A 72,089-nucleotide genomic window follows, 5' to 3' on the forward strand; every position below is an offset into this window, starting at 1 on the left:
GGGTGAGGTTATCGTGTGTGATTTGATCGTGGGTGAGTTTATCGTTGGTGAGGTTATCGTGGGTGAGGTTTTCGTGGGTGAGGTTATCGTGGGTGAGGTTATCGTAGGTGAGGTTATCGTGGGTTAGGTTATCCTGGGTAATTTTATCGTGGGTGATTTTATCGTGGGTGACTTCATCGTGGGTGAGGTTATGGTTGGTGAGGTTATCGTGGGTGAGGTTATCGTGGGTGAGCTAATCGTGGGTGAGGTTATCGTGGGTGAAATTAAAGTGGGTGATTTTATCGTGGGTGAGGTAATTGTGGGTGAGGTTATCATGGGTGATTTTATCGTGGGTGAGGTTATCGTGGGTGAGGTTATCGTGGGTGACTTTATCGTTGGTGAGGTTATCGTGGGTGAGGTTATCGTGGGTGAGGTTATCGTGGGTGAGGTAGTCGTGGGTGAGGTTATCGTGGGTGAGGTTATCATGGGTGATTTTATCAAGGGTGAGGTTATCGTGGGTGAGGTTATCGTGGGTGAGTTTATAGTGGGTGAGGTTATCGTGGGTGAGATTATAGTGGGTGATTTTATCGTGGGTGAGGTAATCGTGGGTGAGGTTATCGTGGGTAAGGTTATCGTGGGTGATTTTATCTCGTGGGTGATTTTATCTTGGGTGAGTTTATCGTGGGTGAGTTTATCGTTGGTGAGGTTATCGTGGGTGATTTTATCGTGGGTGAGGTTATCGTGGGTTATTTTATCGTGGGTGAGTTTATCGTGGGTGAGGTTATCGTGGGTGAGGTTATCGTGGGTGATTTTATCTCGTGGGTGATTTTATCTTGGGTGAGTTTATCGTGGGTGAGTTTATCGTTGGTGAGGTTATCGTGGGTGATTTTATCGTGGGTGAGGTTATCGTGGGTGATTTTATCGTGGGTGAGTTTATCGTGGGTGAGGTTATCCTGGGTGATTTTATCAAGGGTGAGGTTATCGTGGGTGAGGTAATCGTGGGTGAGATTATAGTGGGTGAGGTTATCGTGGGTGACTTTATTGTGGGTGAGGTTATCGTGGTTGAGGTTATCGTGGTTGAGGTTATCGTGGGTGATTTTATCGTGGGTGAGGTTATCGTGTGTGATTTGATCGTGGGTGAGTTTATCGTTGGTGAGGTTATCGTGGGTGAGGTTTTCGTGGGTGAGGTTATCGTGGGTGAGGTTATCGTAGGTGAGGTTATCGTGGGTTAGGTTATCCTGGGTAATTTTATCGTGGGTGATTTTATCGTGGGTGAATTCATCGTGGGTGAGGTTATGGTTGGTGAGGTTATCGTGGGTGAGGTTATCGTGGGTGAGCTAATCGTGGGTGAGGTTATCGTGGGTGAAATTAAAGTGGGTGATTTTATCGTGGGTGAGGTAATTGTGGGTGAGGTTATCATGGGTGATTTTATCGTGGGTGAGGTTATCGTGGGTGAGGTTATCGTGGGTGACTTTATCGTTGGTGAGGTTATCGTGGGTGAGGTTATCGTGGGTGAGGTTATCGTGGGTGAGGTAGTCGTGGGTGAGGTTATCGTGGGTGAGGTTATCATGGGTGATTTTATCAAGGGTGAGGTTATCGTGGGTGAGGTTATCGTGGGTGAGTTTATAGTGGGTGATGTTATCGTGGGTGAGATTATAGTGGGTGATTTTATCGTGGGTGAGGTAATCGTGGGTGAGGTTATCGTGGGTAAGGTTATCGTGGGTGATTTTATCTCGTGGGTGATTTTATCTTGGGTGAGTTTATCGTGGGTGAGTTTATCGTTGGTGAGGTTATCGTGGGTGATTTTATCGTGGGTGAGGTTATCGTGGGTTATTTTATCGTGGGTGAGTTTATCGTGGGTGAGGTTATCGTGGGTGAGGTTATCGTGGGTGATTTTATCTCGTGGGTGATTTTATCTTGGGTGAGTTTATCGTGGGTGAGTTTATCGTTGGTGAGGTTATCGTGGGTGATTTTATCGTGGGTGAGGTTATCGTGGGTGATTTTATCGTGGGTGAGTTTATCGTGGGTGAGGTTATCCTGGGTGATTTTATCAAGGGTGAGGTTATCGTGGGTGAGGTAATCGTGGGTGAGATTATAGTGGGTGAGGTTATCGTGGGTGAGATTATCGTGGGTGATTTTATCGTGGGTGAGGTAATCGTGGGTGAGGTTATCGTGGGTGAGGTTATCGTGGGTGATTTTATCTCGTGGGTGATTTTATCTTGGGTGAGTTTATCGTGGGTGAGTTTATCGTTGGTGAGGTTATCGTGGGTGATTTTATCTTGGGTGAGGTTATCGTGGGTGATTTTATCGTGGGTGAGTTTATCGTGGGTGAGGTTATCCTGGGTGATTTTATCGTGGGTGATTTTATCGTGGGTGAGGTAATCGTGGGTGAGGTTATCGTGGGTGAGGTTATCGTGGGTGATTTTATCTCGTGGGTGATTTTATCTTGGGTGAGTTTATCGTGGGTGAGTTTATCGTTGGTGAGGTTATCGTGGGTGATTTTATCGTGGGTGAGGTTATCGTGGGTGATTTTACCGCGGGTGAGGTTATCGTGGGTGAGGTTATCGTGGGTGAGGTTATCCTGGGTGATTTTATCGTGGGTGATTTTATCAAGGGTGAGGTTATCGTGGGTAACTTTATCGTGGGTGAGGTTATCGTGGGTGAGGTTAGCGTGGGTGAGATTATCGTGGGTGAGGTTATCGTGGGTGAGGTAGTCGTGGGTGAAGTTATCGTGGGTGAGGTTATCATGGGTGTTTTTATCAAGGGTGAGGTTATCGTGGGTGAGGTTATCGTGGGTGAGATTATCGTGGGTGAGGTTATCGTGGGTGAGGTTATCGTGGGTGAGGTTATCGTGGGTGAGGTTATCGTGGGTGATTTTATCATGGGTGATTTTATCATGGGTGAGGTTATCGTGGGTGACTTTATCGTGGGTGAGGTTTTCGTGGGTGAGATTATCGTGGGTGAGGTTATCGTGGGTGAGGTTATCGTGGGTGAGGTTATCGTTGGTGAGGTTATCGTGGGTGAGTTTATCGTGGGTGAGGTTATCGTGGGTGAAGTTACCGTGGGTGATTTTATCGTGGGTGAGGTAATTGTGGGTGAGGTTATCATGGGTGATTTTATCGTGGGTGACTTTATCGTGGGTGAGGTTATCGTGGGTGATTTTATCGTGGGTGATTTTGTCAAGGATGAGGTTATCGTGGGTGACTTTATCATGGGTGAGGTTATCGTGGGTGATATTATCGTGGGTGAGGTTATCGTGGGTGAGGTTATCGTGGGTGATGTATTCGTGAGTGAGGTTATCGTGGGTGATTTTATTATGGGTGAGTTTATCGTGGGTGAGTTTATCGTTGGTGAGGTTATCGTTGGTGATTTTATCGTGGGTGAGGTAATCGTGGGTGACTTTATCGTGGGTGAGGTTATCGTGGGTGAGGTTATCGTGGGTGATTTTATCGTGTGTGATGTATTCGTGGGTGAGGTTATCGTGGGTGATTTTATCTTGGGTGAGTTTATCGTGGGTGAGTTTATCGTTGGTGAGGTTATCGTGTGTGATTTTATCGTGGTTGAGGTAATCATGGGTGACTTTATCGTGGGTGAGGTTATCGTGGGTGAGGTTATCGTGGGTGAGGTTATCCTGGGTGATTTTATCGTGGGTGATTGTATCAAGGGTGAGGTTATCGTGGGTGACTTTATCGTGGGTGAGGTTATTGTGGGTGAGGTTATAGTGGGTGAGGTTATCGTGGGTGAGGTAGTCGTGGGTGAGTTTATCGTGGGTGAGGTTATCATGGGTGATTTTATCCAGGGTGAGGTTATCGTGGGTGAGGTTATCGTGGGTGAGATTATCGTGGGTGAGGTTATCGTGGGTGAGGTTATCGTGGGTGAGGTTATCGTGGGTGAGGTTATCGTGGGTGAGGTTATCCTGGGTGATTTTATCGTGGGTGATTTTATCATGGGTGAGGTTATCGTGGGTGACTTTATCGTGGGTGAGGTTTTCATGGGTGAGATTATCGTGGGTGAGGTTATCGTGGGTGAGGTTATCGTGGGTGAGTTTATCGTGGGTGAGGTTATCGTAGGTGAAGTTACCGTGGGTGATTTTATCTTGGGTGAGGTAATTGTGGGTGAGGTTATCATGGGTGATTTTATCGTGGGTGACTTTATCGTGGGTGAGGTTATCGTGGCTGAGGTTATCGTGGGTGATTTTATCGTGGGTGAGTTTATAGTGGGTGAGGTTATCGTGGGTGAGATTATCGTGGGTGATTTTATCGTGGGTGAGGTAATCGTGGGTGAGGTTATCGTGGGTGAGGTCATCGTGGGTGAGGTTATCGTGGGTGAGGTTATCGTGGGTTAGGTTATCCTGGGTGATTTTATCGTGGGTGATTTTATCAAGGTTGAGGTTATCGTGGGTGACTTTATCGTGGGTGAGGTTATCGTGGTTGAGGTTATCGTGGGTGAGGTTATCGTGGGTGATTTTATCGTGGGTGAGGTTATCGAGGGTGATTTTATCGTGGGTGAGTTTATCGTTGGTGAGGTTATCGTGGGTGAGGTTATCGTGGGTGAGGTTATCGTGGGTGAGGTTATCGTGGGTTAGGTTATCCTGGTTGATTTTATCGTGGGTGTTTTTATCAAGGGTGAGGTTATCGTGGGTGAGGTTATCGTGGGTGATTTTATCGTGGGTGAGGTAATCAAGGGTGAGGTTATCGTGGGTGATTTTATCGTGGGTGAGGTTATCGTGGGTGAGGTTATGGTGGGTGAGGTTATCGTGGGTGAGGTTATCGTGGGTTAGGTTATCCTAGGTGATTTTATCGTGGGTGATTTTATCAAGGGTGAGGTTATCGTGGGTGAGGTTATCGTGGGTGATTTAATCGTGGGTGACTTTATCGTGGTTGACTTTATCGTGGGTGAGGTAATCGTGGGTGACTTTACCGCGGGTGAGGTTATCGTGGGTGAGGTTATCGTGCGTGAGGTTATCCTGGGTGATTTTATCGTTGGTGATTTTATCAAGGGTGAGGTTATCGTGGGTGACTTTATCGTGGGTGAGGTTATCGTGGGTGAGGTTAGCGTGGGTGAGATTATCGTGGTTGAGGTTATCGTGGGTGAGGTAGTCGTGGGTGAAGTTATCGTGGGTGAGGTTATCGTGGGTGAGGTTATCGTGGGTGATTTTATCGTGGGTGAGTTTATCGTGGGTGAGGTTATCGTGGGTGAGGTTATCGTGGGTGATTTTATCTCGTGGGTGATTTTATCTTGGGTGAGTTTATCGTGGGTGAGTTTATCGTTGGTGAGGTTATCGTGGGTGATTTTATCGTGGGTGAGGTTATCGTGGGTGATTTTATCGTGGGTGAGTTTATCGTGGGTGAGGTTATCCTGGGTGATTTTATCAAGGGTGAGGTTATCGTGGGTGAGGTAATCGTGGGTGAGATTATAGTGGGTGAGGTTATCGTGGGTGAGATTATCGTGGGTGATTTTATCGTGGGTGAGGTAATCGTGCGTGAGGTTATCATGGGTGAGGTTATCGTGGGTGATTTTATCTCGTGGGTGATTTTATCTTGGGTGAGTTTATCGTGGGTGAGTTTATCGTTGGTGAGGTTATCGTGGGTGATTTTATCGTGGGTGAGGTTATCGTGGGTGATTTTATCGTGGGTGAGTTTATCGTGGGTGAGGTTATCCTGGGTGACTTTATCGTGGGTGATTTTATCGTGGGTGAGGTAATCGTGGGTGAGGTTATCGTGGGTGAGGTTATCGTGGGTGATTTTATCTCGTGGGTGATTTTATCTTGGGTGAGTTTATCGTGGGTGAGTTTATCGTTGGTGAGGTTATCGTGGGTGATTTTATCGTTGGTGAGGTTATCGTGGGTGATTTTACCGCGGGTGAGGTTATCGTGGGTGAGGTTATCGTGGGTGAGGTTATCCTGGGTGATTTTATCGTGGGTGATTTTATCAAGGGTGAGGTTATCGTGGGTAACTTTATCGTGGGTGAGGTTATCGTGGGTGAGGTTAGCGTGGGTGAGATTATCGTGGGTGAGATTATCATGGGTGTTTTTATCAAGGGTGAGGTTATCGTGGGTGAGGTTATCGTGGGTGAGATTATCGTGGGTGAGGTTATCGTGGGTGAGGTTATCGTGGGTGAGGTTATCGTGGGTGAGGTTATCGTGGGTGAGGTTATCGTGGGTGATTTTATCATGGGTGATTTTATCATGGGTGAGGTTATCGTGGGTGACTTTATCGTGGGTGAGGTTTTCGTGGGTGAGATTATCGTGGGTGAGGTTATCGTGGGTGAGGTTATCGTGGGTGAGGTTATCGTTGGTGAGGTTATCGTGGGTGAGTTTATCGTGGGTGAGGTTATCGTGGGTGAAGTTACCGTGGGTGATTTTATCGTGGGTGAGGTAATTGTGAGTGAGGTTATCATGGGTGATTTTATCGTGGGTGACTTTATCGTGGGTGAGGTTATCGTGGGTGAGGTTATCGTGGGTGATTTTATCGTGGGTGATTTTGTCAAGGATGAGGTTATCGTGGGTGACTTTATCATGGGTGAGGTTATCGTGGGTGATATTATCGTGGGTGAGGTTATCGTGGGTGAGGTTATCGTGGGTGATTTTATCGTGGGTGATGTAATCGTGAGTGAGGTTATCGTGGGTGATTTTATTTTGGGTGAGTTTATCGTGGGTGAGTTTATCGTTGGTGAGGTTATCGTTGGTGATTTTATCGTGGGTGAGGTAATCGTGGGTGACTTTATCGTGCGTGAGGTTATCGTGGGTGAGGTTATCGTGGGTGATTTTATCGTGTGTGAGGTAATCGTGGGTGAGGTTATCGTGGGTGATTTTATCTTGGGTGAGTTTATCGTGGGTGAGTTTATCGTTGGTGAGGTTATCGTGTGTGATTTTATCGTGGTTGAGGTAATCATGGGTGACTTTATCGTGGGTGAGGTTATCGTGGGTGAGGTTATCGTGGGTGAGGTTATCCTGGGTGATTTTATCGTGGGTGATTGTATCAAGGGTGAGGTTATCGTGGGTGACTTTATCGTGGGTGAGGTTATTGTGGGTGAGGTTATAGTGGGTGAGGTTATCGTGGGTGAGGTAGTCGTGGGTGAGGTTATCGTGGGTGAGGTTATCATGGGTGATTTTATCAAGGGTGAGGTTATCGTGGGTGAGGTTATCGTGGGTGAGATTATCGTGGGTGAGGTTATCGTGGGTGAGGTTATCGTGGGTGAGGTTATCGTGGGTGAGGTTATCCTGGGTGATTTTATCGTGGGTGATTTTATCATGGGTGAGGTTATCGTGGGTGACTTTATCGTGGGTGAGGTTTTCATGGGTGAGATTATCGTGAGTGAGGTTATCGTGGGTGAGGTTATCGTGGGTGAGTTTATCGTGGGTGAGGTTATCGTAGGTGAAGTTACCGTGGGTGATTTTATCTTGGGTGAGGTAATTGTGGGTGAGGTTATCATGGGTGATTTTATCGTGGGTGACTTTATCGTGGGTGAGGTTATCGTGGCTGAGGTTATCGTGGGTGATTTTATCGTGGGTGAGTTTATAGTGGGTGAGGTTATCGTGGGTGAGATTATCGTGGGTGATTTTATCGTGGGTGAGGTAATCGTGGGTGAGGTTATCGTGGGTGAGGTCATCGTGGGTGAGGTTATCGTGGGTGAGGTTATCGTGGGTTAGGTTATCCTGGGTGATTTTATCGTGGGTGATTTTATCAAGGTTGAGGTTATCGTGGGTGACTTTATCGTGGGTGAGGTTATCGTGGTTGAGGTTATCGTGGGTGAGGTTATCGTGGGTGATTTTATCGTGGGTGAGGTTATCGAGGGTGATTTTATCGTGGGTGAGTTTATCGTTGGTGAGGTTATCGTGGGTGAGGTTATCGTGGGTGAGGTTATCGTGGGTGAGGTTATCGTGGGTTAGGTTATCCTGCTTGATTTTATCGTGGGTGTTTTTATCAAGGGTGAGGTTATCGTGGGTGATTTTATCGTGGGTGAGGTAATCAAGGGTGAGGTTATCGTGGGTGATTTTATCGTGGGTGAGGTTATCGTGGGTGAGGTTATGGTGGGTGAGGTTATCGTGGGTGAGGTTATCGTGGGTTAGGTTATCCTAGGTGATTTTATCGTGGGTGATTTTATCAAGGGTGAGGTTATCGTGGGTGAGGTTATCGTCGGTGATTTAATCGTGGGTGACTTTATCGTGGTTGACTTTATCGTGGGTGAGGTAATCGTGGGTGACTTTACCGCGGGTGAGGTTATCGTGGGTGAGGTTATCGTGCGTGAGGTTATCCTGGGTGATTTTATCGTTGGTGATTTTATCAACGGTGAGGTTATCGTGCGTGACTTTATCGTGGGTGAGGTTATCGTGGGTGAGGTTAGCGTGGGTGAGATTATCGTGGGTGAGGTTATCGTGGGTGAGGTAGTCGTGGGTGAAGTTATCGTGGGTGAGGTTATCATGGGTGATTTTATCAAGGGTCAGGTTATCGTGGGTGAGGTTATCGTAGGTGAGATTATCGTGGGTGAGGTTATCGTGGGTGAGGTTATCGTGGGTGACTTTATCGCGGGTGAGGTTATCGTGGGTGAGGTTATCGTGGGTGAGGTTATCGTGGGTGATTTTATCGTGTGTGAGGTAATCGTGGGTGAGGTTATCGTGGGTGATTTTATCGTGGGTGAGTTTATCGTGGGTGAGTTTATCGTTGGTGAGGTTATCGTGTGTGATTTTATCGTGGTTGAGGTACTCATGGGTGACTTTATCGTGGGTGAGGTTATCGTGGGTGAGGTTATCCTGGGTGATTTTATCGTGGGTGATTGTATCAATGGTGAGGTTATCGTGGGTGAGGTTATCGTGGGTGAGATTATCGTGGGTGAGGTTATCGTGGGTGAGGTTATCATGGGTGATTTTATCAAGGGTGAGGTTATCGTGGGTGAGGTTATCGTGGGTGAGATTATCGTGGGTGAGGTTATCGTGGGTGAGGTTATCGTGGGTGAGGTTATCGTGGGTGAGGTTATCGTGGGTGAGGTTATCCTGGGTGATTTTATCGTGGGTGATTTTATCATGGGTGAGGTTATCGTGGGTGACTTTATCGTGGGTGAGGTTTTCGTGGGTGAGATTATCGTGGGTGAGGTTATCGTGGGTAAGGTTATCGTGGGTGAGGTTATCGTGGGTGAGGTTATCGTGGGTGATTTTATCGTGGGTGAGGTAATCGTGGGTGAGGTTATCGTGGGTGATTTTATCATGGGTGAGTTTATCGTGGGTGAGGTTATCGTGGGTGATTTTATCTCGTGGGTGATTTTATCTTGGGTGAGTTTATCGTGGGTGAGTTTATCGTTGGTGAGGTTATCGTGGGTGATTTTATTGTGGGTGAGGTTATTGTGGGTGATTTTATCGTGGGTGAGTTTATCGTGCGTGAGGTTATCGTGGGTGACTTTATCGTGGGTGAGGTAATCGTGGGTGAGGTTATCGTGGGTGAGGTAATCGTGGGTGAGGTTATCGTGGGTGAGGTTATCATGGGTGAGGTTATCGTGGGTGATTTTATCGTGGGTGAGGTAATCGTGGGTGAGGTTATCGTGGGTGATTTTATCATGGGTGAGTTTATCGTGGGTGAGTTTATCGTTGGTGAGGTTATCGTTGGTGATTTTATCGTGGGTGAGGTAATCGTGGGTGACTTTATCGTGGGTGAGGTTATCGTGGGTGAGGTTATCGTGGGTGAGGTTATCGTGGGTGAGGTTATCGTGGGTGAGGTTATCGTGGGTGATTTTATCGTGGGTGAGTTTATCGTGGGTGAGGTTATCGTGGGTGAGGTTATCGTGGGTGATTTTATCTCGTGGGTGATTTTATCTTGGGTGAGTTTATCGTGGGTGAGTTTATCGTTGGTGAGGTTATCGTGGGTGATTTTATTGTGGGTGAGGTTATTGTGGGTGATTTTATCGTGGGTGAGTTTATCGTGGGTGAGGTTATCCTGGGTGATTTTATCAAGGGTGAGGTTATCGTGGGTGAGGTAATCGTGGGTGAGATTATAGTGGGTGAGGTTATCGTGGGTGAGATTATCGTGGGTGATTTTATCGTGGGTGAGGTAATCGTGGGTGAGGTTATCATGGGTGAGGTTATCGTGGGTGATTTTATCTCGTGGGTGATTTTATCTTGGGTGAGTTTATCGTGGGTGAGTTTATCGTTGGTGAGGTTATCGTGGGTGATTTTATCGTGGGTGAGGTTATCGTGGGTGATTTTATCGTGGGTGAGTTTATCGTGGGTGAGGTTATCGTGGGTGATTTTATCGTGGGTGATTTTATCGTGGGTGAGGTTATCGTGGGTGAGGTTATCGTGGGTAATTTTATCGTGGGTGAGGTAATCGTGGGTTAGGTTATCGTGGGTGATTTTATCTTGGGTGAGTTTATCGTTGGTGAGGTTATTGTGGGTGATTTTATCGTGGGTGAGATTATCGTGAGTGAGTTTATCGTGGGTGAGTTTATCGTTGGTGAGGTTATCGTGGGTGATTTTATTGTGGGTGAGGAAATCGTGGGTGATTTCATCGTGGGTGATTTTATCAAGGGTGAGGTTATCGTGGGTGACTTTATCGTGGGTGAGGTTATCGTGGGTGATATTATCGTGGGTGAGGTTATCGTGGGTGATTTTATCGTGGGTGAGGTTATCGTGGGTGAGGTTATCGTGGGTGAGGTTATCGTGGGTGATTTTATCGTGGGTGAGGTAATCAAGGGTGAGGTTATCGTGGGTGATTTTATCGTGGGTGAGGTTATCATGGGTGAGGTTATCGTGGGTTAGGTTATCCTAGGTGATTTTATCGTGGGTGATTTTATCAAGGGTGAGGTTATCGTGGGTGAGGTTATCGTGGGTGATTTAATCGTGGGTGACTTTATCGTGGGTGACTTTATCGTGGGTGAGGTTATCGTGGGTGAGATTATCGTGGGTGAGGTTATCGTGGGTGATTTTATCTTGGGTGAGTTTATCGTGGGTGAGTTTATCGTTGGTGAGGTTATCGTGGGTGAGGTTATCGTGGGTGAGGTTATCGTGGGTTAGGTTATCGTGGGTGATTTTATCGTGGGTGAGGTTATCATGGGTGAGGTTATCGTGGGTTAGGTTATCCTAGGTGATTTTATCGTGGGTGATTTTATCAAGGGTGAGGTTATCGTGGGTGAGGTTATCGTGGGTGATTTAATCGTGGGTGACTTTATCGTGGGTGACTTTATCGTGGGTGAGGTTATCGTGGGTGAGATTATCGTGTGTGAGGTAATCGTGGGTGAGGTTATCGTGGGTGATTTTATCTTGGGTGAGTTTATCGTGGATGAGTTTATCGTTGGTGAGGTTATCGTGGGTGAGGTTATCGTGGGTGAGGTTATCGTGGGTGAGGTTATCGTGGGTGAGATTATCGTGGGTGAGGTTATCGTGGGTGAGGTTATCGTGGGTGAGGTTATCCTGGTGACTTTATCGTGGGTGAGGTTTTCGTGGGTGAGATTATCGTGGGTGACGTTATCGTGGGTGAGGTTATCGTGGGTGAGATTATCGTGGGTGAGGTTATCGTGGGTGAGGTTATCGTGGGTGAGGTTATCGTGGGTGAGGTTATCGTGGGTGAGGTTATCCTGGTGACTTTATCGTGGGTGAGGTTTTCGTGGGTGAGATTATCGTGGGTGAGGTTATCGTGGGTGAGTTTATCGTGGGTGAGGTTATCGTGGGTGAAGTTACCGTGGGTGATTTTATCGTGGGTGAGGTAATTGTGGGTGAGGTTATCATGGGTGATTTTATCGTAGGTGACTTTATCGTGGGTGAGGTTATCGTGGGTGATTTTATCTCGTGGGTGATTTTATCTTGGGTGAGTTTATCGTGGGTGAGTTTATCGTTGGTGAGGTTATCGTGGGTGATTTTATTGTGGGTGAGGTTATTGTGGGTGAGGTTATCGTGGGTGAGATTATCGTGGGTGAGGTTATCGTGGGTGAGGTTATCGTGGGTGAGGTTATCCTGGTGACTTTATCGTGGGTGAGGTTTTCGTGGGTGAGATTATCGTGGGTGACGTTATCGTGGGTGAGGTTATCGTGGGTGAGATTATCGTGGGTGAGGTTATCGTGGGTGAGGTTATCGTGGGTGAGGTTATCGTGGGTGAGGTTATCGTGGGTGAGGTTATCCTGGTGACTTTATCGTGGGTGAGGTTTTCGTGGGTGAGATTATCGTGGGTGAGGTTATCGTGGGTGAGTTTATCGTGGGTGAGGTTATCGTGGGTGAAGTTACCGTGGGTGATTTTATCGTGGGTGAGGTAATTGTGGGTGAGGTTATCATGGGTGATTTTATCGTAGGTGACTTTATCGTGGGTGAGGTTATCGTGGGTGATTTTATCTCGTGGGTGATTTTATCTTGGGTGAGTTTATCGTGGGTGAGTTTATCGTTGGTGAGGTTATCGTGGGTGAGGTTATCGTGGGTGAGGTTATCGTGGGTGAGGTTATCGTGGGTGAGATTATCGTGGGTGAGGTTATCGTGGGTGAGGTTATCGTGGGTGAGGTTATCCTGGTGACTTTATCGTGGGTGAGGTTTTCGTGGGTGAGATTATCGTGGGTGACGTTATCGTGGGTGAGGTTATCGTGGGTGAGATTATCGTGGGTGAGGTTATCGTGGGTGAGGTTATCGTGGGTGAGGTTATCGTGGGTGAGGTTATCGTGGGTGAGGTTATCCTGGTGACTTTATCGTGGGTGAGGTTTTCGTGGGTGAGATTATCGTGGGTGAGGTTATCGTGGGTGAGTTTATCGTGGGTGAGGTTATCGTGGGTGAAGTTACCGTGGGTGATTTTATCGTGGGTGAGGTAATTGTGGGTGAGGTTATCATGGGTGATTTTATCGTAGGTGACTTTATCGTGGGTGAGGTTATCGTGGGTGAGGTTATCGTGGGTTATTTTATCGTGGGTGAGTTTATAGTGGGTGAGGTTATCGTGGGTGAGATTATCGTGGGTGATTTTATCGTGGGTGAGGTAATCGTGGGTGAGGTTATCGTGGGTGAGGTCATCGTGGGTGAGGTTATCGTGGGTGAGGTTATCGTGGGTTAGGTTATCCTGGTTGATTCAATCGTGGGTGATTTTATCAAGGGTGAGGTTATCGTGGGTGACTTTATCGTGGGTGATGTTATCGTGGTTGAGGTTATCGTGGGTGAGGTTATCGTGGGTGATTTTATCGTGGGTGAGGTTATCGTGGGTGATTTTATCGTGGGTGAGTTTATCGTTGGTGAGGTTATCGTGGGTGAGGTTATCGTGGGTGAGGTTATCGTGGGTTAGGTTATCCTCGGTGATTTTATTGTGGGTGATTTTGTCATGGGTGAGGTTATCGTGGTTGAGGTTATCGTGGGTGAGATTATCGTGGGTGAGGTTATCGTGGGTGATTTTATCGTGGGTGATTTTATCGTGGGTGAGGTAATCGTGGCTGAGGTTATCGTGGGTGATTTTATCATGGGTGAGTTTATCGTGGGTGAGTTTATCGTTGGTGAGGTTATCGTGGGTGATTTTATCGTGGGTGAGGTAATCCTGGGTGACTTTATCGTGGCTGAGGTTATCGTGGGTGATCTTATCGTGGGTGAGGTAATCGTGGGTGAGGTTATCGTGGGTGAGGTTATCGTGGGTGAGGTTATCGTGGGTGAGGTTATCGTGGGTGAGGTAATCGTGGGTGACTTTATCGTGGGTGAGGTTATCGTGGGTGAGGTTATCATGGGTGATTTTATCGTGGGTGAGGTAATCGTGGGTGAGGTTATCGTGGGTGAGGTTATCGTGGGTGAGATTATCGTGGGTGAGGTTATCGTGGGTGAGGTTATCGTGGGTGATTTTATCGTGGGTGAGGTAATCGTGGCTGAGGTTATCGTGGGTGATTTTATCATGGGTGAGTTTATCGTGGGTGAGTTTATCGTTGGTGAGGTTATCGTGGGTGATTTTATCGTTGGTGAGGTAATCGTGGGTGACTTTATCGTGGCTGAGGTTATCGTGGGTGATTTTATCGTGTGTGATGTAATCGTGGGTGAGGTTATCGTGGGTGATTTTATCCTGGGTGAGTTTATCGTGGGTGAGTTTATCGTTGGTGAGGTTATCGTGGGTGATTTTATCGTGGTTGAGGTAATCATGGGTGACTTTATCGTGGGTGAGGTTATCGTGGGTGAGGTTATCGTGGGTGAGGTTATCGTGGGTGACATTATCTTGGGTGATTTTATCGTGGGTGATTTTATCGTGGGTGAGTTTATCGTGGGTGAGGTTATCGTGGGTGATATTATCGTGGGTGATTTTATCGTGGGTGAGGTTATCGTGGGTGAGGTTATCGTGGGTGATTTTATCGTGGGTGAGGTAATCGTGGGTTAGGTTATCGTGGGTGATTTTATCTTGGGTGAGTATATCGTGGGGGAGTTTATCGTTGGTGAGGTTATCGTGGGTGATTTTATCGTGGGTGAGATTATCGTGGGTGAGTTTATCGTGGGTGAGTTTATCGTTGGTGAGGTTATCGTGGGTGATTTTATTGTGGGTGAGGAAATCGTGGGTGATTTCATCGTGGGTGATTTTATCAAGGGTGAGGTTATCGTGGGTGACTTTATCGTGGGTGAGGTTATCGTGGGTGATATTATCGTGGGTGAGGTTATCGTGGGTGATTTTATCGTAGGTGAGGTTATCGTGGGTGAGGTTATCGTGGGTGAGGTTATCATGGGTGATTTTATCGTGGGTGATTTTATCGTGGGTGAGGATATCGTGGGTGATTTTATCGTGGGTGAGGTTATCATGGGTGAGGTTATCGTGGGTTAGGTTATCCTAGGTGATTTTATCGTGGGTGATTTTATCAAGGGTGAGGTTATCGTGGGTGAGGTTATCGTGGGTGATTTAATCGTGGGTGACTTTATCGTGGGTGAGGTTATCGTGGGTGAGATTATCGTGGGTGAGGTTATCGTGGGTGAGGTTATCGTGGCTGATTTTGTCGTGGGTGAGGTAATCGTGAGTGAGGTTATCGTGGGTGAGGTAGTCGTGGGTGAGGTTATCGTGGGTGAGGTAGTCGTGGGTGAGGTTATCATGGGTGAGGTTATCCTGGGTGATTTTATCAAGGGTGACGTTATCGTGGGTGAGGTTATCGTGGGTGAGGTTATCGTGGGTGAGGTTATCGTGGGTGAGGTTATCGTGGGTGAGGTTATCCTGGTGACTTTATCGTGGGTGAGGTTTTCGTGGGTGAGATTATCGTGGGTGAGGTTATTGTGGGTGAGTTTATCGTGGGTGAGGTTATCGTGGGTGAAGTTACCGTGGGTGATTTTATCGTGGGTGAGGTTATCATTATCGTGGGTGAGGTCATCGTGGGTTAGGTTATCGTGGGTGATTTTATCGTGGTCAGGTAATCGTGGGTGACTTTATCATGGGTGAGTTTATCGTGGGTGAGTTTATCGTTGGTGAGTTTATCGTGGGTGACCTTATCGTGGGTAAGGTTATCGTGGGTGATTTTATCATGGGTGAGGTTATCGTGGGTGAGGTTATCGTGGCTGAGGTTATCGTGGCTGATTTTATCGTGGGTGAGGTTATCGTCGGTGAGGTTATCGTGGGTGATTTTATCGTGGGTGAGGTAATCGTGGGTGATTTTATCGTGGGTCAGTTTATCGTGGGTGAGGTTATCGTGGGTGAGGTTATCGTGGCTGATTTTATCGTGGGTGACTTTATCGTGGGTGACTTTATCGTGGGTGACTTTATCGTGGGTGAGGTTATCGTGGGTGACTTTATCGTGGGTGAGGTAATCGTGGCTGAGGTTATCGTGGGTGATTTTATCATGGGTGAGTTTATCGTGGGTGAGTTTATCGTTGGTGAGGTTATCGTGGGTGATTTTATCGTGGGTGAGGTAATCGTGGGTGACTTTAACGTGGGTGACTTTATCGTGCGTGACTTTATCGTGGCTGAGGTTATCGTGGGTGACTTTATCGTCCGTGAGGTTATCGTGGGTGAGGTTATCGTGGGTGAGGTTATTGTGGGTGAGGTTATCGTGGGTGAGTTTATCGTGGGTGAGGTTATCGTTGGTGATTTTATCCTGGGTGAGGTTATCGTGGGTGAGGTTATCGTGGGTGAGGTTATCGTGGGTGAGGTTATCGTGGGTGAGGTTATCGTGGGTGAGGTTATCCTGGTGACTTTATCGTGGGTGAGGTTTTCGTGGGTGAGATTATCGTGGGTGAGGTTATCGTGGGTGAGTTTATCGTGGGTGAGGTTATCGTGGGTGAAGTTACCGTGGGTGATTTTATCGTGGGTGAGGTAATTGTGGGTGAGGTTATCATTATCGTGGGTGAGGTCATCGTGGGTTAGGTTATCGTGGGTGATTTTATCGTGGTCAGGTAATCGTGGGTGACTTTATCATGGGTGAGTTTATCGTGGGTGAGTTTATCGTTGGTGAGTTTATCGTGGGTGACCTTATCGTGGGTAAGGTTATCGTGGGTGATTTTATCATGGGTGAGGTTATCGTGGGTGAGGTTATCGTGGCTGATTTTATCGTGGGTGAGGTTATCGTCGGTGAGGTTATCGTGGGTGATTTTATCGTGGGTGAGGTAATCGTGGGTGATTTTATCGTGGGTCAGTTTATCGTGGGTGAGGTTATCGTGGGTGAGGTTATCGTGGCTGATTTTATCGTGGGTGACTTTATCGTGGGTGACTTTATCGTGGGTGACTTTATCGTGGGTGAGGTTATCGTGGGTGACTTTATCGTTGGTGACTTTATCGTGCGTGAGGTTATCGTGGGTGAGGTTATCGTGGGTGAGGTTATTGTGGGTGAGGTTATCGTGGGTGAGTTTATCGTGGGTGAGGTAATTGTGGGTGAGGTTATCGTTGGTGATTTTATCGTGGGTGAGTTTATAGTGCGTGAGGTTATCGTGGGTGAGATTATCGTGGGTGATTTTATCGTGGGTGAGGTAATCGTGGGCGAGGTTATCGTGGGTGAGGTTATCGTGGGTGAGGTTATCGTGGGTGAGGTTATCGTGGGTGATTTTATTGTGGGTCATTTTATCGTGGGTAAGGATATCGTGGGTGACTTTATCGTGGATGATTTAACGTGGGTGAGGTTATCGTGGGTGAGGTTATCGTGGGTGATTTTATCATGGGTAAGGTTATCGTGGGTGAGGTTATCGTGGCTGAGGTTATCGTGGCTGATTTTATCGTGGGTGAGGTAATCGTCGGTGAGGTTATCGTGGGTGATTTTATCGTGGGTGAGGTAATCGTGGGTGATTTTATCGTTGGGTGAGTTTATCGTTGGTGAGGTTATCGTGGGTGAGGTTATCGTGGCTGATTTTATCGTGGGTGAGTTTATAGTGCGTGAGGTTATCGTGGGTGAGATTATCGTGGGTGATTTTATCGTGGGTGAGGTAATCGTGGGTGATTTTATCGTTGGGTGAGTTTATCGTTGGTGAGGTTATCGTGGGTGAGGTTATCGTGGCTGATTTTATCGTGGGTGAGTTTATAGTGCGTGAGGTTATCGTGGGTGAGATTATCGTGGGTGATTTTATCGTGGGTGAGGTAATCGTGGGCGAGGTTATCGTGGGTGAGGTTATCGTGGGTGAGGTTATCGTGGGTGATTTTATTGTGGGTCATTTTATCGTGGGTGAGGTTATCGTGGGTGACTTTATCGTGGATGATTTAACTTGGGTGAGGTTATTGTAGGTGACGTTATCGTGGGTGAGGTTATCGTGGGTGTTGTTATCGTGGGTGAGGTTATCGTGGGTGATTTTATCGTGGGTGAGGTAATCGTGGGTGACTTTATCGTGGGTGATTTTATCGTGGGTGACTTTATCGTGGGTGAGGTTATCGTGGGTGACTCTATCGTGGGTGACTTTATCGTGTGTGAGGTTATCGTGGGTGAGGTTATCGTGGGTGAGGTTATCGTGGGTGAGTTTATCGTGGGTGAGGTTTTCGTGGGTGAAGTTACCGTGGTGATTTTCTCGTGGGTGAGGTAATTGTGGGTGAGGTTATCATGGGTGATTTTATCATGGGTAACTTTATCGTGGGTGAGGTTATCGTGGGTGAGGTTATCGTGGGTGATTTTATCGTGGGTGAGTTTATAGTGGGTGAGGTTATCGTGGGTGAGATTATCGTGGGTGATTTTATCGTGGGTGAGGTAATCGTGGGTGAGGTTATCGTGGGTGAGGTTATCGTGGGTGAGGTTATCGTGGGTGAGGTTATCGTGGGTGAGGTTATCGTGGGTGATTTTATTGTGGGTCATTTTATCGTGGGTGAGGTTATCGTGGGTGACTTTATCGTGGGTGATTTAACGTGGGTGAGGTTATTGTAGGTGAGGTTATCGTGGGTGAAGTTATCGTGGGTGATGTTATCGTGGGTGAGGTAATCGTGGGTGAGGTTATCGTGGGTGATTTTATCGTGGGTGAGGTAATCGTGGGTGACTTTATCGTGCGTGACTTTATCGTGGGTGAGGTTATCGTGGGTGAGGTTATCGTGGGTGAATTTATCGTGTGTGAGGTTATCGTGGGTGAGGTTATCGTGGGTGATTTTATCGTGGGTGAGGTTATCGTGGGTGAGGTTATCGTGGGTGATTTTATCGTGGGTGAGGTAATCGTGGGTGAGGTAATCGTGGGTGAGGTTATCGTGGGTGAGGTTATCGTGGGTGAGGTTATCGTGGGTGATTTTATTGTGCGTCATTTTATCGTGGGTGAGGTTATCGTGGGTGACTTTATCGTGGGTGATTTAACGTGGGTGAGGTTATTGTAGTTGAGGTTATCGTGGGTGAGGTTATCGTGGGTGATGTTATCGTGGGTGAGGTAATCGTGGGTGAGGTTATCGTCGGTGATTTTATCGTGGGTGAGGTAATCGTGGGTGACTTTAACGTGGGTGACTTTATCGTGCGTGACTTTATCGTGCGTGACTTTATCGTGCGTGACTTTATCGTGGGTGAGGTAATCGTGGCTGAGGTTATCGTGGGTGATTTTATCATGGGTGAGTTTATCGTGGGTGAGTTTATCGTTGGTGAGGTTATCGTGGGTGATTTTATCGTTGGTGAGGTAATCGTGGGTGACTTTATCGTGGCTGAGGTTATCGTGGGTGACTTTATCGTCCGTGAGGTTATCGTGGGTGAGGTTATCGTGGGTGAGGTTATTGTGGGTGAGGTTATCGTGGGTGAGTTTATCGTGGGTGAGGTTATCGTTGGTGATTTTATCCTGGGTGAGGTTATCGTGGGTGAGGTTATCGTGGGTGAGGTTATCGTGGGTGAGGTTATCGTGGGTGAGGTTATCCTGGTGACTTTATCGTGGGTGAGGTTTTCGTGGGTGAGATTATCGTGGGTGAGGTTATCGTGGGTGAGTTTATCGTGGGTGAGGTTATCGTGGGTGAAGTTACCGTGGGTGATTTTATCGTGGGTGAGGTAATTGTGGGTGAGGTTATCATTATCGTGGGTGAGGTCATCGTGGGTTAGGTTATCGTGGGTGATTTTATCGTGGTCAGGTAATCGTGGGTGACTTTATCATGGGTGAGTTTATCGTGGGTGAGTTTATCGTTGGTGAGTTTATCGTGGGTGACCTTATCGTGGGTAAGGTTATCGTGGGTGATTTTATCATGGGTGAGGTTATCGTGGGTGAGGTTATCGTGGCTGAGGTTATCGTGGCTGATTTTATCGTGGGTGAGGTTATCGTCGGTGAGGTTATCGTGGGTGATTTTATCGTGGGTGAGGTAATCGTGGGTGATTTTATCGTGGGTCAGTTTATCGTGGGTGAGGTTATCGTGGGTGAGGTTATCGTGGCTGATTTTATCGTGGGTGACTTTATCGTGGGTGACTTTATCGTGGGTGACTTTATCGTGGGTGAGGTTATCGTGGGTGACTTTATCGTTGGTGACTTTATCGTGCGTGGGGTTATCGTGGGTGAGGTTATCGTGGGTGAGGTTATTGTGGGTGAGGTTATCGTGGGTGAGTTTATCGTGGGTGAGGTAATTGTGGGTGAGGTTATCGTTGGTGATTTTATCGTGGGTGAGTTTATAGTGCGTGAGGTTATCGTGGGTGAGATTATCGTGGGTGATTTTATCGTGGGTGAGGTAATCGTGGGCGAGGTTATCGTGGGTGAGGTTATCGTGGGTGAGGTTATCGTGGGTGAGGTTATCGTGGGTGATTTTATTGTGGGTCATTTTATCGTGGGTAAGGATATCGTGGGTGACTTTATCGTGGATGATTTAACGTGGGTGAGGTTATCGTGGGTGAGGTTATCGTGGGTGATTTTATCATGGGTAAGGTTATCGTGGGTGAGGTTATCGTGGCTGAGGTTATCGTGGCTGATTTTATCGTGGGTGAGGTAATCGTCGGTGAGGTTATCGTGGGTGATTTTATCGTGGGTGAGGTAATCGTGGGTGATTTTATCGTTGGGTGAGTTTATCGTTGGTGAGGTTATCGTGGGTGAGGTTATCGTGGCTGATTTTATCGTGGGTGAGTTTATAGTGCGTGAGGTTATCGTGGGTGAGATTATCGTGGGTGATTTTATCGTGGGTGAGGTAATCGTGGGTGATTTTATCGTTGGGTGAGTTTATCGTTGGTGAGGTTATCGTGGGTGAGGTTATCGTGGCTGATTTTATCGTGGGTGAGTTTATAGTGCGTGAGGTTATCGTGGGTGAGATTATCGTGGGTGATTTTATCGTGGGTGAGCTAATCGTGGGCGAGGTTATCGTGGGTGAGGTTATCGTGGGTGAGGTTATCGTGGGTGATTTTATTGTGGGTCATTTTATCGTGGGTGAGGTTATCGTGGGTGACTTTATCGTGGATGATTTAACTTGGGTGAGGTTATTGTAGGTGACGTTATCGTGGGTGAGGTTATCGTGGGTGTTGTTATCGTGGGTGAGGTTATCGTGGGTGATTTTATCGTGGGTGAGGTAATCGTGGGTGACTTTATCGTGGGTGATTTTATCGTGGGTGACTTTATCGTGGGTGAGGTTATCGTGGGTGACTCTATCGTGGGTGACTTTATCGTGTGTGAGGTTATCGTGGGTGAGGTTATCGTGGGTGAGGTTATCGTGGGTGAGTTTATCGTGGGTGAGGTTTTCGTGGGTGAAGTTACCGTGGGTGATTTTCTCGTGGGTGAGGTAATTGTGGGTGAGGTTATCATGGGTGATTTTATCATGGGTAACTTTATCGTGGGTGAGGTTATCGTGGGTGAGGTTATCGTGGGTGATTTTATCGTGGGTGAGTTTATAGTGGGTGAGGTTATCGTGGGTGAGATTATCGTGGGTGATTTTATCGTGGGTGAGGTAATCGTGGGTGAGGTTATCGTGGGTGAGGTTATCGTGGGTGAGGTTATCGTGGGTGAGGTTATCGTGGGTGAGGTTATCGTGGGTGATTTTATTGTGGGTCATTTTATCGTGGGTGAGGTTATCGTGGGTGACTTTATCGTCGGTGATTTAACGTGGGTGAGGTTATTGTAGGTGAGGTTATCGTGGGTGAAGTTATCGTGGGTGATGTTATCGTGGGTGAGGTAATCGTGGGTGAGGTTATCGTGGGTGATTTTATCGTGGGTGAGGTAATCGTGGGTGACTTTATCGTGCGTGACTTTATCGTGGGTGAGGTTTACGTGGGTGAGGTTATCGTGGGTGAATTTATCGTGTGTGAGGTTATCGTGGGTGAGGTTATCGTGGGTGATTTTATCGTGGGTGAGGTTATCGTGGGTGAGGTTATCGTGGGTGATTTTATCGTGGGTGAGGTAATCGTGGGTGAGGTAATCGTGGGTGAGGTTATCGTGGGTGAGGTTATCGTGGGTGAGGTTATCGTGGGTGATTTTATTGTGCGTCATTTTATCGTGGGTGAGGTTATCGTGGGTGACTTTATCGTGGGTGATTTAACGTGGGTGAGGTTATTGTAGTTGAGGTTATCGTGGGTGAGGTTATCGTGGGTGATGTTATCGTGGGTGAGGTAATCGTGGGTGAGGTTATCGTCGGTGATTTTATCGTGGGTGAGGTAATCGTGGGTGACTTTAACGTGGGTGACTTTATCGTGCGTGACTTTATCGTGGGTGAGGTTATCGTGGGTGAGGTTATCGTGGGTGAATTTATCGTGTGTGAGGTTATCGTGGGTGAGGTTATCGTGGGTGAGGTTATCGTGGGTGATTTTATCGTGGGTGAGGTTATCGTGGGTGACTTTATCGTGGGTTAGGTTATCGTGGGTGCGATTATCGTTGGTGAGGTCATCGTGGGTGAGGTTATCGTGGGTGATTTTATCGTGGGTGAGGTAATCGTGGGTGAGGTTATCGTGGGTGATTTTATCATGGGTGAGTTTATCGTGGGTGAGTTTATCGTTGGTGAGGTTATCGTGGGTGATTTTATCGTGGGTGAGGTTATCGTGGGTGACTTTATCGTGGCTGAGGTTATCGTGGCTGAGGTTATCGTGGCTAAGGTTATCGTGGGTGAGGTTATCGTGGGTGAGGTTACCGTGGGTGTTTTTATCGTGGGTGAGTTTATCGTTGGTGAGGTTATCGTGGGTGAGGTTATCGTGGGTGAGTTTATCGTGGTTGAGATAATTGTGGGTGAGGTTATCGTTGGTGATTTTATCGTGGGTGACCTTATCGTGGGTAAGGTTATCGTGGGTGAGGTTATCGTGGGTGATTTTATCATGGGTGAGGTTATCGTGGGTGAGGTTATCGTGGCTGATTTTATCGTGGGTGAGGTAATCGTGGGTGAGGTAATCGTGGGTGAGGTTATCGTGGGTGATTTTGTCGTGGGTGAGGTAATCGTGGGTTATTTTATCGTGGGTGAGTTTATCGTTGGTGAGGTTATCGTGGGGGAGGTTATCGTGGGTAGGGTTATCGTGGGTGAGGTTATCGTGGGTGATTTTATCGTGGGTGAGTTTATAGTGCGTGAGGTTATCGTGGGTGAGATTATCGTGGGTGATTTTATCGTGGGTGAGGTAATCGTGGGCGAGGTTATCGTGGGTGAGGTTATCGTGGGTGAGGTTATCGTCGGTGAGGTTATCGTGGGTGATTTTATTGTGGGTCATTTTATCGTGGGTGACTTTATCGTGGGTGATTTAACGTGGGTGAGGTTATTGTAGGTAAGGCTATCGTGGGTGAGGTTATCGTGGGTGATGTTATCGTGGGTGAGGTAATCGTGGGTGAGGTCATCGTGGGTGATTTTATCGTGGGTGAGGTAATCGTGGGTGACTTTATCGTAGGTGACTTTATCGTGGGTGACTTTATCGTGGGTGTGGTTATCGTGGGTGACTTTATCGTGGGTGACTTTATCGTGCGTGAGATTATCGTGGGTGAGGTTATCGTGGGTGAGGTTATCGTGGGTGAGTTTATCGTGGGTGAGGTTATTGTGGGTGAAGTTACCGTGGGTGATTTTATCATGGGTGAGGTATTTGTGGGTGAGGTTATCATGGGTGATTTTATCATGGGTGACTTTATCGTGGGTGAGGTTATCCTGGGTGAGGTTATCGTGGGTGATTTTATCGTGGGTGAGTTTATAGTGGGTGAGGTTATCGTGGGTGAGATTATCGTGGGTGATTTTATCGTGGGTGAGGTAATCGTGGGTGAGGTTATCGTGGGGGAGGTTATCGTGGGTGAGGTTATCGTGGGTGATTTTATTGTGCGTCATTTTATCGTGGGTGAGGTTATCGTGGGTGACTTTATCGTGGGTGATTTAACGTGGGTGAGTTATTGTAGTTGAGGTTATCGTGGGTGAGGTTATCGTGGGTGATGTTATCGTGGGTGAGGTAATCGTGGGTGAGGTTATCGTCGGTGATTTTATCGTGGGTGAGGTAATCGTGGGTGACTTTAACGTGGGTGACTTTATCGTGCGTGACTTTATCGTGGGTGAGGTTATCGTGGGTGAATTTATCGTGTGTGAGGTTATCGTGGGTGAGGTTATCGTGGGTGAGGTTATCGTGGGTGATTTTATCGTGGGTGAGGTTATCGTGGGTGATTTTATAGTGGGTGAGGTAATCTTAGTGAGGTAATCGTGGGTGAGGTTATCGTGGCTGAGGTTATCGTGGGTGATTTTATCGTGGGTGAGGTTATCGTGGGTGAGGTTATCGTGGGTGAGGTTATCGTGGGTGATTTTATCGTGGGTGAGGTTATCGTGGGAGGTAATATTGTGGGTGAGGTAATCGTGGGTGAGGTTATCGTGGGTGAGGTTATCGTGGCTGATTTTATCGTGGGTGAGGTAATCGTGGGTGAGGTAATCGTTCGTGATTTTATCGTGGGTGAGGTAATCGTGGGTGATTTTATCGTGGGGGAGGTTATCGTGGGTGAGGTTATCGTGGGTGATTTTATTGTGGGTGATTTTATCGTGGGTGAGGTTATCGTGGGTGAGGTTATCGTGGGTGATTTTATCGTGGGTGAGGTTATCGTGGGTGAGGTAAACGTGGGTGATTTTATCGTGGGTGAGGTTATCGTGGGTCATTTTATCGTGGGTGAGGTTATCGTGGGTGACTTTATCGTGGGTGAGGTTATCGTAGGTGAGGTTATCGTGGGTGAGGTTACCGTGGGTGAGTTTATCGTGGGTGAGTTTATCGTTAGTGAGGTTATCGTGAGTGAGGTTATCGTGGGTGATTTTATTGTGGGTCATTTTATCGTGGGTGAGGTTATCGTGGGTGACTTTATCGTGGGTGAGGTTATCGTAGGTGAGGTTATCGTGGGTGAGGTTACCGTGGGTGATTTTATCGTGGGTGAGGTAATTGTGGGTGAGATTATCCTGGGTGATTTTATCGTGGGTGAGGTTATCGTGGGTGAGCTTATCGTGGGTGAGGTTATCGTGGGTGATTTTATCGTGGGTGAGGTAATCGTGGGTAAGGTTATCGTGGGTGAGGTTATCATGGGTGCGGTAATCATGGGTGAGGTTATCGTGGTTGAAGTTATCGAGGGTGAGGTGATCGTGGGTGATTTTATCGTGGGTGAGGTTATTGTGGGTCATTTTATTGTGGGTGAGGTTATCGTGGGCGACTTTATCGTTGGTGATTTAACGTGGGTGAGGTTATTGTAGGTGAGGTTATCGTGGGTGAGGTAATCGTGGGTGACTTTATCGTGGGTGACTTTATCGTGGGTGAGGTTATCGTGGGTGAGGTTATCGTGGGTGACTTTATCGTGTGTGAGGTTATCGTGGGTGAGGTTATCGTGGGTGAGGTTATCGTGGGTGAGGTTATCGTGGGTGATTTTATCGTGGGTGAGGTTATCGTGGGTGAGGTAAACGTGGGTGATTTTATCGTGGGTGAGGTTATCGTGGGTGAGGTTATCGTGGGTGACTTTATCGTGTGTGAGGTTATCGTGGGTGAGGTTATCGTGGGTGAGGTTATCGTGGGTGAGGTTATCGTGGGTGAGGTTATCGTGGGTGAGGTTATCGTGGGTGAGTTTATCGTGGGTGAGGTTATCGTGGGTGAGGTTATCGTGGGTGATTTTATCGTGGGTGAGGTTATCGTGGGTGAGGTAAACGTGGGTGATTTTATCGTGGGTGAGGTTATCGTGGGTGAGGTTATCGTGGGTGATTTTGTCGTGGGTGAGTTTATCGTGGGTGAGGTTATCGTGGGTGAGGTTATCGTGGGTGAGGTTATCGTGGGTGAGGTTATCGTGGGTGAGGTTATCGTGGGTGAGGTTATCGTGGGTGATTTTGTCGTGGGTGAGTTTATCGTGGGTGAGGTTATCGTGGGTGAGGTTATCGTGGGTGAGGTTATCATGGGTGAGGTTATCGTGGGTGAGGTTATCGTGGGTGATTTTATCGTGGGTGAGTTTCTAGTACGTGAGGTTATCGTGGGTGAGGTTATCGTGGGTGATTTTGTCGTGGGTGAGTTTATCGTGGGTGAGGTTATCGTGGGTGAGGTTATCGTGGGTGAGGTTATCGTGGGTGATTTTATCGTGGGTGAGTTTCTAGTACGTGAGGTTATCGTGGGTGAGATTATCGTGGGTGATTTTATCGTGGGTGAGGATATCGTGGGTGACTTTATCGTGGGTGATTTAACGTGGGTGAGGTTATGGTAGGTGAGGTTATCGTGGGTGAGGTTATCGTGGGTGATGTTATCGTGGGTGAGGTAATCGTGGGTGAGGTTATCATGGGTGATTTTATCGTGGGTGAGGTAATCGTGCGTAACTTTATCGTGGGTGACTTTTTCGTGGGTGAGGTTATCGTGGGTGAGGTTATCGTGGGTGAGGTTATCGTGGGTGAGGTAATCGTGGGTGACTTTATCGTGGGTGAGGTTATCGTGGGTGGGGTTACCATGGGTGAGGTTATCGTGGGTGAGGTTATCGTGGGTGATTTTATCGTGGGTGAGTTTCTAGTACGTGAGGTTATCGTGGGTGAGATTATCGTGGGTGATTTTATCGTGGGTGAGGTAATCGTGGGTGAGGTTATCGTGGGTGAGGTTATCGTGGGTGAGGTTATCGTGGGTGAGGTTATCGTGGGTGATTTTATTGTGGGTCATTTTATTGTGGGTGAGGTTATCGTGGGCGACTTTATCGTTGGTGATTTAACGTGGGTGAGGTTATTGTAGGTGAGGTTATCGTGGGTGAGGTTATCGTGGGTGATGTTATCGTGGGTGAGGTAATCGTGGGTGAGGTTATCCTGGGTGATATTATCGTGGGTGAGGTAATCGGGGGTGACTTTATCGTGGGTGACTTTATTGTGGGTGACTTTATCGTGGGTGAGGTTATCGTGGGTGAGGTTATCGTGGGTGACTTTATCGTGTGTGAGGTTATCGTGGGTGAGGTTATCGTGGGTGATTTTATCGTGGGTGAGGTAATCGTGGGTGAGGTAATCGTGGGTGAGGTTATCGTGGGTGAGGTTATCGTGGGTGAGGTAATCGTGGGTGACTTTATCCAGGGTGAGGTTATCGTGGGTTATTTTATCAAGGGTGAGGTTATCGTGGGTGACTTTATCGTGGGTGAGGTTATCGTGGGTGAGGTTATCGTGGGTGAGGTTATCGTGGGTCATTTTATCGTGGGTGAGGTTATCGTGGGTGAGGTTATCGTGGGTGACTTTATCGTGGGTGATTTAACGTGGGTGAGGTTATGGTAGGTGAGGTTATCGTGGGTGAGGTTATCGTGGGTGATATTATCGTGGGTGAGGTAATCGTGGGTGAGGTTATCGTGGGTGATTTTATCGTGGGTGAGGTAATCGTGGGTGACTTTATCGTGGGTGAGGTTATCGTGGGTGAGGTTATCGTGGGTGAGGTTATCGTGGGTGAGGTTACCGTAGGTGATTTTATCGTGGGTGACTTTATCGTGGGTTATTTTATCGTGGGTGAGGTTATCGTGGGTGAGGTTATCGTGGGTGAGGTTACCGTGGGTGATTTTATCGTGGGTGAGGTAATCGTGGGTGATTTTATCGTGGGTGAGTTTATCGTTGGTGAGGTTATCGTGGGGGAGGTTATCGTGGGTGAGGTTATCGTTGGTGATTTTATCGTGGGTGAGGTAATCGTGGGTGAGGTTATCGTGGGTGAGGTAATCGTGGGTGATTTTATCGTGGGTGAGGTAATCGTGGGTGAGGTAATCGTTCGTGATTTTATCGTGGGTGAGGTAATCGTGGGTGATTTTATCGTGGGGGAGGTTATCGTGGGTGAGGTTATCGTGGGTGATTTTATTGTGGGTGATTTTATCGTGGGTGAGGTTATCGTGGGTGAGGTTATCGTGGGTGATTTTATCGTGGGTGAGGTTATCGTTGGTGAGGTAAACGCGGGTGATTTTATCGTGGGTGAGGTTATCGTGGGTGAGGTTATCGTGGGTGATTTTATCGTGGGTGATTTTATCAAGGGTGAGGTTATCGTGGGTGACTTTATCGTGGGTTAGGTTATCGTGGGTGAGATTATCGTGGGTGAGGTTATCGTGGGTGATTTTATCGTGGGTGAGTTTATCGTTAGTGAGGTTATCGTGAGTGAGGTTATCGTGGGTGATTTTATTGTGGGTCATTTTATCGTGGGTGAGGTTATCGTGGGTGACTTTATCGTGGGTGAGGTTATCGTAGGTGAGGTTATCGTGGGTGAGGTTACCGTGGGTGAGTTTATTGTTAGTGAGGTTATCGTGGGTGAGGTTATCGTGGGTGATTTTATTGTGGGTCATTTTATCGTGGGTGAGGTTATCGTGGGTGACTTTATCGTGGGTGAGGTTATCGTAGGTGAGGTTATCGTGGGTGAGGTTACCGTGGGTGATTTTATCGTGAGTGAGGTAATTGTGGGTGAGATTATCCTGGGTGATTTTATCGTGGGTGAGGTTATCGTGGGTGAGCTTATCGTGGGTGAGGTTATCGTGGGTGATTTTATCGTGGGTGAGGTAATCGTGGGTAAGGTTATCGTGGGTGAGGTTATCGTGGGTGAGGTAATCATGGGTGAGGTTATCGTGGTTGAATTTATCGAGGGTGAGGTGATCGTGGGTGAGGTTATCGTGGGTGATTTTATCGTGGGTGGCTTTATCGTGGGTGAGGTTATCGTGGGTGGTTTTATCGTGGGTGAGGTTATCGTGGGTGAGGTAATCGTGGGTGACTTTATCGTGGGTGAGGTTATCGTGGGTGAGGTTATTGTGGGACGAATCTGGGGCTCACACATCAGCCAAAACTCAATAGACACAGTGACGATTGTCTAGTAAAAATTTCAGACCAAAATACCCAAGGAGTAAGGCGTAGTAAGTCCCAGACCGAGAGTGAACAAAACCGGTTTTCCGAAAACAAAACGTCCTGGCTTTTCTTCCCCGTATCTTCTTTTTGTGGTTCGTTTATGGACGTTCCTCCTTGCCTGGGTGCAAACAACATACGAAAGTGCTTGTGTGAATTTTTTTCAGCGCAGTACGGACCCAGAATGAAATTGCAGAAATTAGGCCGGAATTTCACAAGTTTCGGTAGAGGATAGCCTTGGTTTTTACAAAATTTCTGAAAAATTCTTCCGGAAAGGTTTTTTGCTGAAAATCAACCCAAGAATCTCCACTGAATTTGGGACAAAACGGGACAAATTTCAGGTCAAACGGATGAGTATTCACCCACGAAAAAAATCAAACAGTTTCACACACATACGAACCTTCCTTTCAGCCCTGGCAGTGACGAACAAAAAATTTATTGCCAATCTTGTGGGACGAATCTGGGCCTCAAACCTCAGCCAAAACTCAACAGACACAGTGACGAGTGTCTGGTAAAAATTTCAGACCAAAATACACAAGGAGTAAGGCGCAGTAAGTCCCAGACCGAGAGTGAACAAAACCGGTTTTTCGAAAACAAAACATCTTGGCTTTTCTTCCCCGTATCTTCTTTTTGTGGTTCGTTTATGGACGTTCCTCCTTGCCTGGGTGCAAACAACATACCAAAGTGCTTGTGTGAATTTTTTTCAGCGCAGTATGGACGCAGAATGAAATTGCAGAAATTAGGCCGGAATTTCACAAGTTTCGGTAGAGGATAGCCTTGGTTTTTACAAAATTTCTGAAAAATTCTTCCGGAATGGTTTTTTCCTGAAATTCCCCCCAAGAATCTCCACTGAATTTGGGACAAATTTCAGGTCAAACGGATGAGTATTCACCCACGAAAAAAATCAAACAGTTTCACACACAGACGAACCTTCCTTTCAGCCCTAGCAGTGACGAATAAAAAATTTATTGTCAATCTTGTGGGACGAATCTGGGGCTCAAACCTCAGCCAAAATTCTATAGACACAGTGACGAGTGTCTGGTAAAAATTTCAGGCCAAAATACCCAAGGAGTAAGGCGTAGTAAGTCCCAGACCGAGAGTGAACAAAACCGGTTTTCCAAAAACAAAACGTCCTGACTTTTCTTCCCCGTATCTTCTTTTTGTGGTTCGTTTATGGACGTTCCTCCTTACCTGGGTGCAAACCACATACGAAAGTGCTTGTGTGAATTTTCTTCAGCGCAGTACGGACCGAGAATGAAATTGCAGAAATTAGGCCGGAATTTCACAAGTTTCGGTAGAGGATGATAGCCTTGGTTTTTACAAAATTTCTGAAAAATTCTTCCGGAATGGTTTTTCCTGAAATTCCGCCCAAGAATCTCCACTGAATTTGGGACAAAGCGGGACAATTTTCAGGTCAAACGGATGAGTATTCACCCACGAAAAAAATCAAAGAGTTTTACACACATACGAACCTTCCTTTCAGCCCTGGCAGTGACGAACAAAAAATTTATTGCAAATCTTGTGGGACGAATCTGGGGCTCAAACCTTAGCCAAAACTCAACAGACACAGTGACGAGTGTCTGGTAAAAATTTCAGACCAAAATACACAAGGAGTAAGGCGCAGTAAGTCCCAGACCGAGAGTGAACAAAACCGGTTTTCTGAAAACAAAACGTCCTGGCTTTTCTTCCCCGTATCTTCTTTTTGTGATTCGTTTATGGACGTAATTCCTTGCCTGGGTGCAAACAACATACGAAAGTGCTTGTGTGAATTTTTTTCAGCGTAGTACGGACCCAGAATGAAATTGCAGAAATTAGGCCGGAATTTCACAAGTTTCGGTAGAGGATGATAGCCTTGGTTTTTACAAAATTTCTGAAAAATTCTTCCGGAATGGTTTTTCCTGAAATTCCGCCCAAGAATCTCCACTGAATTTGGGACAAAGCGGGACAATTTTCAGGTCAAACGGATGAGTACTCACCCACGAAAAAAATCAAACAGTTTCACACACATACGAACCTTCCTTTCAGCCCTGGCAGTGACGAACAAAAAATTTATTGCAAATCTTGTGGGACGAATCTGGGGCTCAAACCTTAGCCAAAACTCAACAGACACAGTGACGAGTGTCTGGTAAAAATTTCAGACCAAAATACACAAGGAGTAAGGCGCAGTAAGTCCCAGACCGAGAGTGAACAAAACCGGTTTTCTGAAAACAAAACGTCCTGGCTTTTCTTCCCCGTATCTTCTTTTTGTGGTTCGTTTATGGACGTTCCTCCTTGCCTGGGTGCAAACAACATACAAAAGTGCTTGTGTGAATTTTTTTCAGCGCAGTACGGACCCAGAATGAAATTGCAGAAATTAGGCCGGAATTTCACAAGTTTCGGTAGAGGATGATAGCCTTGGTTTTTACAAAATTTCTGAAAAATTCTTCCGGAAAGGTTTTTTGCTGAAAATCAACCCAAGAATCTCCACTGAATTTGGGACAAAACGGGACAAATTTCAGGTCAAACGGATGAGTATTCACCCACGAAAAAAATCAAAGAGTTTCACACACAGACGAACCTTCCTTTCAGCCCTGGCAGTGACGAACAAAAAATTTATTGCCAATCTTGTGGGACGAACCTGGGGCTCAAACTTCAGCCAAAACTCAACAGACACAGTGACGAGTGTCTGGTAAAAATTTCAGACCAAAATACCCAAGGAGTAAGGCGCAGTAAGTCCCAGACCGAGAGTGAACAAAACCGGTTTTCCGAAAACAAAACGTCCTGGCTTTTCTTCCCCGTATCTTCTTTTTGTGATTCGTTTATGGACCTTCCTCCTTGCCTGGGTGCAAAAAACATACGAAAGTGCTTGTGTGAATTTTTTTCAGCGTAGTACGGACCCATAATGAAATTGCAGAAATTAGGCCGGAATTTCACAAGTTTCGGTAGAGGATGATAGCCTTGGTTTTTACAAAATTTCTGAAAAATTCTTCTGGAATGGTTTTTTCCTGAAATTCCACCCAAGAATCTCCACTGAATTTGGGACAAAACGGGAAAAATTTCAGGTCAAACGGATGAGTATTCACCCACGAAAAAAATCAAAGAGTTTCACGCACATACGAACCTTCCTTTCAGCCCTGGCAGTGACGAACAAAAAATTTATTGCCAATCTTGTGGGACGAACCTGGGGCTCAAACTTCAGCCAAAACTCAACAGACACAGTGACGAGTGTCTGGTAAAAATTTCAGACCAAAATACCCAAGGAGTAAGGCGCAGTAAGTCCCAGACCGAGAGTGAACAAAACCGGTTTTCCGAAAACAAAACGTCCTGGCTTTTGTTCCCCGTATCTTCTTTTTGTGATTCGTTTATGGACGTAATTCCTTGCCTGGGTGCAAACAACATACGAAAGTGCTTGTGTGAATTTTTTTCAGCGCAGTACGGACCCAGAATGAAATTGCAGAAATTAGGCCGGAATTTCACAAGTTTCGGTAGAGGATGATAGCCTTGGTTTTTACAAAATTTCTGAAAAATTCTTCCGGAATGGTTTTTTCCTGAAATTCCACCCAAGAATCTCCTCTGAATTTGGGACAAAACGGGACAAATTTCAGGTCAAACGGATGAGTATTCACCCACGAAAAAAATCAAACAGTTTCACACACATACGAACCTTCCTTTCAGCCCTGGCAATGACGAACAAAAAATTTATTGCCAATCTTGTGGGACGAATCTGGGCCTCAAACCTCAGCCAAAACTCAACAGACACAGTGACGAGTGTCTGGTAAAAATTTCAGACCAAAATACACAAGGAGTAAGGCGCAGTAAGTCCCAGACCGAGAGTGAACAAAACCGGTTTTCCGAAAACAAAACGTCCTGGCTTTTCTTCCCCGTATCTTCTTTTTGTGGTTCGTTTATGGACGTTCCTCCTTGCCTGGGTGCAAACAACATACGAAAGTGCTTGTGTGAATTTTTTTCAGCGCAGTACGGGCCCATAATGAAATTGCAGATATTACGCTGGAATTTCACAAGTTTCGGTAGAGGATGATAGCCTTGGTTTTTACAAAATTTCTGAAAAATTCTTCCGGAATGGTTTTTTCCTGAAATTCCACCCAAGAATCTCCACTGAATTTGGGACAAAGCGGGACAAATTTCAGGTCAAACGGATGAGTATTCACCCACGAAAAAAATCAAACAGTTTCACACACAGACGAACCTTCCTTTTAGCCCTGGCAGTGACGAACAAAAAATTTATTGCCAATCTTGTGGGACGAGTCTGGGGCTCAAACCTCAGCCAAAACTCAACAGACACATTGACGAGTGTCTGGTAAAAATTTCAGACCAAAATACCCAAGGAGTCAGGCGCAGTAAGTCCCAGACCGAGAGTGAACAAAACCGGTTTTTCGAAAACAAATCGTCCTGGCTTTTCTTCCCCGTATCTTCTTTTTGTGAATCGTTTATGGACGTTCCTCCTTGCCTGGGTGCAAACAACATACGAAAGTGCTTGTGTGAATTTTTTTCAGCGCAGTACGGGCCCATAATGAAATTGCAGAAATTATGCCGGAATTTCACAAGTTTCGGTAAAGGATAGCCTTGCTTCTTACAAAATTTCTGAAAAATTCTTCCGGAATGGTTTTTTCCTGAAATTCCACCCAAGAATCTCCTCTGAATTTGGGACAAAACGGGACAAATTTCAGGTCAAACGGAAGAGTATTCACCCACGAAAAAAATCAAACAGTTTCACACACAAACGAACCTTCCTCTCAGCCCTGGCAGTGACGAACAAAAAATTTATTGCCAATCTTGTGGGACGAACCTGGGGCTCAAACCTCAGCCAAAACTCAACAGACACAGTGACGAGTGTCTGGTAAAAATTTCAGACCAAAATACCCAAGGAGTAAGGCGCAGTATATCCCAGACCGAGAGTGAACAAAACCGGTTTTCCGAAAACAAAACGTCCTGGCTTTTCTTCCCCGTATCTTCTTTTTGTGATTCGTTTATGGACGTTCCTCCTTGCCTGGGTGCAAAAAACATACGAAAGTGCTTGTGTGAATTTTTTTCAGCGCAGTACGGACCCATAATGAAATTGCAGAAATTAGGCCGGAATTTCACAAGTTTCGGTAAAGGATAGCCTTGCTTCTTACAAAATTTCTTAAAAATTCTTCCGGAATGGTTTTTTCCTGAAATTCCACCCAAGAATCTCCACTGAATTTGGGACAAAACGGGACAAATTTCAGGTCAAGCGGATGAGTATTCACCCACGAAAAAAATCAAACAGGTTCACACACAGACGAACCTTCCTTTCAGCGCTGGCAGTGACGAAAAAAAATTTATTGCCAATCTTGTGGGACGAATCTGGGGCTCAAACCTCAGCCAAAACTCAACAGACACAGTGACGAGTGTCTGGTAAAAATTTCAGACCAAAATACCCAAGGAGTCAGGCGCAGTAAGTCCATGACCGAGAGTGAACAAAACCGGTTTTCCGAAAACAAAACTTCCTGGCTTTTCTTCCCCGTATGTTCTTTTTGTGGTTCGTTTATGGACATTCCTCCTTGCCTGGGTGCAAACAACATACGAAAGTGCTTGTGTGAATTTTTTTCAGCGCAGTACGTACCCATAATGAAATTGCAGAAATTAGGCCGGAATTTCACAAGTTTCGGTAGAGGATAGCCTTGGTTTTTACAAAATTTCTGGAAAATTCTTCCGGAATGGTTTTGTCCTGAAATTCCACCCAAGAATCTCCACTGAATTTGAGACGAAACGGGACAAATTTCAGGTCAAACGGATGAGTATTCACACACGAAAAAAATCAAACAGTTTCACACACAGACGAACCTTCCTTTCAGCCCTGGCAGTGACGAACAAAAAATTTATTGCCAATCTTGTGGGACAAATCTGGGGCTCAAACCTCAGCCAAAACTCAAGAGACACAGTGACGAGTGTCTGGTAAATATTTCAGACCAAAATACCCAAGGAGTCAGGCGTAGTAAGTCCCAGACCGAGAGTGAACAAAACCGGTTTTTCGAAAACAAATCGTCCTGGCTTTTCTTCCCCGTATCTTCTTTTTGTGATTCGTTTATGGACGTTCCTCCTTGCCTGGGTGCAAACAACATACGAAAGTGCTTGTGTGAATTTTTTTCAGCGCAGTACGGACCCAGTATGAAATTGCAGATATTAGGCCGGAATTTCACAAGTTTCGGTAGAGGATGATAGCCTTGGTTTTTACAAAATTTCTGAAAAATTCTTCCGGAATGGTTTTTTCCTGAAATTCCACCCAAGAATCTCCATTGAATTTGGGACGAAACGGGACAAATTTCAGGTCAAACGGATGAGTATTCACCCACGAAAAAAATCAAACAGTTTCACACACAGACGAACCTTCCTTTTAGCCCTGGCAGTGACGAACAAAAAATTTATTGCCAATCTTGTGGGACGAGTCTGGGGCTCAAACCTCAGCCAAAACTCAACAGACACATTGACGAGTGTCTGGTAAAAATTTCAGACCAAAATACCCAAGGAGTAAGGCGCAGTGAGTCCCAGACCGAGAGTGAACAAAACCGGTTTTCCGAAAACAAAACGTTCTGGCTTTTCTTCCCCGTATCTTCTATTTGTGATTCGTTTATGGACGTTCCTCCTTGCCTGGGTGCAAACAACATACGAAAGTGCTTGTGTGAATTTTTTTCAGCGCAGTACGGACCCAGAATGAAATTGCAGAAATTTGGCCGGAATTTCACAAGTTTCGGTAGAGGATGATAGCCTTGGTTTTTACAAAATTTCTGAAAAATTCTTCCGGAATGGTTTTTTCCTGAAATTCCACCCAAGAATCTCCACTGAATTTGGGACAAAGCGGGACAAATTTCAGGTCAAACGGATGAGTATTCACCCACGAAAAAAATCAAACAGTTTCACACACAGACGAACCTTCCTTTTAGCCCTGGCAGTGACGAACAAAAAATTTATTGCCAATCTTGTGGGACGAATCTGGGGCTCAAACCTCAGCCAAAACTCAACAGACACAGTGACGAGTGTCTGGTAAAAATTTCAGACCAAAATTCCCAAGGAGTCAGGCGCAGTAAGTCCCAGACCGAGAGTGAACAAAACCGGTTTTTCGAAAACAAATCGTCCTGGCTTTTCTTCCCCGTATCTTCTTTTTGTGGTTCGTTTATGGACGTTCCTCCTTGCCTGGGTGCAAACAACATACGAAAGTGCTTGTGTGAATTTTTTTCAGCGCAGTACGGGCCCATAATGAAATTGCAGATATTACGCTGGAATTTCACAAGTTTCGGTAAAGGATGATAGCCTTGGTTTTTACAAAATTTCTGAAAAATTCTTCCGGAATGGTTTTTTCCTGAAATTCCACCCAAGAATCTCCACTGAATTTGGGACAAAGCGGGACAAATTTCAGGTCAAACGGATGAGTATTCACCCACGAAAAAAATCAAACAGTTTCACACACAGACGAACCTTCCTTTTAGCCCTGGCAGTGACGAACAAAAAATTTATTGCCAATCTTGTGGGACGAATCTAGGGCTCAAACCTCAGCCAAAACTCAACAGACACAGTGACGAGTGTCTGGTAAAAATTTCAGACCAAAATACCCAAGGAGTCAGGCGCAGTAAGTCCATGACCGAGAGTGAACAAAACCGGTTTTCCGAAAACAAAACTTCCTGGCTTTTCTTCACCGTATCTTCTTTTTGTGGTTCGTTTATGGACATTCCAACTTGCCTGGGTGCAAGCAACATACGAAAGTGCTTGTGTGAATTTTTTTCAGCGCAGTACGGACCCAGAATGAAATTGCAGAAATTAGGCTGGAATTTGACAAGTTTCGGTAGAGGATGATAGCCTTGGTTTTTACAAAATTTCTGAAAAATTCTTCCGGAATGGTTTTTTCCTGAAATTCCACCCAAGAATCTCCACTGAATTTGGGACAAAGCGGGACAAATTTCAGGTCAAACGGATGAGTATTCACCCACGAAAAAAATCAAACAGTTTCACACACAGACGAACCTTCCTTTTAGCCCTGGCAGTGACGAACAAAAAATTTATTGCCAATCTTGTGGGACGAATCTGGGCCTCAAACCTCAGCCAAAACTCAACAGACACATTGACGAGTGTCTGGTAAAAATTTCAGACCAAAATAACCAAGGTGTAAGGCGCAGTGAGTTCTAGACCGAGAGTGAACAAAACCGGTTTTCCGAAAACAAAACGTTCTGGCTTTTCTTCCCCGTATCTTCTTTTTGTGATTCGTTTATGGACGTTCCTCCTTGCCTGGGTGCAAACAACATACGAAAGTGCTTGTGTGAATTTTTTTCAGCGCAGTACGGACCCAGAATGAAATTGCAGAAATTAGGCTGGAATTTCACAAGTTTCGGTAGAGGATGATAGCCTTGGTTTTTACAAAATTTCTGAAAAATTCTTCCGGAATGGTTTTTTCCTGAAATTCCACCCAAGAATCTCCACTGAATTTGGGACAAAGCGGGACAAATTTCAGGTCAAACGGTTGAGTATTCACCCACGAAAAAAATCAAACAGTTTCACACACAGACGAACCTTCCTTTTAGCCCTGGCAGTGACGAACAAAAAATTTATTGCCAATCTTGTGGGACGAATCTGGGGCTCAAACCTCAGCCAAAACTCAACAGACACAGTGACGAGTGTCTGATAAAAATTTCAGACCAAAATACCCAAGGAGTCAGGCGCAGTAAGTCCCAGACCGAGAGTGAACAAAACCGGTTTTTCGAAAACAAATCGTCCTGGCTTTTCTTCCCCGTATCTTCTTTTTGTGGTTCGTTTATGGACGTTCCTCCTTGCCTGGGTGCAAACAACATACGAAAGTGCTTGTGTGAATTTTTTTCAGCGCAGTACGGGCCCATAATGAAATTGCAGATATTACGCTGGAATTTCACAAGTTTCGGTAGAGGATGATAGCCTTGGTTTTTACAAAATTTCTGAAAAATTCTTCCGGAATGGTTTTTTCCTGAAATTCCACCCAAGAATCTCCACTGAATTTGGGACAAAGCGGGACAAATTTCAGGTCAAACGGATGAGTATTCACCCACGAAAAAAATCAAACAGTTTCACACACAGACGAACCTTCCTTTTAGCCCTGGCAGTGACGAACAAAAAATTTATTGCCAATCTTGTGGGACGAATCTGGGGCTCAAACCTCAGCCAAAACTCAACAGACACATTGACGAGTGTCTGGTAAAAATTTCAGACCAAAATACCCAAGGAGTCAGGCGCAGTAAGTCCCAGACCGAGAGTGAACAAAACCGGTTTTTCGAAAACAAATCGTCCTGGCTTTTCTTCCCCGTATCTTCTTTTTGTGCATCGTTTATGGACGTTCCTCCTTGCCTGGGTGCAAACAACATACGAAAGTGCTTGTGTGAATTTTTTTCAGCGCAGTACGGACCCAGAATGAAATTGCAGAAATTAGGCTGGAATTTGACAAGTTTCGGTAGAGGATGATAGCCTTGGTTTTTACAAAATTTCTGAAAAATTCTTCCGGAATGGTTTTTTCCTGAAATTCCACCCAAGAATCTCCACTGAATTTGGGACAAAGCGGGACAAATTTCAGGTCAAACGGATGAGTATTCACCCACGAAAAAAATCAAACAGTTTCACACACAGACAAACCTTCCTTTTAGCCCTGGCAGTGACGAACAAAAAATTTATTGCCAATCTTGTGGGACGAATCTGGGGCTCAAACCTCAGCCAAAACTCAACAGACACAGTGACGAGTGTCTGGTAAAAATTTCAGACCAAAATACCCAAGGAGTCAGGCGCAGTAAGTCCATGACCGAGAGTGAACAAAACCGGTTTTCCGAAAACAAAACTTCCTGGCTTTTCTTCACCGTATCTTCTTTTTGTGGTTCGTTTATGGACATTCCAACTTGCCTGGGTGCAAACAACATACGAAAGTGCTTGTGTGAATTTTTTTCAGCGCAGTACGGACCCAGAATGAAATTGCAGAAATTAGGCTGGAATTTGACAAGTTTCGGTAGAGGATGATAGCCTTGGTTTTTACAAAATTTCTGAAAAATTCTTCCGGAATGGTTTTTTCCTGAAATTCCACCCAAGAATCTCCACTGAATTTGGGACAAAGCGGGACAAATTTCAGGTCAAACGGATGAGTATTCACCCACGAAAAAAATCAAACAGTTTCACACACAGACGAACCTTCCTTTTAGCCCTGGCAGTGACGAACAAAAAATTTATTGCCAATCTTGTGGGACGAATCTGGGGCTCAAACCTCAGCCAAAACTCAACAGACACAGTGACGAGTGTCTGGTAAAAATTTCAGACCAAAATACCCAAGGAGTCAGGCGCAGTAAGTCCATGACCGAGAGTGAACAATACCGGTTTTCCGAAAACAAAACGTCCTGGCTTTTCATCCCCGTATCTTCTTTTTGTGATCCATTTATGGACGTTCCTCCTTGCCTGGGTGCAAACAACATACGAAAGTGCTTGTGTGAATTTTTTTCAGCGCAGTACGGACCCAGAATGAAATTGCAGATATTAGGCCGGAATTTCACAAGTTTCGGTAGAGGATGATAGCCTTGGTTTTTACAAAATTTTTGAAAAATTCTTCCGGAATAGTTTTTTCCTGAAATTCCACGCAAGAATCTCCACTGAATTTGGGACAAAACGGGACAAATTTGAGGTCAAGCGGATGAGTATTCACCCACGAAAAAAATCAAACAGGTTCACACACAAACGAACCTTCCTTTCAGCCCTGGCAGTGACGAAAAAAAATTTATTGCCAATCTTGTGGGACGAATCTGGGGCTCAAACATCAGCCAAAACTCAACAAACACAGTGACGAGTGTCTGGTAAAAATTTCAGACCAAAATACCCAAGGAGTAAGGCGCAGTGAGTCCCAGACCGAGAGTGAACAAAACCGGTTTTTCGAAAACAAATCGTCCTGGCTTTTCTTCCCCGTATCTTCTTTTTGTGGTTCGTTTATGGACGTTCCTCCTTGCCTGGGTGCAAACAACATACGAAAGTGCTTGTGTGAATTTTTTTCAGCGCAGTACGGGCCCATAATGAAATTGCAGAAATTATGCCGGAATTTCACAAGTTTCGGTAGAGGATAGTCTTGCTTCTTACAAAATTTCTTAAAAATTTTTCCAGAATGGTTTTTTCCTGAAATTCCACCCAAGAATCTCCATTGAATTTGGGACGAAACGGGACAAATTTCAGGTCAAACGGATGAGTATTCACCCACGAAAAAAATCAAACAGTTTCACACACAGACGAACCTTCCTTTCATCCCTGGCAGTCACGAATAAAAAATTTATTGCCAATCTTGTCGGACGAATCTGGGGCTCAAACATCAGCCAAAACTCAACAGACACAGTGACGAGTGTCTGGTAAAAATTTCAGACCAAAATACCAAAGGTGTAAGGCGCAGTAAGTCCCAGACCGAGAGTGAACAAAACCGGTTTTCCGAAAACAAAACGTCCTGGCTTTTCTTCCCCGTATCTTCTTTTTGTGATTCGTTTATGGACGTTCCTCCCGTCCTGGGTGCAAACAACATACGAAAGTGCTTGTGTGAATTTTTTTCAGCGCAGTACGGACCGAGAATGAAATTGCAGAAATTAGGCCGGAATTTCACAAATTTCGGTAGAGGATGATAGCCTTGGTTTTTACAAAATTTCTGAAAAATTCTTCCGGAATGGTTTTTTCCTGAAATTCCACCCAAGAATCTCCACTGAATTTGGGACAAAACGGGACAAATTTCAGGTCAAACGGATGAGTATTCACCCACGAAAAAAATCAAACAGTTTCACACACATTCGAACCTTCCTTTCAGCCCTGGCAGTGACGAACAAAAAATTTATTGCCAATCTTGTGGGACGAATCTGGGGCTCAAACATCAGCCAAAACTCAACAGACACATTGACGAGTGTCTGGTAAAAATTTCAGACCAAAATACCCAAGGAGTAAGGCGCAGTGAGTCCCAGACCGAGAGTGAACAAAACCGGTTTTCCGAAAACAAAACGTTCTGGCTTTTCTTCCCCGTATCTTCTATTTGTGATTCGTTTATGGACGTTCCTCCTTGCCTGGGTGTAAACAACATACGAAAGTGCTTGTGTGAATTTTTTTCAGCGGAGTACGGACCCAGAATGAAATTGCAGAAATTAGGCCGGAATTTCACAAGTTTCGGTAGAGGATGATAGCCTTGGTTTTTACAAAATTTCTGAAAAATTCTTCCGGAATGGTTTTTTCCTGAAATTCCACCCAAGAATATCCACTGAATTTGGGACAAAACGGGACAAATTTCAGGTCAAACGGATGAGTATTCACCCACGAAAAAAATCAAACAGTTTCACACACAGACGAACCTTCCTTTCAGCCCTGGCAGTGACGAACAAAAAATTTATTGCCAATCTTGTGGGACGAACCTGGGGCTCAAACCTCAGCCAAAACTCAACAGACACAGTGACGAGTGTCTGGTAAAAATTTCAAACCAAAATACCCAAGGAGTAAGGCGCAGTGAGTCCCAGACCGAGAGTGAACAAAACCGGTTTTCCGAAAACAAAACGTCCTTGATTTTCTTCCCCGTATCTTCTTTTTGTGATTCGTTTATGGACGTTTCTCCTTGCCTGTGTGCAAACAACATACCAAAGTGCTTGTGTGAATTTTTTTCAGCGCAGTACAGACCCAGAATGAAATTGCAGAAATCAGGCCAGAATTTCACAAGTTTCGGTTGAGGATAGCCTTGGTTTTTACAAAATTTCTGAAAAATTCTTCCGGAATGGTTTTTCCTGAAATTCCACCCAAGAATCTCCACTGAATTTGGGACGAAACGGGACAAATTTCAGGTCAAACGGATGAGTATTCACCCACGAAAAAAATCAAACAGTTTCACACACAGACGAACCTTCCTTTCAGCCCTAGCAGTGACGAACAAAAAATTTATTGCCAATCTTGTGGGACAAATCTGGGGCTCAAACCTAAGCTAAAAGTCAATAGACACAGTGACGAGTGTCATGTAAAAATTTCATACCAAAATACCCAAGGAGTAAGGCGCAGTGAGTCCCAGACCGAGAGTGAACAAAACCGGTTTTCCGAAAACAAAACGTCCTGGCTTTTCTTCCCCGTATCTTCTTTTTGTGATTCGTTTATGGACGTTCCTCCTTGCCTGGGTGCAAACAACATACGAAAGTGCTTGTGTGAATTTTTTTCTGCGCAGTACGGACCCAGAATGAAATTCAGAAATCAGGCCGTAATTTCATAAGTTTCGGTAGAGGATAGCCTTGGTTTTTACAAAATTTCTGAAAAATTCTTCCGGAATGGTTTTTTCCTGAAATTCCACCCAAGAATCTCCACTGAATTTGGGACAAAACGGGACAAATTTCAGGTCAAACGGATGAGTATTCACCCACGAAAAAAATCAAAGAGTTTCACACACAGACGAACCTTCCTTTCAGCCCTGGCAGTGACGAACAAAAAATTTATTGCCAATCCTGTGGGACGAATCTGGGGCTCAAACCTCAGCCAAAACTCAACAGACACAGTGACGAGTGTCATGTAAAAATTTCATACCAAAATACCCAAGGAGTAAGGCGCAGTGAGTCCCAGACCGAGAGTGAACAAAACCGGTTTTTCGAAAACAAATCGTCCTGGCTTTTCCTCCCTGTATCTTCTTTTTGTGGTTCGTTTATGGACGTTCCTCCTTGCCTGGGTGCAAACAACATACGAAAGTGCTTGTGTGAATTTTTTTCTGCGCAGTACGGACCCAGAATGAAATTCAGAAATCAGGCCGTAATTTCACAAGTTTCGGTAGAGGATAGCCTTGGTTTTTACAAAATTTCTGAAAAATTCTTCCGGAATGGTTTTTTCCTGAAATTCCACCCAAGAATCTCCACTGAATTTGGGACAAAACGGGACAAATTTCAGGTCAAAAGGATGAGTATTCACCCACGAAAAAAATCAAAGAGTTTCACACACAGACGAACCTTCCTTTCAGCCCTGGCAGTGACGAACAAAAAATTTATTGCTAATCTTGTGGGACGAATCTGGGGCTCAAACCTCATCCAAAACTCAACAGACACAGTGACGAGTGTCTGGTAAAAATTTCAAACCAAAATACCCAAGGGGTCAGGCGCAGTAAGTCCATGACCGAGAGTGAACAAAACCGGTTTTCCGAAAACAAAACTTCCTGAATTTTCTTCCCCGTATCTTCTTTTTATGGTTCTTTTATGGACATTCCTCCTTGCCTGGGTGCAAACAACATACGAAAGTGCTTGTGTGAAATTTTTTCAGCGCAGTACGGACCCATAATGAAATTGCAGAAATTAGGCCGGAATTTCACAAGTTTCGGTAGAGGATAGCCTTGGTTTTTACAAAATTTCTGAAAAATTCTTCCGGAATGGTTTTTTCTGAAATTCCACCCAAGAATCTCCACTGAATTTGAGACGAAACAGGACAAATTTAAGGTCAAACGGATGAGTATTCACCAACGAAAAAAATCAAACAGTTTCACACACAGACGAACCTTCCTTTCAGCCCTGGCAGTGACGAACAAAAAATTTATTGCCAATCTTGTGGGACGAATCTGGGGCTCAAACCTCAGCCAAAACTCAACAGACACAGTGACGAGTGTCATGTAAAAATTTCAGACCAAAATACCCAAGGAGTCAGGCGCAGTAAGTCCCAGACCGAGAGTGAAAAAAACCGGTTTTTCGAAAACAAATCGTCCTGGCTTTTCTTCCCTGTATCTTCTTTTTGTGGTTCGTTTATGGGCGTTCCTCCTTGCCTGGGTGCAAACAACATACGAAAGTGCTTGTGTGAATTTTTTTCAGCGCAATACGGACCCATAATGAAATTGCAGAAATTATGCCGGAATTTCACAAGTTACGGTAGAGGATAGTCTTGCTTCTTACAAAATTTCTTAAAAATTCTTCCGGAATGGTTTTTTCCTGAAATTCCACCCAAGAATCTCCACTAAATTTGGGACGAAACGGGACAAATTTCAGGTCAAACGGATGAGTATTCACCCACGAAAAAAATCAAACAGTTTCACACACAGACGAACCTTCCTTTCAGCCCTGGCAGTGACGAACAAAAAATTTTATTGCCAATCTTGTGGGACGAATCTGGGGCTCAAACATCAGCCAAAACTCAGCAGACACATTGACGAGTGTCTGGTAAAAATTTCAGACTAAAATACCCAAGGAGTCAGGCGCAGTAAGTCCCAGACCGAGAGTGAACAAAACCGGTTTTCCGAAAACAAAACGTCCTGGCTTTTCTTCCCCGTATCTTCTTTTTGTGATTCGTTTATGGACGTTCCTCCTTGCCTGGGTGCAAACAACGTACGAAAGTGCTTGTGTGAATTTTTTTCAGCGCAGTACGGACCCAGAATGAAATTGCAGAAATTAGGCCGGAATTTCACAAGTTTCGGTAGAGGATGATAGCCTTGGTTTTTACAAAATTTCTGAAAAATTCTTCCGGAATGGTTTTTTCCTGAAATTCCACCCAAGAATATCCACTGAATTTGGGACAAAACGGGACAAATTTCAGGTCAAACGGATGAGTATTCACCCACGAAAAAAATCAAACAGTTTCACACACAGACGAACCTTCCTTTCAGCCCTGGCAGTGACGAACAAAAAATTTATTTCCAATCGTGTGGGACGAACCTGGGGCTCAAACTTCAGCCAAAACTCAACAGACACAGTGACGAGTGTCTGGTAAAAATTTCAAACCAAAATACCCAAGGAGTAAGGCGCAGTGAGTCCCAGACCGAGAGTGAACAAAACCGGTTTTCCGAAAACAAAACGTCCTTGATTTTCTTCCCCGTATCTTCTTTTTGTGATTCGTTTATGGACGTTCCTCCTTGCCTGTGTGCAAACAACATACCAAAGTGCTTGTGTGAATTTTTTTCAGCGCAGTACAGATTCAGAATGAAATTGCAGAAATCAGGCCAGAATTTCACAAGTTTCGGTTGAGGATAGCCTTGGTTTTTACAAAATTTCTGAAAAATTCTTCCGGAATGGTTTTTTCCTGAAATTCCACCCAAGAATATCCACTGAATTTGGGACAAAACGGGACAAATTTCAGGTCAAACGGATGAGTATTCACCCACGAAAAAAATCAAACAGTTTCACACACAGACGAACCTTCCTTTCAGCCCTGGCAGTGACGAACAAAAAATTTATTTCCAATCGTGTGGGACGAACCTGGGGCTCAAACTTCAGCCAAAACTCAACAGACACAGTGACGAGTGTCTGGTAAAAATTTCAAACCAAAATACCCAAGGAGTAAGGCGCAGTGAGTCCCAGACCGAGAGTGAACAAAACCGGTTTTCCGAAAACAAAACGTCCTTGATTTTCTTCCCCGTATCTTCTTTTTGTGATTCGTTTATGGACGTTCCTCCTTGCCTGTGTGCAAACAACATACCAAAGTGCTTGTGTGAATTTTTTTCAGCGCAGTACAGATTCAGAATGAAATTGCAGAAATCAGGCCAGAATTTCACAAGTTTCGGTTGAGGATAGCCTTGGTTTTTACAAAATTTTTGAAAAATTCTTCCGGAATGGTTTTTTCCTGAAATTCCACCCAAGAATCTCCACTGAATTTGGGACGAAACGGGACAAATTTCAGGTCAAACGGATGAGTATTCACCCACGAAAAAAATCAAACAGTTTCACACACAGACGAACCTTCCTTTCAGCCCTAGCAGTGACGAACAAAAAATTTATTGCCAATCTTGTGGAACAAATTTGGGGCTCAAACCTAAGCTAAAAGTCAATAGACACAGTGACGAGTGTCATGTAAAAATTTTATACCAAAATACCCAAGGAGTAAGGCGCAGTGAGTCCCAGACCGAGAGTGAACAAAACCGGTTTTCCGAAAACAAAACGTCCTGGCTTTTCTTCCCCGTATCTTCTTTTTGTGATTCGTTTATGGACGTTCCTCCTTGCCTGGGTGCAAACAACATACGAAAGTGCTTGTGTGAATTTTTTTCTGCGCAGTACGGACCCAGAATGAAATTCAGAAATCAGGCCGTAATTTCACAAGTTTCGGTAGAGGATAGCCTTGGTTTTTACAAAATTTCTGAAAAATTCTTCCGGAATGGTTTTTTCCTGAAATTCCACCCAAGAATCTCCACTGAATTTGGGACAAAACGGGACAAATTTCAGGTCAAACGGATGAGTATTCACCCACGAAAAAAATCAAAGAGTTTCACACACAGACGAACCTTCCTTTCAGCCCTGGCAGTGACGAACAAAAAATTTATTGCTAATCTTGTGGGACGAATCTGGGGCTCAAACCTCAGCCAAAACTCAATAGACACACTGACGAGTGTCTGGTAAAAATTTCAGACCAAAATACCCAAGGAGTAAGGCGCAGTGAGTCCCAGACCGAGAGTGAACAAAACCGGTTTTCCGAAAAAAAAACGTCCTGGCTTTTCTTCCCCGTACCTTCTTTTTGTGATTTGTTTATGGACGTTCCTCCTTGCCTGGGTGCAAACAACATACGAAAGTGCTTGTGTGAATTTGTTTCAGCGCAGTACGGATCCAGAATGAAATTGCAGAAATTAGGCCGGAATTTCACAAGTTTCGGTAGAGGGGATAGCCTTGGTTTTTACAAAATTTCTGAAAAATTCTTTCGGAATGGTTTTTTCCTGAAATTCCACCCAAGAATCTCCACTAAATTTGGGACAAAACGGGACAAATTTCAGGTCAAACGGATGAGTATTCACCCACGAAAAAAATCAAAAAGTTTCACACACAGACGAACCTTCCTTTCAGCCCTGGCAGTGACGAACAAAAAATTTATTGCCAATCTTGTGGGACCAATCTGGGGCTCAAACCTCAGCCAAAACTCAACAGACACAGTGACGAGTGTCTGGTAAAAATTTCATACCAAAATACCCAAGGAGTAAGGCGCAGTGAGTCCCAGACCGAGAGTGAACAAAACCGGTTTTCCGAAAACAAAACGTCCTGGTTTTTCTTCCCCGTATCTTCTTTTTGTGATTCGTTTATGGATGTTCCTCCTTGCCTGGGTGCAAACAACATACGAAAGTGCTTGTGTGAATTTCTTTCAGCGCAGTACGGACCCAGAATGAAATTGCAGATATTAGGCCGGAATTTCAAAAGTTTCGGTAGAGGATAGCCTTGGTTTTTACAAAATTTCTGAAAAATTCTTCCGGAATGGTTTTTCCTGAAATTCCACCCAAGAATCTACACTGAATTTGGGACAAAATGGGACAAATTTCAGGTGAAACGGATGAGTATTCACCCACGAAAAAAATCAAACAGTTTCACACACAGACGAACCTTCCTTTCAGCCCTGGCAGTGACGAACAAAAAATTTATTGCCAATCTTGTGGGACCAATCTGGGGCTCAAACCTCAGCCAAAACTCAATAGACACACTGACGAGTGTCTGGTAAAAATTTCAGACCAAAATACCCAAGGAGTAAGGCGCTGTGAGTCCCAGACCGGGGGTGAACAAAACCGGTTTTCCGAAAACAAAACCTCCTGGCTTTTCTTCCCCGTATCTTCTTTTTGTGATTCGTTTATGGACGGTCCTCCTTGCCTGGGTGCAAACAACATACGAAAGTGCTTGTGAGAATTTCTTTCAGTGCAGTACGGACCCAGAATGAAATTGCAGAAATTAGGCTGGAATTTCACAAGTTTCGGTAGAGGATAGCCTTGGTTTTTACAAAATTTCTGAAAAATTCTTTCTTCCGGAATGGTTTTTTCCTGAAATTCCACCCAAGAATCTCCACTGAATTTGGGACAAAACGGGTCAAATTTCAGGTCAAACGGATGAGTATTCACCCACGAAAAAAATCAAACAGTTTCACACACAGAGGAACCTTCCTTTCAGCCCTGGCAGTGACGAACAAAAAATTTATTGCCAATCTTTTGGGATGAATCTGGGGCTCAAACCTCAGCCAAAACTGAATATACACAGTGATGAGTGTCTGGTAAAAATTTCAGACCAAAATACCCAAGGAGTAAGGCGCAGTGAGTCCCAGACCGAGAGTGAACAAAACCGGTTTTCCGAAAACAAAACGTCCTGGCTTTTCTTCCCCGTATCTTCTTTTTGTGATTCGTTTATGGACGTTCCTCCTTGCCTGGGTGCAAACAACATACGAAAGTGCTTGTGTGAATTTCTTTCAGCGCAGTACGGACCCAGAATGAAATTGCAGAAATTAGGCCGGAATTTCAGAAGTTTCGGTAGAGGATAGTAGCCTTGGTTTTTACAAAATTTCTAAAAAATTCTTCCGGAATGGTTTTTTTCTGAAATTCCACCCAGGAATCTCCACTGAATTTGGGACAAAACGGGACAAATTTCAGGTCAAACGGATGACTATTCACCCACGAAAAAAATCAAACAGTTTCACACACAGACGAACCTGGCTTTCAGCCCTGGCAGTGACGAACAAAAAATTTATTGCCAATCTTGTGGGACGAATCTGGGGCTCAAACCTCAGCCAAAACTCAACAGACACAGTGACGAGTGTCTGGTAAAAATTTCATACCAAAATACCCAAGGAGTAAGGCGCAGTGAGTCCCAGACCGAGAGTGAACAAAACCGGTTTTCCGAAAACAAAACGTCCTGGTTTTTCTTCCCCGTATCTTCTTTTTGTGATTCGTTTATGGATGTTCCTCCTTGCCTGGGTGCAAACAACATACGAAAGTGCTTGTGTGAATTTCTTTCAGCGCAGTACGGACCCAGAATGAAATTGCAGATATTAGGCCGGAATTTCAAAAGTTTCGGTAGAGGATAGCCTTGGTTTTTACAAAATTTCTGAAAAATTCTTCCGGAATGGTTTTTCCTGAAATTCCACCCAAGAATCTCCACTGAATTTGGGACAAAACGGGACAAATTTCAGGTCAAACGGATGACTATTCACCCACGAAAAAAATCAAACAGTTTCACACACAGACGAACCTTCCTTTCAGCCCTGGCAGTGACGAACAAAAAATTTATTGCCAATCTTTTGGGACGAATCTGGGGCTCAAACCTCAGCCAAAACTCAATAGACACACTGACGAGTGTCTGGTAAAAATTTCAGACCAAAATACCCAAGGAGTAAGGCGCAGTGAGTCCCAGACCGGGAGTGAACAAAACCGGTTTTCCGAAAAAAAAAGTCCTGGCTTTTCTTCCCCGTACCTTCTTTTTGTGATTCGATTATGGACGTTCCTCCTTGCCTGGGTGCAAACAACATACGAAAGTGCTTGTGTGAATTTTTTTCAGCGCAGTACGGATCCAGAATGAAATTGCAGAAATTAGGCCGGAATTTCACAAGTTTCGGTAGAGGGGATAGCCTTGGTTTTTACAAAATTTCTGAAAAATTCTTCCGGAATGGTTTTTTCCTGAAATTCCACCCAAGAATCTCCACTGAATTTGGGACAAAACGGGACAAATTTCAGGTCAAACGGATGAGTATTCACCCACGAAAAAAATCAAACAGTTTCACACACAGACGAACCTTCCTTTCAGCCCTGGCAGTGACGAACAAAAAATTTATTGCCAATCTTGTGGGACCAATCTGGGGCTCAAACCTCAGCCAAAACTCAATAGACACACTGACGAGTGTCATGTAAAAATTTCATACCAAAATACCCAAGGAGTAAGGCGCAGTGAGTCCCAGACCGGGATTGAACAAAACCGGTTTTCCGAAAAAAAAACGTCCTGGCTTTTCTTCCCCGTACCTTCTTTTTGTGATTCGTTTATGGACGTTCCTCCTTGCCTGGCTGCAAACAACATACGAAAGTGCTTGTGTGAATTTCTTTCAGCGCAGTACGGACCCAGAATGAAATTGCAGAAGTTAGGCCGGAATTTCACAAGTTTCGGTAGAGGATAGCCTTGGTTTTTACAAAATTTCTGAAAAATTCTTCCGGAATGGTTTTTTCCTGAAATTCCACCCAAGAATCTCCACTGAATTTGGGACAAATTTCAGGTCAAATGGATGAGTATTCACCCACGAAAAAAATCAAACAGTTTCACACACAGACGAACCTTCCTTTCAGCCCTGGCAGTGACGAACAAAAAATTTATTGCCAATCTTGTGGGACGAATCTAGGGCTCAAACCTCAGCCAAAACTCAATAGACACACTGACGAGTGTCTGGTAAAAATTTCAGACCAAAATACCCAAGGAGTAAGGCGCAGTGAGTCCCAGACCGAGAGTGAACAAAACCGGTTTTCCGAAAAAAAAACGTCCTGGCTTTTCTTCCCCGTACCTTCTTTTTGTGATTTGTTTATGGACGTTCCTCCTTGCCTGGGTGCAAACAACATACGAAAGTGCTTGTGTGAATTTGTTTCAGCGCAGTACGGATCCAGAATGAAATTGCAGAAATTAGGCCGGAATTTCACAAGTTTCGGTAGAGGGGATAGCCTTGGTTTTTACAAAATTTCTGAAAAATTCTTTCGGAATGGTTTTTTCCTGAAATTCCACCCAAGAATCTCCACTGAATTTGGGACAAAACGGGACAAATTTCAGGTCAAACGGATGAGTATTCACCCACGAAAAAAATCAAAAAGTTTCACACACAGACGAACCTTCCTTTCAGCCCTGGCAGTGACGAACAAAAAATTTATTGCCAATCTTGTGGGACCAATCTGGCGCTGAAACCTCAGCCAAAACTCAATAGACACAGTGACGAGTGTGTGGTAAAAATTTCAGACCAAAATACCCAAGGAGTAAGGCGCAGTGAGTCCCAGACCGAGAGTGAACAAAACCGGTTTTCCGAAAACAAAACGTCCTGGCTTTTCTTCCCCGTATCTTCTTTTTGTAATTCGTTTATGGACGTTCCTCCTTGCCTGGGTGCAAACAACATACGAAAGTGCTTGTGTGAATTTCTTTCAGCGCAGTACGGACCTAGAATGAAATTGCAGATATTAGGCCGGAATTTCAAAAGTTTCGGTAGAGGATAGCATTGGTTTTTACAAAATTTCAAAAAAATTCTTCCGGAATGGTTTTTTCCTGAAATTCCACCCAAGAATCTACACTGAATTTGGGACAAAATGGGACAAATTTCAGGTCAAACGGATGAGTATTCACCCACGAAAAAAATCAAACAGTTTCACACACAGACGAACCTTCCTTTCAGCCCTGGCAGTGAGGAACAAAATATTTATTGCCAATCTTGTGGGACGAATCTGGGGCTCAAACCTCAGCAAAAACTCAATAGACACACTGACGAGTGTCTGGTAAAAATTTCAGACCAAAATACCCAAGGAGTAAGGTGCAGTGAGTCCCAGACCGAGAGTGAACAAAACCGGTTTTCCGAAAAAAAAACGTCCTGGCTTTTCTTCCCCGTACCTTCTTTTTGTGATTTGTTTATGGACGTTCCTCCTTGCCTGGGTGCAAACAACATACGAAAGTGCTTGTGTGAATTTGTTTCAGCGCAGTACGGATCCAGAATGAAATTGCAGAAATTAGGCCGGAATTTCACAAGTTTCGGTAGAGGGGATAGCCTTGGTTTTTACAAAATTTCTGAAAAATTCTTTCGGAATTGTTTTTCCTGAAATTCCACCCAAGAATCTCCACTGAATTTGGGACAAAACGGGACAAATTTCAGGTCAAACGGATGAGTATTTACCCACGAAAAAAATCAAAAAGTTTCACACACAGACGAACATTCCTTTCAGCCCTGGCAGTGACGAACAAAAAATTTATTGCCAATCCTGTGGGACGAATCTGGGGCTCAAACCTCAGCCAAAACTCAACAGACACAGTGACGAGTGTCTGGTAAAAATTTCATACCAAAATACCCAAGGAGTAAGGCGCAGTGAGTCCCAGACCGAGAGTGAACAAAACCGGTTTTCCAAAAACAAAACGTCCTGGTTTTTCTTCCCCGTATCTTCTTTTTGTGATTCGTTTATGGATGTTCCTCCTTGCCTGGGTGCAAACAACATACGAAAGTGCTTGTGTGAATTTCTTTCAGCGCAGTACGGACCCAGAATGAAATTGCAGATATTAGGCCGGAATTTCAAAAGTTTCGGTAGAGGATATCCTTGGTTTTTACAAAATTTCTGAAAAATTCTTCCGGAATGGTTTTTCCTGAAATTCCACCCAAGAATCTACACTGAATTTGGGACAAAATGGGACAAATTTCAGGTCAAACGGATGAGTATTCACCCACTAAAAAAATCAAACAGTTTCACACACAGACGAACCTTCCTTTCAGCCCTGGCAGTGACGAACAAAAAATTTATTGCCAATCTTGTGGGACGAATCTGGGGCTCAAACCTCAGCCAAAACTCAATAGACACAGTGACGAGTGTCTGGTAAAAATTTCAGACCAAAATACCCAAGGAGTAAGGCGCAGTGAGTCCCAGACCGAGAGTGAACAAAACCGGTTTTCCGAAAACAAAACGTCCTGGCTTTTCTTCCCCGTATCTTCTTTTTGTGATTCGTTTATGGACGTTCCTCCTTGCCTGGGTGCAAACAACATACGAAAGTGCTTGTGTGAATTTCTTTCAGCGCAGTACGGACCCAGAATGAAATTGCAGATATTAGGCCGGAATTTCAAAAGTTTCGGTAGAGGATAGCCTTGGTTTTTACAAAATTTCTGAAAAATTCTTCCGGAATGGTTTTTCCTGAAATTCCACCCAAGAATCTACACTGAATTTGGGACAAAATGGGACAAATTTCAGGTCAAACAGATGAGTATTCACCCACTAAAAAAATCAAACAGTTTCACACACAGACGAACCTTCCTTTCAGCCCTGGCAGTGACGAACAAAAAATTTATTGCCAATCTTGTGGGACGAATCTGGGGCTCAAACCTCAGCCAAAACTCAATAGACACACTGACGAGTGTCTGGTAAAAATTTCAGACCAAAATACCCAAGGAGTAAGGCGCAGTGAGTCCCAGACCGAGAGTGAACAAAACCGGTTTTCCGAAAAAAAAAACGTCCTGGCTTTTCTTCCCCGTACCTTCTTTTTGTGATTTGTTTATGGACGTTCCTCCTTGCCTGGGTGCAAACAACATACGAAAGTGCTTGTGTGAATTTGTTTCAGCGCAGTACAGATCCAGAATGAAATTGCAGAAATTAGGCCGGAATTTCACAAGTTTCGGTAGAGGGGATAGCCTTGGTTTTTACAAAATTTCTGAAAAATTCTTTCGGAATGGTTTTTTCCTGAAATTCCACCCAAGAATCTCCACTGAATTTGGGACGAAACGGGACAAATTTCAGGTCAAACGGATGAGTATTCACCCACGAAAAAAATCAAAAAGTTTCACACACAGACGAACCTTCCTTTCAGCCCTGGCAGTGACGAACAAAAAATTTATTGCCAATCTTGTGGGACGAATCTGGGGCTCAAACCTCAGCCAAAACTCAAAAGACACACTGACGAGTGTTTGGTAAAAATTTCAGACCAAAATACCCAAGGAGTAAGGCGCAGTGAGTCCCAGACCGAGAGTGAACAAAACCGGTTTTCCGAAAAAAAAACGTCCTGGCTTTTCTTCCCCGTACCTTCTTTTTGTGATTTGTTTATGGACGTTCCTCCTTGCCTGGGTGCAAACAACATACGAAAGTGCTTGTGTGAATTTCTTTCAGCGCAGTACGGACCCAGAATGAAATAGCAGAAATTAGGCCGGAATTTCACAAGTTTCGGTAGAGGATAGCCTTGGTTTTTACAAATTTTCTGAAAAATTCTTCCGGAATGGTTTTTTCCTGAAATTCCACCCAAGAATCTCCACTGAATTTGGGACGAAACGGGACAAATTTCAGGTCAAACGGATGAGTATTCACCCACGAAAAAAATCAAACAGTTTCACACACAGACGAACCTTCCTTTCAGCCCTGGCAGTGACGAACAAAAAATTTATTGCCAATCCTGTGGGACGAATCTGGGGCTCAAACCTCAGCCAAAACTCAACAGACACAGTGACGAGTGTCTGGTAAAAATTTCATACCAAAATACCCAAGGAGTAAGGCGCAGTGAGTCCCAGACCGAGAGTGCACAAAACCGGTTTTCCGAAAACAAAACGTCCTGGCTTTTCTTCCCCGTATCTTCTTTTTGTGATTCGTTTATGGACGTTCCTCCTTTCCTGGGTGCAAACAACATACGAAAGTGCTTGTGTGAATTTCTTTCAGCGCAGTACGGACCCAGAATGAAATTGCAGAAATTAGGCCGGAATTTCACAAGTTTCGGTAGAGGATAGCCTTGGTTTGTACAAATTTTCTGAAAAATTCTTCCGGAATTGTTTTTTCCTGAAATTCCACCCAAGAATCTCCACTGAATTTGGGACGAAACGGGACAAATTTCAGGTCAAACGGATGAGTATTCACCCACGAAAAAAATCAAACAGTTTCACACACAGACGAACCTTCCTTTCAGCCCTGGCAGTGACGAACAAAAAATTTATTGCCAATCCTGTGGGACGAATCTGGGGCTCAAACCTCAGCCAAAACTCAACAGACACAGTGACGAGTGTCTGGTAAAAATTTCATACCAAAATACCCAAGGAGTAAGGCGCAGTGAGTCCCAGACCGAGAGTGAACAAAACCGGTTTTCCGAAAACAAAACGTCCTGGCTTCTCTTCCCCGTATCTTCGTTTTGTGATTCGTTTATGGACGTTCCCCCTTGCCTGGGTGCAAACAACATACGAAAGTGCTTGTGTGAATTTCTTTCAGCGCAGTACGGACCCAGAATGAAATTGCAGAAATTAGGCCAGAATTTCACAAGTTTCGGTAGAGGATAGCCTTGGTTTTTACAAAATTTCTGAAAAATTCTTCCGGAATGGTTTTTTCCTGAAATTCCACCCAAGAATCTCCACTGAATTTGGGACGAAACGGGACAAATTTCAGGTCAAACGGATGAGTATTCACCCACGAAAAAAATCAAACAGTTTCACACACAGACGAACCTTCCTTTCAGCCCTGGCAGTGACGAACAAAAAATTTATTGCCAATCCTGTGGGACGAATCTGGGGCTCAAACCTCAGCCAAAACTCAACAGACACACTGACGAGTGCCTGGTAAAAATTTCATACCAAAATACCCAAGGAGTAAGGCGCAGTGAGTCCCAGTCCGAGAGTGAACAAAACCGGTTTTCCGAAAACAAAACGTCCTGGCTTTTCTTCCCCGTATCTTCTTTTTGTGATTCGTTTATGGACGTTCCTCCTTGCCTGGGTGCAAACAACATACGAAAGTGCTTGTGTGAATTTCTTTCAGCGCAGTACGGACCCATAATGAAATTGCAGAAATTAGGCCGGAATTTCACAAGTTTCGGTAGAGGATAGCCTTGGTTTTTACAAAATTTCTGAAAAATTCTTCCGGAATGGTTTTTTCCTGAAATTCCACCCAAGAATCTCCACTGAATTTGGGACGAAACGGGACAAATTTCAGGTCAAACGGATGAGTATTCACCCACGAAAAAAATCAAAAAGTTTCACACACAGACGAACCTTCCTTTCAGCCCTGGCAGTGACGAACAAAAAATTTATTGCCAATCCTGTGGGACGAATCTGGGGCTCAAACCTCAGCCAAAACTCAACAGACACAGTGACGAGTGCCTGGTAAAAATTTCATACCAAAATACCCAAGGAGTAAGGCGCAGTGAGTCCCAGACCGAGAGTGAACAAAATCGGTTTTCCGAAAACAAAACGTCCTGAATTTTCTTCCCCGTATCTTCTTTTTGTGATTCGTTTATGGACGTTCCTCCTTGCCTGGGAGCAAACAACAGACGAAAGTGCTTGTGTGAATTTCTTTCAGCGCAGTACGGACCCAGAATGAAATTGCAGAAATTAGGCCGGAATTTCGCAAGTTTCGGTAAAGGATAATAGCCTTGGTTTTTACAAAATTTCTGAAAAATTCTTCCGGAATGGTTTTTTCCTGAAATTCCACCCAAGAATCTCCACTGAATTTGGGACGAAACGGGACAAATTTCAGGTCAAACGGATGAGTATTCACCCACGAAAAAAATCAAACAGTTTCACACACAGACGAACCTTCCTTTCAGCCCTGGCAGTGACGAACAAAAAATTTATTGCCAATCCTGTGGGACGAATCTGGGGCTCAAACCTCAGCCAAAACTCAACAGACACAGTGACGAGTGCCTGGTAAAAATTTCATACCAAAATACCCAAGGAGTAAGGCGCAGTGAGTCCCAGTCTGAGAGTGAACAAAACCGGTTTTCCGAAAACAAAACGTCCTGGCTTTTCTTCCCCGTATCTTCTTTTTGTGATTCGTTTATGGACGTTCCTCCTTGCCTGGGTGCAAACAACATACGAAACTGCTTGTGTGAATTTCTTTCAGCGCAGTACGGACCCATAATGAAATTGCAGAAATTAGGCCGGAATTTCACAAGTTTCGGTAGAGGATAGCCTTGGTTTTTACAAAATTTCTGAAAAATTCTTCCGGAATGGTTTTTTCCTGAAATTCCACCCAAGAATCTCCACTGAATTTGGGACGAAACGGGATAAATTTCAGGTCAAACGGATGAGTATTCACCCACGAAAAAAATCAAACAGTTTCACACACAGACGAACCTTCCTTTCAGCCCTGGCAGTGACGAACAAAAAATTTATTGCCAATCCTGTGGGACGAATCTGGGGCTCAAACCTCAGCCAAAACTCAACAGACACAGTGACGAGTGTCTGGTAAAAATTTCATACCAAAATACCCAAGGAGTAAGGCGCAGTGAGTCCAGGACCGAGAGTGAACAAAACCGGTTTTCCGAAAACAAAACGTCCTGGCTTCTCTTCCCCGTATCTTCTTTTTGTGATTCGTTTATGGACGTTCCTCCTTGCCTGGGTGCAAACAACATACGAAAGTGCTTGTGTGAATTTCTTTCAGCGCAGTACGGACCCAGAATGAAATTGCAGAAATTAGGCCGGAATTTCACAAGTTTCGGTAAAGGATAATAGCCTTGGTTTTTACAAAATTTCTGAAAAATTCTTCCGGAATGGTTTTTTCCTGAAATTCCACCCAAGAATCTCCACTGAATTTGGGACGAAACGGGACAAATTTCAGGTCAAACGGATGAGTATTCACCCACGAAAAAAATCAAACAGTTTCACACACAAACGAACCTTCCTTTCAGCCCTGGCAGTGACGAACAAAAAATTTATTGCCAATCCTGTGGGACGAATGTGGGGCTCAAACCTCAGCCAAAACTCAACAGACACAGTGACGAGTGTCTGGTAAAAATTTCATACCAAAATACCCAAGGAGTAAGGCGCAGTGAGTCCCAGACCGAGAGTGAACAAAACCGGTTTTCCAAAAACAAAACGTCCTGGCTTCGCTTCCCCGTATCTTCTTTTTGTGATTCGTTTATGGACATTCCTCCTTGCCTGGGTGCAAACAACATACGAAAGTGCTTGTGTGAATTTCTTTCAGCGCAGTACGGACCCAGAATGAAATTGCAGAAATTAGGCCGGAATTTCACAAGTTTCGGTAGAGGATAGCCTTGGTTTTTACAAAATTTCTGAAAAATTCTTCCGGAATGGTTTTTTCCTGAAATTCCACCCAAGAATCTCCACTGAATTTGGGACGAAACGGGACAAATTTCAGGTCAAACGGATGAGTATTCACCCACGAAAAAAATCAAACAGTTTCACGCACAGACGAACCTTCCTTTCAGCCCTGGCAGTGACGAACAAAAAATTTATTGCCAATCCTGTGGGACGAATGTGGGGCTCAAACCTCAGCCAAAACTCAAGAGACACAGTGACGAGTGTCTGGTAAAAATTTCATACCAAAATACCCAAGGAGTAAGGCGCAGTGAGTCCCAGACCGAGGGTGAACAAAACCGGTTTTCCGAAAACAAAACGTCCTGACTTTTCTTCCCCGTATCTTCTTTTTGTGATTCCTTTATGGACGTTCCTCCTTGCCTGGGTGCAAACAACATACGAAAGTGCTTGTGTGAATTTCTTTCAGCGCAGTACGGACCCAGAATGAAATTGCAGAAATTAGGCCGGAATTTCACAAGTTTCGGTAGAGGATAGCCTTGGTTTTTACAAAATTTCTGAAAAATTCTTCCGGAATAGTTTTTTCCTGAAATTCCACCCAAGAATCTCCACTGAATTTGGGACGAAACGGGACAAATTTCAGGTCAAACGGATGAGTATTCACCCACGAAAAAAATCAAACAGTTTCACACACAGACGAACCTTCCTTTCAGCCCTGGCAGTGACGAACAAAAAATTTATTGGCAATCCTGTGGGACGAATGTGGGGCTCAAACCTCAGCCAAAACTCAACAGACACAGTGACGAGTGTCTGGTAAAAATTTCATACCAAAATACCCAAGGAGTAAGGCGCAGTGAGTTCCAGACCGAGAGTGAACAAAACCGGTTTTCCGAAAACAAAACGTCCTGGCTTTTCTTCCCCGTATCTTCTTTTTGTGATTCGTTTATGGACGTTCCTCCTTGCCTTGGTGCAGACAACATACGAAAGTGCTTGTGTGAATTTCTTTCAGCGCAGTACGGACCCAGAATGAAATTGCAGAAATTAGGCCGGAATTTCACAAGTTTCGGTAGAGGATAATAGCCTTGGTTTTTACAAAATTTCTGAAAAATTCTTCCGGAATGGTTTTTTCCTGAAATTCCACCCAAGAATCTCCACTGAATTTGGGACGAAACGGGACAAATTTCAGGTCAAACGGATGAGTATTCACCCACGAAAAAAATCAAACAGTTTCACACACAGACGAACCTTCCTTTCAGCCCTGGCAGTGACGAACAAAAAATTTATTGCCAATCCTGTGGGACGAATGTGGGGCTCAAACCTCAGCCAAAACTCAACAGACACAGTGACGGGTGTCTGGTAAAAATTTCAGACCAAAATACCCAAGGAGTAAGGCGCAGTGAGTCCCAGACCGAGAGTGAACAAAACCGGTTTTCCGAAAACAAAACGTCCTGGCTTCGCTTCCCCGTATCTTCTTTTTGTGATTCGTTTATGGACGTTCCTCCTTGCCTGGGTGCAAACAACATACGAAAGTGCTTGTGTGAATTTCTTTCAGCGCAGTACGGACCCAGAATGAAATTGCAGAAATTAGGCCGGAATTTCACAAGTTTCGGTAGAGGATAGCCTTGGTTTTTACAAAATTTCTGAAAAATTCTTCCGGAATGGTTTTTTCCTGAAATTCCACCCAAGAATCTCCACTGAATTTGGGACGAAACGGGACAAATTTCAGGTCAAACGGATGAGTATTCACCCACGAAAAAAATCAAACAGTTTCACACACAGACGAACCTTCCTTTCAGCCCTGGCAGTGACGAACAAAAAATTTATTGCCAATCCTGTGGGACGAATCTGGGGCTCAAACCTCAGCCAAAACTCAATAGACACAGTGACGAGTGTCTGGTAAAAATTTCATACCAAAATACCCAAGGAGTAAGGCGCAGTGAGTCCCAGACCGAGGGTGAACAAAACCGGTTTTCCGAAAACAAAACGTCCTGGCTTTTCTTCCCCGTATCTTCTTTTTGTGATTCCTTTATGGACGTTCCTCCTTGCCTGGGTGCAAACAACATACGAAAGTGCTTGTGTGAATTTCTTTCAGCGCAGTACGGACCCAGAATGAAATTGCAGAAATTAGGCCGGAATTTCACAAGTTTCGGTAGAGGATAGCCTTGGTTTTTACAAAATTTCTGAAAAATTCTTCCGGAATGGTTTTTTCCTGAAATTCCACCCAAGAATCTCCACTGAATTTGGGACGAAACGGGACAAATTTCAGGTCAAACGGATGAGTATTCACCCACGAAAAAAATCAAACAGTTTCACACACAGACGAACCTTCCTTTCAGCCCTGGCAGTGACGAACAAAAAATTTATTGGCAATCCTGTGGGACGAATGTGGGGCTCAAACCTCAGCCAAATCTCAACAAACACAGTGACGAGTGTCTGGTAAAAATTTCATACCAAAATACCCAAGGAGTAAGGCGCAGTGAGTTCCAGACCGAGAGTGAACAAAACCGGTTTTCCGAAAACAAAACGTCCTGGCTTTTCTTCCCCGTATCTTCTTTTTGTGATTCGTTTATGGACGTTCCTCCTTGCCTGGGTGCAGACAACATACGAAAGTGCTTGTGTGAATTTCTTTCAGCGCAGTACGGACCCAGAATGAAATTGCAGAAATTAGGCCGGAATTTCACAAGTTTCGGTAGAGGATAATAGCCTTGGTTTTTACAAAATTTCTGAAAAATTCTTCCGGAATGGTTTTTTCCTGAAATTCCACCCAAGAATCTCCACTGAATTTGGGACGAAACGGGACAAATTTCAGGTCAAACGGATGAGTATTCACCCACGAAAAAAATCAAACAGTTTCACACACAGACGAACCTTCCTTTCAGCCCTGGCAGTGACGAACAAAAAATTTATTGGCAATCCTGTGGGACGAATGTGGGGCTCAAACCTCAGCCAAAACTCAACAGACACAGTGACGAGTGCCTGGTATAAATTTCATACCAAAATACCCAAGGAGTAAGGCGCAGTGAGTCCCAGTCCGAGAGTGAACAAAACCGGTTTTCCGAAAACAAAACGTCCTGGCTTTTCTTCCCCGTATCTTCTTTTTGTGATTCGTTTATGGACGTTCCTCCTTGCCTGGGTGCAGACAACATACGAAAGTGCTTGTGTGAATTTCTTTCAGCGCAGTACGGACCCAGAATGAAATTGCAGAAATTAGGCCGGAATTTCACAAGTTTCGGTAGAGGATAGCCTTGGTTTTTACAAAATTTCTGAAAAATTCTTTCGGAATGGTTTTTTCCTGAAATTCCACCCAAGAATCTCCACTGAATTTGGGACGAAACGGGACAAATTTCAGGTCAAACGGATGAGTATTCACCCACGAAAAAAATCAAACAGTTTCACACACAGACGAACCTTCCTTTCAGCCCTGGCAGTGACGAACAAAAAATTTATTGCCAATCCTGTGGGACGAATCTGGGGCTCAAACCTCAGCCAAAACTCAACAGACACAGTGACGAGTGCCTGGTAAAAATTTCATACCAAAATACCCAAGGAGTAAGGCGCAGTGAGTCCCAGTCCGAGAGTGAACAAAACCGGTTTTCCGAAAACAAAACGTCCTGGCTTTTCTTCCCCGTATCTTCTTTTTGTGATTCGTTTATGGACGTTCCTCCTTGCCTGGGTGCAAACAAGATACGAAAGTGCTTGTGTGAATTTCTTTCAGCGCAGTACGGACCCATAATGAAATTGCAGAAATTAGGCCGGAATTTCACAAGTTTCGGTAGAGGATAGCCTTGGTTTTTACAAAATTTCTGAAAAATTCTTCCGGAATGGTTTTTTCCTGAAATTCCACCCAAGAATCTCCACTGAATTTGGGACGAAACGGGACAAATTTCAGGTCAAACGGATGAGTATTCACCCACGAAAAAAATCAAACAGTTTCACACACAGACGAACCTTCCTTTCAGCCCTGGCAGTGACGAACAAAAAATTTATTGCCAATCCTGTGGGACGAATCTGGGGCTCAAACCTCAGCCAAAACTCAACAGACACAGTGACGAGTGTCTGGTAAAAATTTCATACCAAAATACCCAAGGAGTAAGGCGCAGTGAGTCCCAGACCGAGAGTGAACAAAACCGGTTTTCCGAAAACAAAACGTCCTGGCTTTTCTTCCCCGTATCTTGTTTTTGTGATTCGTTTATGGACGTTCCTCCTTGCCTGGGTGCAAACAACATACGAAAGTGCTTGTGTGAATTTCTTTCAGCGCAGTACGGACCCAGAATGAAATTGCAGAAATTAGGCCAGAATTTCACAAGTTTCGGTAGAGGATAGCCTTGGTTTTTACAAAATTTCTGAAAAATTCTTCCGGAATGGTTTTTTCTTGAAATTCCACCCAAGAATCTCCACTGAATTTGGGACGAAACGGGACAAATTTCAGGTCAAACGGATGAGTATTCACCCACGAAAAAAATCAAACAGTTTCACACACAGACGAACCTTCCTTTCAGCCCTGGCAGTGACGAACAAAAAATTTATTGCCAATCCTGTGGGACGAATCTGGGGCTCAAACCTCAGCCAAAACTCAACAGACACAGTGACGAGTGTCTGGTAAAAATTTCAGACCAAAATACCCAAGGAGTAAGGCGCAGTGAGTCCCAGAACGAGAGTGAACAAAACCTGTTTTCCGAAAACAAAACGTCCTGGCTTTTCTTCCCCGTATCTTCTTTTTGTGATTCGTTTATGGACGTTCCTCCTTGCCTGGGTGCAAACAACATAGAAAAGTGCTTGTGTGAATTTCTTTCAGCGCAGTACGAACCCAGAATGAAATTGCAGAAATTAGGCCAGAATTTCACAAGTTTCGGTAGAGGATAGCCTTGGTTTTTACAAAATTTCTGAAAAATTCTTCCGGAATGGTTTTTTCCTGAAATTCCACCCAAGAATCTCCACTGAGTTTGGGACGAAACGGGACAAATTTCAGGTCAAACGGATGAGTATTCACCCACGAAAAAAATCAAACAGTTTCCCACACAGACGAACCTTCCTTTCAGCACTGGCAGTGACGAACAAAAAATTTATTGCCAATCCTGTGGGACGAATGTGGGGCTCAAACCTCAGCCAAAACTCAACAGACACAGTGACGAGTGTCTGGTAAAAATTTCATACCAAAATACCCAAGGATTAAGGCGCAGTGAGTCCCATACCGAGAGTGAACAAAACCGGTTTTCCGAAAACAAAACGTCCTGGCTTTTCTTCCCCATATCTTGTTTTTGTGATTCGTTTATGGACGTTCCTCTTTGCCTGGGTGCAAACAACATACGAAAGTGCTTGTGTGAATTTGTTTCAGCGCAGTACGGATCCAGAATGAAATTGCAGAAATTAGGCCGGAATTTCACAAGTTTCGGTAGAGGGGATAGCCTTGGTTTTTACAAAATTTCTGAAAAATTCTTCCGGAATGGTTTTTTCCTGAAATTCCACCCAAGAATCTCCACTGAATTTGGGACAAAACGGGACAAATTTCAGGTCAAACGGATGAGTATTCACCCACGAAAAAAAAATCAAACAGTTTCTCACACAGACGAACCTTCCTTTCAGCCCTGGCAGTGACGAACAAAAAATTTATTGCCAATCCTGTGGGACGAATCTGGGGCTCAAACCTCAGCCAAAACTCAACAGACACAGTGACGAGTGTCTGGTAAAAATTTCATACCAAAATACCCAAGGAGTAAGGCGCAGTGAGTCCCAGACCGAGAGTGAACAAAACCGGTTTTCCGAAAACAAAACGTCCTGGCTTTTCTTCCCCGTATCTTGTTTTTGTGATTCGTTTATGGACGTTCCTCCTTGCCTGGGTGCAAACAACATACGAAAGTGCTTGTGTGAATTTGTTTCAGCGCAGTACGGATCCAGAATGAAATTGCAGGAATTAGGCCGGAATTTCAAAAGTTTCGGTTGAGGATAGCCATGGTTTTTACAAAATTTCTGAAAAATTCTTCCGGAATGGTTTTTTCCTGAAATTCCACCCAAGAATCTACACTGAATTTGGGACAAAACGGGACAAATTTCAGGTCAAACGGATGAGTATTCACCCACGAAAAAAATCAAACAGTTTCACACACAGACGAACCTTCCTTTCAGCCCTGGCAGTGACGAACAAAAAATTTATTGCCAATCTTGTGGGACGAATCTGGGGCTCAAACCTCAGCCAAAACTCAATAGACACACTGACGAGTGTCTGGTAAAAATTTCAGACCAAAATACCCAAGGAGTAAGGCGCAGTGAGTCCTAGACCGAGAGTGAACAAAACCGGTTTTCCGAAAAAAAAACGTCCTGGCTTTTCTTCCCCGTACCTTCTTTTTGTGATTCGTTTATGGACGTTCCTCCTTGCCTGGGTGCAAACAACATACGAAAGTGCTTGTGTGAATTTCTTTCAGCGCAGTACGGATCCAGAATGAAATTGCAGAAATTAGACCGGAATTTCACAAGTTTCGGTAGAGGGGATAGCCTTGGTTTTTACAAAATTTCTGAAAAATTCTTCCGGAATGGTTTTTTCCTGAAATTCCACCCAAGAATCTCCACTGAATTTGGGACAAAACGGGACAAATTTCAGGTCAAACGGATGAGTATTCACCCACGAAAAAAATCAAACAGTTTCACACACAGACGAACCTTCCTTTCAACCCTGGCAGTGACGAACAAAAAATTTATTGCCAATCTTGTGGGACGAATCTGGGGCTCAAACCTCAGCCAAAACTCAATAGACACACTGACGAGTGTCTGGTAAAAATTTCAGACCAAAATACCCAAGGAGTAAGGCGCAGTGACTCCCAGACCGAGAGTGAAAAAAACCAGTTTTCCGAAAACAAAACGTCCTGGCTTTTCTTCCCCGTATCTTCTTTTTGTGATTCGTTTATGGACGTTCCTCCTTGCCTGGGTGCAAACAACATACGAAAGTGCTTGTGTGAATTTCTTTCAGCGCAGTACGGACCCAGAATGAAATTGCAGAAATTAGGTCGGAATTTCACAAGTTTCGATAGAGGGGATAGCCTTGGTTTTTACAAAATTTCTGAAAAATTCTTCCGGAATGGTTTTTTCCTGAAATTCCACCCAAGAATCTCCACTGAATTTGGGACAAAACGGTCAAATTTCAGGTCAAACGGATGAGTATTCTCCCACGAAAAAAATCAAACAGTTTCACACACAGACGAACCTTCCTTTCAGCCCTGGCAATGACGAACAAAAAATTTATTGCCAATCTTGTGGGACGAATCTGGGGCTCAAACCTCAGCCAAAACTCAAAAGACAGAGCGACGAGTGTCTGGTAAAAATTTCATACCAAAATACCCAAGGAGTAAGGCGCAGTGAGTCCCAGACCGAGAGTGAACAAAACCGGTTTTTCGAAAACAAAACGTCCTGCCTTTTCTTCCCCGTATCTTCTTTTTGTGATTCGTTTATGGACGTTCCTCCTTGCCTGGGTGCAAACAACATACGAAAGTGCTTGTGTGAATTTCTTTCAGCGCAGTACGAACCCAGAATGAAATTGCAGAAATTAGGCCGGAATTTCACAAGTTTCGATAGAGGATAGCCTTGGTTTTTACAAAATTTCTGAAAAATTCTTCCGGAATGGTTTTTTCCTGAAATTCCACCCAAGAATCTCCACTGAATTTGGGACGAAACGGGACAAATTTCAGGTCAAACGGATGAGTATTCACCCACGAAAAAAATCAAACAGTTTCACACACAGACGAACCTTCCTTTCAGCCCTGGCAGTGACGAACAAAAAATTTATTGCCAATCTTGCGGGACGAATCTGGGGCTCAAACCTCAGCCAAAACTCAAGAGACAGAGCGACGAGTGTCTGGTAAAAATTTCAGACCAAAATACCCAAGGAGTAAGGCGCAGTGAGTCCCAGACCGAGAGTGAACAAAACCGGTTTTCCGAAAAAAAAACGTCCTGGCTTTTCTTCCCCGTATCTTCTTTTTGTGATTCGTTTATGGACGTTCCTCCTTGCTTGGGTGCAAACAACATACGAAAGTGCTTGTGTGAATTTCTTTCAGCGCAGTACGGACCCAGAATGAAATTGCAGAATTTAGGCCGGAATTTCACAAGTTTCGGTAGAGGATAGCCTTGGCTTTTACAAAATTTCTGAAAAATTCTTCCGGAATGGTTTTTTCCTGAAATTCCACCCAAGAATCTACACTGAATTTGGGACAAAACGGGACAAATTTCAGGTCAAACGGATGAGTATCCACCCACGAAAAAAATCAAAGAGTTTCACACACAGACGAACCTTCCTTTTAGCCCTGGCAGTGACGAACAAAAAATTTATTGCCAATCCTGTGGGACAAATCTGGGGCTCAAACCTCAGCCAAATCTCAACAGACACAGTGACGAGTGTCTGGTAAAAATTTCAGACCAAAATACCCAAGGAGTAAGGCGCAGTGAGTCCTAGACCGAGAGTGAACAAAACCGGTTTTCCGAAAAAAAAACGTCCTGGCTTTTCTTCCCCGTATCTTCTTTTTGTGATTCGTTTATGGACGTTCCTCCTTGCCTGGGTGCAAACAACATACGAAAGTGCTTGTGTGAATTTCTTTCAGCGCAGTACGGACCCAGAATGAAATTGCAGAAATTAGGTCGGAATTTCACAAGTTTCGATAGAGGGGATAGCCTTGGTTTTTACAAAATTTCTGAAAAATTCTTCCGGAATGGTTTTTTCCTGAAATTCCACCCAAGAATCTCCACTGAATTTGGGACAAAACGGTCAAATTTCAGGTCAAACGGATGAGTATTCTCCCACGAAAAAAATCAAACAGTTTCACACACAGACGAACCTTCCTTTCAGCCCTGGCAATGACGAACAAAAAATTTATTGCCAATCTTGTGGGACGAATCTGGGGCTCAAACCTCAGCCAAAACTCAAAAGACAGAGCGACGAGTGTCTGGTAAAAATTTCATACCAAAATACCCAAGGAGTAAGGCGCAGTGAGTCCCAGACCGAGAGTGAACAAAACCGGTTTTTCGAAAACAAAACGTCCTGGCTTTTCTTCCCCGTATCTTCTTTTTGTGATTCGTTTATGGACGTTCCTCCTTGCCTGGGTGCAAACAAGATACGAAAGTGCTTGTGTGAATTTCTTTCAGCGCAGTACGAACCCAGAATGAAATTGCAGAAATTAGGCCGGAATTTCACAAGTTTCGATAGAGGATAGCCTTGGTTTTTACAAAATTTCTGAAAAATTCTTCCGGAATGGTTTTTTCCTGAAATTCCACCCAAGAATCTACACTGAATTTGGGACAAAACGGGACAAATTTCAGGTCAAACGGACGAGTATTCACCCACGAAAAAAATCAAACAGTTTCACACACAGACGAACCTTCCTTTCAGCCCTGGCAGTGACGAACAAAAAATTTATTGCCAATCTTGTGGGACGAATCTGGGGCTCAAACCCCAGCCAAAACTCAACAGACACAGTGACGAGTGTCTGGTAAAAATTTCAGACCAAAATACCCAAGGAGTAAGGCGCAGTGACTCCCAGACCGAGAGTGAACAAAACCGGTTTTCCGAAAACAAAACGTCCTGCCTTTTCTTCCCCGTATCTTGTTTTTGTGATTCGTTTATGGACGTTCCTCCTTGCCTGGGTGCAAACAACATACGAAAGTGCTTGTGTGAATTTCTTTCAGCGCAGTACGGACCCAGAATGAAATTGCAGAAATTAGGCCGGAATTTCACAAGTTTCGGTAGAGGGGATAGCCTTGGTTTTTACAAAATTTCTGAAAAATTCTTCCGGAATGGTTTTTTCCTGAAATTCCACCCAAGAATCTCCACTGAATTTGGGACAAAACGGGACAAATTTCAGGTAAAACGGACGAGTATTCACCCACGAAAAAAATCAAACAGTTTCACACACAGACGAACCTTCCTTTCAGCCCTGGCAGTGACGAACAAAAAATTTATTGCCAATCCTGTGGGACGAATCTGGGGCTCAAACCTCAGCCAAAACTCAAAAGACAGAGCGACGAGTGTCTGGTAAAAATTTCAGACCAAAATACCCAAGGAGTAAGGCGCAGTGAGTCCCAGACCGAGAGTGAACAAAACCGGTTTTTCGAAAACAAAACGTCCTGGCTTTTCTTCCCCGTATCTTCTTTCTGTGATTCGTTTATGGACGTTCCTCCTTGCCTGGGTGCAAACAACATACGAAAGTGCTTGTGTGAATTTCTTTCAGCGCAGTACGAACCCAGAATGAAATTGCAGAAATTAGGCCGGAATTTCACAAGTTTCGATAGAGGATAGCCTTGGTTTTTACAAAATTTCTGAAAAATTCTTCCGGAATGGTTTTTTCCTGAAATTCCACCCAAGAATCTACACTGAATTTGGGACAAAACGGGACAAATTTCAGGTCAAACGGACGAGTATTCACCCACGAAAAAAATCAAACAGTTTCACACACAGACGAACCTTCCTTTCAGCCCTGGCAGTGACGAACAAAAAATTTATTGCCAATCCTGTGGGACGAATCTGGGGCTCAAACCTCAGCCAAAACTCAAGAGACAGAGCGACGAGTGTGTGGTAAAAATTTCAGACCAAAATACCCAAGGAGTAAGGCGCAGTGAGTCCCAGACCGAGAGTGAACAAAATCGGTTTTCCGAAAACAAAACGTCCTGGCTTTTCTTCCCCGTATCTTGTTTTTGTGATTCGTTTATGGACGTTCCTCCTTGCCTGGGTGCAAACAACATACGAAAGTGCTTGTGTGAATTTCTTTCAGCGCAGTACGGACCCAGAATGAAATTGTAGAAATTAGGCCGGAATTTCACAAGTTTCGGTAGAGGGGATAGCCTTGGTTTTTACAAAATTTCTGAAAAATTCTTCCGGAATGGTTTTTTCCTGAAATTCCACCCAAGAATCTCCACTGAATTTGGGACAAAACGGGACAAATTTCAGGTCAAAAGGATGAGTATTCACCCACGAAAAAAATCAAACAGTTTCACACACAGACGAACCTTCCTTTCTGCCCTGGCAGTGACGAACAAAAAATTTATTGCCAATCTTGTGGGACGAATCTGGGGCTCAAACCTCAGCCAAAACTCAAGAGACAGAGCGACGAGTGTCTGGTAAAAATTTCAGACCAAAATACCCAAGGAGTAAGGCGCAGTGAGTCCCATACCGAGAGTGAACAAAACTGGTTTTCCGAAAAAAAAAACGTCCTGGCTTTTCCAACCCGTATCTTCTTTTTGTGATTCGTTTATGGACGTTCCTCCTTGCCTGGGTGCAAACAACATACGAAAGTGCTTGTGTGAATTTCTTTCAGCGCAGTACGGACCCAGAATGAAATTGCAGAATTTAGGCCGGAATTTCACAAGTTTCGGTAGAGGATAGCCTTGGTTTTTACAAAATTTCTGAAAAATTCTTCCGGAATGGTTTTTTCCTGAAATTCCACCCAAGAATCTACACTGAATTTGGGACAAAACGGGACAAATTTCAGGTCAAACGGATGAGTATTCACCCACGAAAAAAATCAAACAGTTTCACACACAGACGAACCTTCCTTTCAGCCCTGGCAGTGACGAACAAAAAATTTATTGCCAATCCTGTGGGACGAATCTGGGGCTCAAACCTCAGCCAAAACTCAACAGACACAGTGACGAGTGTCTGGTAAAAATTTCATACCAAAATACCCAAGGAGTAAGGCGCAGTGAGTCCCAGACCGAGAGTGAACAAAACCGGTTTTCCGAAAACAAAACGTCCTGGCTTTTCTTCCCCGTATCTTCTTTTTGTGATTTGTTTATGGACGTTCCTCCTTGCCTGGGTGCAAACAACATACGAAAGTGCTTGTGTGAATTTCTTTCAGCACAGTACGGACCCAGAAAGAAATTGCAGAAATTAGGCCGGAATTTCACAAGTTTCGGTAGAGGATAGCCTTGTCTTTTACAAAATTTCTGAAAAATTCTTCCGGAATAGTTTTTTCCTGAAATTCCACCCAAGAATCTACACTGAATTTGGGACAAAACGGGACAAATTTCAGGTCAAACGGATGAGTATTCACCCACGAAAAAAATCAAACAGTTTCACACACAGACGAACCTTCCTTTCAGCCCTGGCAGTGACGAACAAAAAAATTATTGCCAATCCTGTGGGACAAATCTGGGGCTCAAACGTCAGCCAAATCTCAACAGACACAGTGACGAGTGTCTGGTAAAAATTTCAGACCAAAATACATAAGGAGTAAGGCGCAGTGAGTCCCAGATCGAGAGTAAACAAAACCGGTTTTCCGAAAAAAAAACGTCCTGGCTTTTCTTCCCCGTATCTTCTTTTTGTGATTCGTTTATGGATGTTCCTCCTTGCCTGGGTGCAAACAACATACGAAAGTGCTTGTGTGAATTTCTTTCAGCGCAGTACGGACCCAGAATGAAATTGCAGAAATTAGGCCGGAATTTCACAAGTTTCGATAGAGGGGATAGCCTTGGTTTTTACAAAATTTCTGAAAAATTCTTCCGGAATGGTTTTTTCCTGAAATTCCACCCAAGAATCTACACTGAATTTGGGACAAAACGGGACAAATTTCAGGTCAAACGGATGAGTATTCACCCACGAAAAAAATCAAACAGTTTCACACACAGACGAACCTTCCTTTCTGCCCTGGCAGTGACGAACAAAAAATTTATTGCCAATCCTGTGGGACGAATCTGGGGCTCAAACCTCAGCCAAAACTCAACAGACACAGTGACGAGTGTCTGGTAAAAATTTCAGACCAAAATACCCAAGGAGTAAGGCGCAGTGAGTCCCAGACCGAGAGTGAACAAAACCGGTTTTCCGAAAACAAAACGTCCTGGCTTTTCTTCCCCGTATCTTCTTTTTGTGATTCGTTTATGGACGTTCCTCCTTGCCTGGGTGCAAACAACATACGAAAGTGCTTGTGTGAATTTCTTTCAGCGCAGTACGGACCCAGAAAGAAATTGCAGAAATTAGGCCGGAATTTCACAAGTTTCGGTAGAGGATAGCCTTGGCTTTTACAAAATTTCTGAAAAATTCTTCCGGAATGGTTTTTTCCTGAAATTCCACCCAAGAATCTACACTGAATTTGGGACAAAACGGGACAAATTTCAGGTCAAACGGATGAGTATTCACCCACGAAAAAAATCAAACAGTTTCACACACAGACGAACCTTCCTTTCTGCCCTGGCAGTGACGAACAAAAAATTTATTGCCAATCCTGTGGGACGAATCTGGGGCTCAAACCTCAGCCAAAACTCAACAGACACAGTGACGAGTGTCTGGTAAAAATTTCAGACCAAAATACCCAAGGAGTAAGGCGCAGTGAGTCCCAGACCGAGAGTGAACAAAACCGGTTTTCCGAAAACAAAACGTCCTGGCTTTTCTTCCCCGTATCTTCTTTTTGTGATTCGTTTATGGACGTTCCTCCTTGCCTGGGTGCAAACAACATACGAAAGTGCTTGTGTGAATTTCTTTCAGCGCAGTACGGACCCAGAAAGAAATTGCAGAAATTAGGCCGGAATTTCACAAGTTTCGGTAGAGGATAGCCTTGGCTTTTACAAAATTTCTGAAAAATTCTTCCGGAATGGTTTTTTCCTGAAATTCCACCCAAGAATCTACACTGAATTTGGGACAAAACGGGACAAATTTCAGGTCAAACGGATGAGTATTCACCCACGAAAAAAATCAAACAGTTTCACACACAGACGAACCTTCCTTTCTGCCCTGGCAGTGACGAACAAAAAATTTATTGCCAATCCTGTGGGACGAATCTGGGGCTCAAACCTCAGCCAAAACTCAACAGACACAGTGACGAGTGTCTGGTAAAAATTTCAGACCAAAATACCCAAGGAGTAAGGCGCAGTGAGTCCCAGACCGAGAGTGAACAAAACCGGTTTTCCGAAAACAAAACGTCCTGGCTTTTCTTCCCCGTATCTTCTTTTTGTGATTCGTTTATGGACGTTCCTCCTTGCCTGGGTGCAAACAACATACGAAAGTGCTTGTGTGAATTTCTTTCAGCGCAGTACGGACCCAGAAAGAAATTGCAGAAATTAGGCCGGAATTTCACAAGTTTCGGTAGAGGATAGCCTTGGCTTTTACAAAATTTCTGAAAAATTCTTCCGGAATGGTTTTTTCCTGAAATTCCACCCAAGAATCTACACTGAATTTGGGACAAAACGGGACAAATTTCAGGTCAAACGGATGAGTATTCACCCACGAAAAAAATCAAACAGTTTCACACACAGACGAACCTTCCTTTCTGCCCTGGCAGTGACGAACAAAAAATTTATTACCAATCCTGTGGGACGATTCTGGGGCTCAAACCTCAGCCAAAACTCAACAGACACAGTGACGAGTGTCTGGTAAAAATTTCATACCAAAATACCCAAGGAGTAAGGCGCAGTGAGTCCTAGATCGAGAGTAAACAAAACCGGTTTTCCGAAGAAAAAACGTCCTGGCTTTTCTTCCCGTATCTTCTTTTTGTGATTCGATTATGGATGTTCCTCCTTGCCTGGGTGCAAACAACATACGAAAGTGCTTGTGTGAATTTCTTTCAGCGCAGTACGGACCCAGAATGAAATTGCAGAAATTAGGCCGGAATTTCACAAGTTTCGATAGAGGGGATAGCCTTGGTTTTTACAAAATTTCTGAAAAATTCTTCCGGAATGGTTTTTTCCTGAAATTCCACCCAAGAATCTACACTGAATTTGGGACAAAACGGGACAAATTTCAGGTCAAACGGATGAGTATTCACCCACGAAAAAAATCAAACAGTTTCACACACAGACGAACCTTCCTTTCTGCCCTGGCAGTGACGAACAAAAAATTTATTGCCAATCCTGTGGGACGAATCTGGGGCTCAAACCTCAGCCAAAACTCAACAGACACAGTGACGAGTGTCTGGTAAAAATTTCATACCAAAATACCCAAGGAGTAAGGCGCAGTGAGTCCTAGATCGAGAGTAAACAAAACCGGTTTTCCGAAGAAAAAACGTCCTGGCTTTTCTTCCCGTATCTTCTTTTTGTGATTCGTTTATGGATGTTCCTCCTTGCCTGGGTGCAAACAACATACGAAAGTGCTTGTGTGAATTTCTTTCAGCGCAGTACGGACCCAGAATGAAATTGCAGAAATTAGGCCGGAATTTCACAAGTTTCGATAGAGGGGATAGCCTTGGTTTTTACAAAATTTCTGAAAAATTCTTCCGGAATGGTTTTTTCCTGAAATTCCACCCAAGAATTTACACTGAATTTGGGACAAAACGGGAC

This window comes from Phaseolus vulgaris, chromosome 7, assembly GCF_051622355.1.
Source record: "Phaseolus vulgaris cultivar YP4 chromosome 7, ASM5162235v1, whole genome shotgun sequence".
Lineage (NCBI taxonomy): Eukaryota > Viridiplantae > Streptophyta > Magnoliopsida > Fabales > Fabaceae > Phaseolus > Phaseolus vulgaris.